Source organism: Terrapene carolina, unplaced genomic scaffold (assembly GCF_002925995.2).
Source record: "Terrapene carolina triunguis isolate 2854851 unplaced genomic scaffold, T_m_triunguis-2.0 Scaffold95, whole genome shotgun sequence".
Taxonomy (NCBI): domain Eukaryota; kingdom Metazoa; phylum Chordata; order Testudines; family Emydidae; genus Terrapene; species Terrapene triunguis.
The window spans coordinates 2506395-2574235 of record NW_020664446.1 but is presented as its reverse complement, the minus strand read 5'-3'; the positions used below and the strand labels follow the sequence as shown (position 1 = coordinate 2574235).

At 55.5% G+C, this 67841-nt stretch overlaps 3 protein-coding genes across 4 annotated transcripts in view; 1 reads left to right on the top strand and 2 right to left on the bottom strand.

The window, feature by feature from the left end:
- Positions 1 to 9575: 9575 nt before the first annotated feature.
- Positions 9576 to 24294, bottom strand: POLL (DNA polymerase lambda). The gene is made up of 9 exons (XM_024202978.3): positions 24247 to 24294; positions 21340 to 21508; positions 20741 to 21035; positions 19896 to 20079; positions 17188 to 17511; positions 16325 to 16498; positions 15065 to 15193; positions 11800 to 12025; positions 9576 to 11282 (listed from the first exon to the last, which is right to left on the bottom strand). Exons 2-9 carry the CDS (start codon positions 21452 to 21454, stop codon positions 10918 to 10920), a joined length of 1812 nt encoding a protein of 603 aa, XP_024058746.1. The 5' UTR covers positions 21455 to 21508; positions 24247 to 24294; the 3' UTR covers positions 9576 to 10917.
- Positions 24295 to 24350: 56 nt separating this feature from the next.
- DPCD (deleted in primary ciliary dyskinesia homolog (mouse)) lies at positions 24351 to 34967 on the top strand. The gene is made up of 6 exons (XM_024219571.2): positions 24351 to 24423; positions 24728 to 24808; positions 25504 to 25628; positions 26469 to 26602; positions 33476 to 33578; positions 34814 to 34967. Exons 1-6 carry the CDS (start codon positions 24360 to 24362, stop codon positions 34916 to 34918), a joined length of 612 nt encoding a protein of 203 aa, XP_024075339.1. The 5' UTR covers positions 24351 to 24359; the 3' UTR covers positions 34919 to 34967.
- A 3807-nt stretch (positions 34968 to 38774) lies between these two features.
- Positions 38775 to 67841, bottom strand: part of FBXW4 (F-box and WD repeat domain containing 4) — an 89954-nt gene continuing 60887 nt past the window's right edge. For both annotated transcript variants that reach the window (XM_026651103.1, XM_026651104.1), the window contains 4 exons: positions 59804 to 59869; positions 40065 to 40205; positions 39739 to 39880; positions 38775 to 39118 (listed from right to left, as the gene is read on the bottom strand). In XM_026651103.1, coding sequence (XP_026506888.1) covers positions 39002 to 39118; positions 39739 to 39880; positions 40065 to 40205; positions 59804 to 59869 — 466 coding nt within the window. In that variant the 3' untranslated portion in view covers positions 38775 to 39001. The remainder of the gene's footprint in view (positions 39119 to 39738; positions 39881 to 40064; positions 40206 to 59803; positions 59870 to 67841) is intronic.

The window sequence follows — 67841 nt, the reverse complement described above, 5'->3', positions numbered from 1 at the left end:
ACCTCGAGAGGTCATCGAGTCCAGTCCCCTGCCCTCATGGCAGGACCAAATACTGTCTAGACCATCCCTGATAGACATTTATCTAACCTACTCTTAACTATCTCCAGAGATGGAGATTCCACAACCTCCCTAGGCAATTTATTCCAGTGTTTAACCACCCTGACAGTTAGGAACTTTTTCCTAATGTCCAACCTAAACCTCCCTTGCTGCAGTTTAAGCCCATTGCTTCTTGTTCTATCCTTAGAGGCTAAGGTGAACAAGTTTTCTCCCCCCTCCTTATGACATTTAGCCACATTCGAATGCGTATCCCCAGCTCGCCCTGCACCGGGGATCTGACCTCTCCGTTACTTACTTCCCACTCCCCCAGTGGGTGTGTCACCTGCAAACGTTACCAGGGAGGATTTTCAGTTTCCTTCCAGGTCACTGATCAGAATGGTAAGTGGTGTAGGCCCAAGAACCAACCCTGGCGAGATTCCTCCAGAAACCCCCCCGCTCCATGACAATTCCCCAGTTACATTTTGAGACCCATCAGCCAGTTTTTAATCCATGTCCCGTGGCCGTGTTAGTTTGATATCGTGCTAGTTTTTTAGGCAAAATATCATGTGGTACCAAGTCAAGCGCCTGACATGGCCTTTGGGGGTGAAAGGAAACACAAGGGTCTACAAGCCGGCTGGGAACCACCAGGGAGGGCCTTGCGTCAAGCCGCCTAGCGGTACGTGAACCTCACGGAGAAATCAGGCTTCAGGGCATAAACCTGCAGGGTCAGGAAGGAATTTTGACAGCAGCTGTACAATTAACCAGGTGCATTATGGGGATTTGGCCTGACTGTAGGTCATAGGTGTGATACTGGCAGACCAGGCACCAGCTCGCCTGGGCACTGGCAAATACACAGCCGGAGTCCGGCTCACCTGCTAACACAGGTATTCGATTGATCAGCAGCCGTGTTGTGTCTCTGACTGCGAATCGCCGTACAGGAGAGGGGCATTAACCCGAGCGAAGAGCTGCGGAGAGCGCAGGAGCTCCGGGGCTGGAGAGTGTCTCGGAGGCTGGGTTACCGCCCTGCCTGTCCACACCCAGAGTACTAGGTGCAAACGCTGGCTATAGTCACAAGGGGGAACGAAGCGGGTAAGAACGTAGGAGCTGCCAGGCTGGGTCAGACCAAGGGTCCGTCTAGCCCAGTGTCCTGTCCTCAGCATCCTGCCAGCGGCCAGCGCCAGCTGCTCCAGAGGGAACGAAGAGAACAGGGCAGGTATGGAGTGGAGGGAGCTGGCTCGCCGCTGTTTGGGTTCAACAGGGAAACCAGCAGGAGGCTTGGCGTGAGCAGCAGGCTGCATTTAAAAAAGTGCGGGACTAAGTGGCCGGGGGCTGTGGGTTGGGATGGGGGCACCGGTGGGGAGGGGGAGGCTGTGGGTCAGGATCAAAGATCGCAGAGCTGGGGCAGGGGAGGAGGGGAGGGGAGTATAGGGCTGGGAAAGCCGTGGGGTGGGGTGGGGGTCAAACCAATGAGCTCATTGGATCAAGGAGTGTCCTTCCCTAGATGTGTACCACACCTGGCACATTTGGGGCACTCCTGTAATCCTGGGATTCTCCACCTTTTCCATACCAGGACCTCCCCCATCTAGCCACGACCCCCACGCCCCATAGCAGAGAACCCCTGCTTGGGGTCACAGCTACTGGCAGGCTCAGGGACGCAGGGCAGCAGCCGGCCGTGGGCACACGGGAGAGGGGTTAAGCCCGAGCCAGGTTCCTCGCCCGCTCAGCTCCCTCCCGGGCACCCGCCGGGCGAGCTGTTGGCACTCACCATGGGCAGGATGGCCAGCCCCAGCGCCGCATGCTCCTCCACTCGTCCCAAGACCAGGCCTGAATCCAGGAGCGAGAAGCAGCCGCCCTCGGCATCCAGGAACGTCCGTCTCAGCTCCTCCAGGAGGGACAGGCCGCACGCCTTGGTGAGCCTCCCGTAGGCGTCCTCCACGGACGTCTTAGTGGGAGCGCTGGCACCCGCAGGCCCCAGGTCCCCGATTTGCTGGGCCTGGCTGGCCGGATCCTGGGAGACGGGCTGGCTGCTTTCACGGCCCAGGCCGGCTGAGCCAACAGAGCTCCCGGACCCCGGCCGCTTCCCCAGCTCAGTGCCCCGGGGCCGTCTCGTAACTGCCTCCTCCTCTGTCCCGCCAGGACCTTCCGGCGGCAGCTCCTCTCCCCGTGGGTCTGCCGAGGGGGGCTCTGGCTCAGGGGGGGCACACGGGGCCAGCCCACTCCCCACTGGATGGGGGATGTCCCGTGCCCCTCCCCGGCCGATCACTGGCTCCCTCGCACCCTCGCTCAGCGCGATGCTGCCGTCCCGCCGCGGCTTGGCTGCCGTTTCCGATGCCAAGGGGTCACGCCCACGGCCTGCGCCCTCAGCCCGGCGTGCGCTCGCCCTGCCCGCCGAGAGGCTGAGAGCTGCGCTGGGAGGGACGCCCGCACAGCCCTGCTCTTCCCGGACCCCATGGCGACTCTGTGGTGGAGACACATCCCGTCCCGGCTGCACGGGGCAGAGCCGCGCCTCAGCCCAGGGGGAGCAGCCTTCTCGGATGGGGGGCTTCTCCAAGGCCGAGGGGGGAGCCGTCCCATCCTCCAGCCCTGGCTTGGTCTCTGGGGGCTCCCAGAGCTCTAGATCCAGGCCTTTGAGGCCCCCGCACCTCCCTGGCTCTCCCCAAGGCCCGCTGCTCAGCCTGGCCGTCCCAGTGGGCAGCTCGCTGGGCTGCAGCGTGAGGCGGGGGTCTCGGTGCGGGGGCGCAGAGTTGGTCCCGAAGCTGAACGGCAGTGTGGACTGGCCAAAGCCCTTCCCCGGGCAGGACCCTGGGGGCAGCTTGGGGTAGGGGGCGTTCCAGAGCCGGCAGCCGGCGCCAGGCTGGGGTCCCGTCTGCAGCTTAGCGAGGCTGCAGCAGCGGCAGCCGGTGGGAGAGGGGGGCCCCTCGTAGCCCGGCACGGGCAGCGCCCCCGTCTCGCTGACGGCCGTCTTGATGGCGTGCTGATGGCTCCGCGTCCCCCCTGAAGGCAGCAGCGCGGCGGTGAGGTCGATGTCGGTCTCCGTGGTGATGGGGGACCCGGTGCGCTGCATGGTGACCCCACACAGATGGTGGTTCCCCGGCAGGAACAGCCCTGGGAGGAGACATAAGGGACAGGGGTGACAGGCGCAGGCCTCGGGGCTAGCTAGGTGCTTGGCGTGCGGGTGCAGCCCGCTCCCCGGCTCGGGTGCAGCCCCAGGGCCCGTCACTGACCCGTCCCCAGCCTGGGGCCGAGGAGAGACGAGGGGAAGCTCAGGGTCTGTTCCCACCCCGGGCAGGTCCCCAGCCCTCCTGGGGATGCGGTGCATTCTCACTGCTCCCTGGGTGCCCCCCACCTACCCCGGCCAGCCCTGCAGCGACCCCTCTAGGGCGAGGGGGGTTTGGTCCCCCAGTCCCTTTCAGTCCTCGGCCCCCTCTTGGGGTCGCCAGCAAGGGGCCTGGCTAGTGCCCAGCGTGGGGGCTGTTTGTACGTGGACACCCACTCCCCGGGAACCGGGCGGAGCGCGACCCGCTTGGCGCAGGTCACCACTGGCGGTCCCCACATCCGGCCACCTGCTGCTCCCTCCCGGCTGCCCTGGCGGCCGGAGGGCGCTGATCTGCGGGGAGCAGGCGGGCGATCAGGCCCCAAGGACGGGCTGCAAATGAGGGAATTCCACAAGCCTTGTCCACACACGGACTCGGCAGAGCGGCCACAAGAGGGTGCCATTCTCACACCGATGCTCACGGGCCGGGGGAATCAACGGGACAGAACCGTAGCCACGGCTGGGAGCCCGAGGGGCCAGGCAGGGCCTGGGGACCCCCCGCTGCCTGCCTCAGCCCCGTCTTAATGCTTTGAGAGCAAGAACGGGTGAGCTGCTGCGCCGCAGGGCCCCGCTGCCACCCCGGCTGCGAGCTTCCTCCCCGCAGTGCCCTGCCAGTAGCAGGGTCAGTCCCCTTCCAGGGGCTGAGTCTCCGTTACCTGTGACCCGTCCCCGTCCCCACCCCTCCATCGCTCGCTCTGTTCTCAGAGTTTTCCCCACTCAGGAACTTACTGGATTCTCCCCGACCTCACTGGCGCCGAGGATCCGCCCCACGAGGACACCCGCTCACTCGCTCACGGCCTTGGCACCGATCCGGGGGTCAGCTGCAGAGAAAGGGGACTGTCAGTGGGGGAGACGGCTCCTGAGGGGCGGGGGCACTGCAGCCTGTGCCCTCCCTCAGCTCTGGGCCTGGCATGAGCAAGGCCTCAATCCTGCCCATCAGAGCAGGGCCCAAGCCAGATCCAGCCACCCGCTGCGAGCTCCCTGGCAGCAGTGCCCCGCCAATGCCCCAGCACTCCCCAGCTCAGGCCCCTTTTCCGGGAGGCCTAGGTGGGGCCCTAGCTAAGGCTCATCTGGTTCCAGCCTGATGGGAAGTGCCCGAGAATCCCCCCCGATCCCCCCCCACACACACACACACGGGGCCTTATCCTCACACCCAAGTGTTCAGGGAAGCACCCGAATCTGAGCCACATGCCCCAGACTGCCTGCACCAGAGCCTCGCTGCCCCTTCCCCTGCACGGTTACCCAGGATCACTCTCAGTCCCTGAAAACCCCATCAGTGCCAATGTGCCCACCCCAGTACCCCAGGCTGTTGAGCAGAGCCCCATGGGGACAAAACGCCGATCCCCTCCTGCACAGGCCCTGACCCCAAAGAGAATCCCCATCCGCTGTTGGCAGTACAGGGCCAATGACATACAGCTCCGCAGCTCCAGCTCCATCCAGCAGAGGGCGGCGGTGGCACAGCACCCTGGGTGGCTTATTGCCACATTCTCCCCCTACCTAGGGACAGCACTTTGCTGTTTTCCATCCCAAGCGCACAGCCCCAGATCCAACCCCCCTACCCCACTCCCCACCCCCAAACGCTGGTGCCGGAGTCTGCCGCACAGATCCAAGGGCCTTCTCTGCCGCATCACCGCCCAGCTGGCTTTGGCCAAGGGCCTGCACGAAACCCCCACGCAGCAAGGCCCCTTTACCTCGCCCCGAGATCCTCCGGCCTACGTGCCGTAGCCCAGGCCCGAGCGCACCGACTGCGGCACCCACCCAGCTTCCTTCCTCTCGACCCTGCCGGGGAAAAGCAACAGCGAGACCGAGAGGGGAGGATGTGCCGCTGCCAGACCCTAGACAAGCAGCCCTGGCCGGACGCCGCCCCACGGAGCCTGGCCCGCAGCGGCCCGTCCAGCCCCCGACAAACTCCGGGCTGGGGAAGCCGCCCGTCCCAGGGGATCTAAGCAGCTGTGGGACATCAGTGCCAACCAAGTCCAGCCAAAGCAAGCCCCAGTCGGATGGAAAGCGAAAGCAGCTCCCGCCCGTGCGCATGTGCAGCCAAGTCTGGAGGCTGGGTTTTGCCAGCTGCCCTGGCTGCGTGCCCAGAACTGGCCCACGGCTTGTTAAGGTCCCCGGGCGGCTGCCTGGACAGCGTTAGGTGGACAGGGTCGGTTTGCCGATCGCTCCCTCGGTAGCGGGATGGGGGTCCTCATGGGTTAGTGTCCCCCTGGGACCAGTCACCGGACCGGGGCTGGGTCCAGAACACCCCGAAGCGCAGGGTCATTGTCTGGGGGCGGCCAGGAAAGGGGGATGGAGACCCCGCGACCGCTGCGCAGCAACGACACAGATGACCTTTGAGCTCAGTGTCTGCGGCAGCAGCCCAGACAGGAAGGTGATGGGCCCTTTAGCAACGCCTAGACAGACGCCACAGCAGGGTAGGGGGCCCAGGCCTGTTTCTGCCCAGACCGTCCCCGTGGCCCGGCGGGGGCCCAGAAAGGCCACGGGCATCGCCTCTCTAGCAGGTTGGCATCTTCTCCCAGAGGGGCCCGGCCCAGAACGGGAACTCAGTCCACGTTGCCTGGCTCTTCGGGTCCCAGGGGGTGGACGGGCTGAAATCCCGCTCCCTGCACCTGCCCAGCCGCCCGGGGGGTGAAGCGGGGAGCCGACAGGGAGCGAGGGGTGAGATTGGCCCAGGGAGGGATGAGCTCATGCGTGAGGTTGCAGCAAACTCGGAACAGGGCCCAGCGCCAGCATCGAATGGAGTGGCGAGAAGCGCTGGGCACATAGCGCCGGCTGTCCTCGTGCTCCGTGTCCGGAGTCACCCCAACGCCTGGGGGAACCGGGAGGACCTGCCGGGCCAGCGCCCCTCACCCGATCACAGCCCCAGGCAGATGGCCGGGCTCGGCAGCTTGGATCAGATCCTGCCGCTCGGGGAGAAAGGAGCGGAACGAAGACGGACAAAGCTTCTGCAGTCGCTACGCTGGGCGTTCGGCCCCCTCGAGCTAGCCCCAGGGGCTCCCGCCTTCCCGGGAAATGTTCAGCGGAGACAAGACTGAACCGGGGCGGGGGGAACGGCAGGGAGGTTTGCAAAGCCAAAGGAGGGGCAGCTTGGCTCAGCCCTCCCGGCCTGGGGGACCCTGCCACCGAGGGCTCCCTCCTTGGCAGCAGAACCGCCCTGAACGAGGGCCCCGGAGCCAGTCAGCTCCGGGCCCCAGCCACGCCCTCCCTGGGCGCCGGGAGCCGGGGGGCTCAGATCCGCCCACCCAAAGGTCTGGCAGGTCCCTGCGCTGGGCCAGGGGGCCCTGGGCCTCCCCCACCAGCAATGGGAAGAGGGCGCAGCCGCACAGCTTACCCACTCCCAGCCAGCCATCGCAGCCCTGGCTTCCTGCTCCCACCCCCGGGGCCGCTCACAAACACCAGCCGAGCTGGAGCTGACGAGCCAGCCTGCGCTCGGCCTACACGTCGCAACTCGCAGCCTGGCGGAGAGCCGAGCAGCCCCACGCAGGGAAGGGAAGGGCTAACGGGTGAGCGCAGGCACCGCGGGGGCTTCTGGCTCCGTCCCAGACCCACTTCAGCTCCTGGAGGGGAGTCGTGGGAGAGGCTGGGCCTTCCGGATGGGTGTGAATTAACACCCAGGAGCGTCAAGAACTGATGGGGCAGCTCTGCCGGTGCCCCTCACTCCTGACCCGCAGCCCACTGCCGGCCCAGTCCTGGGCCCCCCTCCCAGCTCTGCCGGTGCCCCTCAATCCCAACCCGCAGCCCACTGCCGGCCCAGTCCTGGGCCCGCCTCCCAGCTCTGCCGGTCCCCCTCAATCCCAACCCGCAGCCCTTGCTAGTCCAGCCCAGGGCACCCTTCCCTGGGCCGATGCCAGGTCTGAGCAGCAGATAAATGCGCCCATTTCCCAGGTCCCCATCCACCCCCCAATTACAGACGGGGGGGGGCTCCACAGCTAACACCTGGAGCTCTGGGGGGGTTCGGCGGCTACGTCCACACAAGGAGCTGGTTCCCAGCGTACCGTACTGAGCTCTGCGGGTACCAAGGGCAGCGTAGCCGGGGTAGCAGCGGCGGAGGCTCGGCTGAGCCGTGGGCATGTCCCTTGACACGGTTCGGCCGGGCTGCCACGGCCACACTACTCTTCACCCAGGCCCGGTCCGTGAGCGGGGAGCACATCCCTCACTCGCAGATGTAACCTGACGCTGACCGTTCCGGGGGGGGGACAACGCCCCTGGACCCCTCCAGGGGATGCAGCCCAACACACCAGCCAGCCCTGCACTCGCGGGCCGAGGCGTCGCTGGAGAGCGTGCGTGAGGCCTGCCGGGAGCTGGCTGGGACCCGGGGGACGCACTCTGCGCTTTGGCGAGGAATCTGCCCTTGTCGCCCGCTCTCAGCCCCCATCACTAGGGTCCTGTAGGCAGCAGACAGCCGCAGCCCTGCCCCAAAGAACTGCCAGGCTAACACAGGGCGAGGGACCTGGCTCCCAAGCCACAGACTGGAGGGATGGGACCCACACCTCCTTCCCTCTGCCGGGCTGGGGCCGTCCAGGGCCGGGTAAGTATCCGCTCAGCAGGGCCACACTGAGCCAGACGAGCACAGAATAAAGCCGGCTGTGTCCCCCACACCGCACTCCCCAGCGATGGCTGTCACCGCGGGCTATCTGCCCCAGGAGAAGGGGCTGGCCGGGCCACGCACTCACCCCTGCAGATCGGGCCCATCTTTGGTCAGGCTGAACTGCCCGTTGACCCCCTCGCCTTGCCCTCCTTGTGGGTCTGCCCCGGGGGTGCCCTTGCACAGACAAAAGCTTGCTTGCTTTCCGTGCCAGTTACTGTCTAAGCTGGGGGTGGGGGCGCTGGCAGGCCGGGGAGGGGCAGGCCAATGCACAGATGACATTACGACTTCGGCAACGACGTGCGACCCCGCGGTGCGAATTTTCTCACGGGCTGGATGTGCAGGGCCTGGCCGCCCCTCCCCGGGACAGAATCCATGACAAAAGGGGCTGGGCTGCGGGGGGCAGGAGCCTCGGCGCTCCTTCTGGGGGCTGGGAGAAGTGGCCCCCATCAAGCTCTGGCTGCTGTAAGAGCAGCAGCATCACCCCGGCTCCGTCACACACCTGGGCTTCTCGGCCTTTTGTCAGCCGCTCGTAAAAGCCCTTGTAACTCCGAGCCTGGGCTCTTTGATGAGCCGCAGGCTCTGGTTGGCGCCTGGGTGTGAATCGTGGCTCTGACCCCCGCTGCAGAGGGACTGACAAAGGGAGAGAATGGGGGGGGGGTCCCCAGCCCCATCTCACATTCCCAGCCAGCGAATACCTCACGGGCGCAAAAACCAGGGCAGGTGCAGAGTGGGATCTTACCCCGCCCCCACTGCCCATGGGTCTCCCCGGTGCTGCGGAGGGGCATTCTCGCAGTGAGCAGCGCGGTCAGGCAGAGCCTGGCCCAGTCAGGAGGTGCCGTTAGAGACGGGACAGAGAGGGCATTGCCCAGGGCCTTGTCCCGGCTAATTTCATGCCCCCCAAGGGCCGGGTCTCCACGGCCCAACAGGTCTCTCTGGGGCGGGGAAGCTGATTGTGCTGGTTAGCCTGTTTCTCCTTCATTTTCCCACCCCCCGGCTACACCCCTGGAGCCCCTCAACGGTCCTCACCATCCTTGCGCCTTTGAAACACACGGATGCTCTTCTGTCCTCTGCCATCGCTCGGCCAAGCCAGACTCACTCAGGGGTTCCACCCGTCCTCGCAGGCCCCCCGTTCTCACTGCCGTTCTCAGCTCCGGCCACTGCAGGACGGAGGGGCCTGGCCCGGAGAGAGTCAGGGCAGTTGTGATGCCCCCGTCTGCTCCGCGCCACACCTCTGCTCAGCCCGCCCCAAACCACAGCCACAGGGCACCAGTTAACCAGGACACAAGGACTCACTCTGCCCTGGCCAGGGGAAGGCGCTGGTGACCCGCTGGGGCAGGTTGGAATCAGTGACCTACAAGTGACAGGGCGCTGACCCCAGTCCCCTTGCCTCACGCCCCTACAGCGGCAAGCGGGGCCCGAGCCCCCTGGTCTGGGACAGGCTGAGGCAGGTGCTGACGAAGCAGAAGCAGACGAGAGCCGAGGCTCTGGGTTCTGTACTGGAAAGGGCTCCAGACAGCAGCCCGAGAAAGCACAGGTGGCCGACACCAGCCGAGGGTGCTGAGCTGTTCCCGGGATGAGGGCGGGATAAGAACCTGGACCGACCAGACCAGAATGAACTTACAGACACCAGCAAAGGAGGAGAGCGGGTGGATTTTATTGTACTTCCCTTCCAGGAACCCAATTTCCCAGGGTCGTGGCAGATTCTCCCCCGCGAAGTTTTTAAATCAAGCCGGGCTGTGTTCTCCAAAGCTCTGAGCTCGGGATATCTGGGGGCAGGTTTCTGGCTGGCCACGCAGGAGGTCAGACTAGATGATCACAGTGGTTCCTTCTGGCCTTGCAATCGATGACAGCAGCATTCCTCTTGCTACCCCATTCTGGCACCGCTCAGCCTCCACCAGCCCACTGCGGGAGGGAGCAGACCCCCGGCTGACGGGTAGGAGACAGCAGCTGGACCAAAGAGCCCAGCGGGAAGCTAGGTGTGAATGTCCGGGTTAGTGCCCCGGCGCCTGCAAAGCAGCATTGTTGCTCAGTGGCTTTCCCGTCCACGCCGACTCTCCGGGCGCTGCTGGAGAGAAATCAGCGTGTGGTTCACAAACCAGCATCCGCCTACATCATCAGAGCGAGGCACTGGAGAAAACGAGTGAGAGAGGAGAGAGCAGCCATACGGGAGGAAGGCACGGCATGCCCACGCTGTGAGGTCTGGTGAGCTCGCTGGTAGTTACCCCGAGGGGACCGCAGAACTGAATTCACCTGACAGCTGGGAACACTCCTGCCCCCCCAGCAGCGTTACCTGTATGGCGTCAGACCGGCGTGCATGCCGCGAGCACCACAAAATAGCAGCTCCTGGGGATGCACGGGGATGGAGAGCGGGTTTGTGCGGCTCTGATGCGGAGCTACGTCTGCCGATGTGTAACTATTGCGCTCCTGGGATCAGAGGTGCCATCACACGCACCCCCACCCCCAGGGATCCCAGCAGCAGGGCCGGCTCCAGCTTTTTTGCCACCCCAAGCGGCGAAGAGAAAAGAAAAAAAAGCCAGGACCGGCGGTATTTCGCAGGTGCTGTACAGCGCTGCTTCATTCGTCGTCGGCAATTCGGCGGCTGGTCCTTCCCTCCGAGAGGGACTGAGGGACCCGCCGCCGAAGACCCGGACGTGCCGCCCAAGCACCAGCTTGCTGCGTTGGTGCCTGGAGCCGGCCCTGCCCACTGAACTACATTCCGGAGCTGGTGATACCCCAACTCCCAGGCCTGGCTGGACAGTCACAAAGTGCCACTAGCAGCAACAGCAGCCACTGTCCATCGGGGCCAGCTCAGAGCGAGCCCGGATGATACGAGATGAAGGAGTGCCCCCCTTCAGTGTCTGACAGGGAAACCCCCTATCCCACCAGGGCACTGGTGCCTGCAGGACTCATCAGGCAGCTGGCAGCTCCCCCCAGGACACCCTGGAGGGCAGGAAGGAGAGGGTTGGGCCCAGCCCCATCACCAGTCCCGCTCGGTGGGCTCCCGGTAGGGCAGCCCCAGCAGCACGAAGACGTCCCTCTCAGTGGGGGTGGGCAGGACGAGGCCGGGCCCCACCTTGCGGCCGCCGGGGGCGCGCACCACGGCAGTGTGGAGTGCGTGCTCTGACAGGCTCATGCCCTTGGTCTTGGCCAGCGCTCGCATGGAGCGGTTGAAGTGGGCCGAGCCGGTGAAGTACAGGAGGGCGCAGGCGAACTCGCTGTGGGGCACCACGATGATGTCGAGGCGCCGGTGGCGCCGGCCCGGCCCTGGCAGCCGGCACACGCCCAGGTACTTCTTCTGGGTGCCGCTGTCTTCTTGGCTCACCAGGTCGTCGGTGAGGAAACCTGCCAGAGGAGCAGCGTGAGAGGAGGGGTCGGGCTGTGACCCCACCCTCTTCCCTGGCTCCTGCGGAAGCATCCCATAATCCACTGCACGGGTCCCTGGGCACCTCCTAAAGGGGGCTCCTGGGCACTGGCTCTGGGTGCAACGGGAGCACTCGCCAAGCCGCACCCACTGCGCCGGCAGCACCAACGCTTGGCCGCCTTCGAACGAGGGTCCTGTTGGGAGCCGCCCCCGCCGCAGCACCGAGCCAGCCAGCTTCCCGAGCTCTGTCCCAGGCCCCCCGAGTGAGAATGCCCCCGGGACCAGCTGGGGTCCATCGAGCCCAGCATCCTGGCTCAGACAGGGGCCAGGACCAGATGCTGCCGAGGAAGACCCCTGCGGCAGGTACTATGGGGCACCCACCCACAGGGAAAGTCCTCCTGACCCCCAAGACAACAGACCATCCTGGATTCAGCCCTTTAGTGTCTGATCCACAGGCAGGGCAAGGGCCACGCGCCGGCCGCTCGCACTGACACAAACCCCTTCGCCTCCCATCGCGGAACGTGCCAGCCAGCCGCCCGGCTGCAAGCCACGTACCGCTCCGCCGCAGGCTGTCAAGCAGCTTGCCGAAGACGCCGCGGTGAGACTGCCCGTCAGGGTGGGTAACCAGGACGTCCACATCGCCGCAGGTGGCCTTCCCCCGTCGGTACGAGCCGCACGCCATGCACACCAGCCCAGGGTTCAGGGACCGGGCTGCTTCTCGCACCTTGGGGAAGAGTCGGGATCAGGAACCAGAGACCAGCACTCGCCTCCTAATGCCCTGGCCCAGTCTCCACGGTGCCCCCACACAAACAGCACCACCTGCTGGCCAAAGCCCGGTGCTTGTAAAAGGCACCAGCACCTTCCGCTCAGCACCGCTCTGCCTACGCAATGCAGCACAGACACTCAACTCTTCAGAGGCCGCCTGCCTCCACACCGGGCCATTTAGGGAACGTCTGCGCAGCAGCTGGGAGCTGCCGTGTAGATGGACCCGAAAACGGCCGAGCAACCCTGGCCTGCAGTCACGGGGCGGCCTTGGCGAGTCTGAGTTTGTGCTGCCAACCCCTTTGAGGGGGACTGGGCTGGATCGGAGTTCATGGGGGATCTCAGCAGCAGAACGCATGGAGAGTGGGGGAAGTAAAGGCAGGGTACAAGTGATGGGGAGCCCAGAAGCCTACAGATAATTGGCGGAGTGGCAGCAGGCTTTCAGCTCTGCTTCCACCCGTTTCCCCGTGGCTGGCTGGCTCTGCTGCTGCAGGTCTGCGCTGAACCAAAGCTCTGGAGAGCAACTAAGGACCGAGCAGGCAGAGTTCAGCAGCAACTCACAGGTGGGCCGGCCGGAGAAGCAGCCCCAGCCCCTGGCTAAGTGATAAACAACCAGGAAAGAGACACGGCCCAGAAATAGCCCAAAGGCCGGAATGCCCAGCGGAGCTTCTCACCAAACTGCTGCACTGTGGGTGTAGATTTAACGCACCTCCCTCCCCAGGCCTGCTAGCCAAGTGCACAGCCTGGCCCCTACCTAGCAGGGCTCCAGGAGAGTGGGTCTCTGGCTTGGCAAAAACGGGCAGTCTAATGATATTAGACACGTTTGCCATTAAAGTGCCATGTATCTACAGCCACGCACGGGTAGCTAGGGGGCCTCCCATCCCAAGGGATACAAATCAATCTCATAGAACTGGAAGGGACCCCCAAAGGGTCATTGAGTCCAGCCCCCTGCCTTCACTAACAGGACCAAGTACTGATTTTTGCCCCAGATCCCTAGGTGGCCCCCTCAAGGATTGAACTCACAACCCTGGGTTTAGCAAGCCAATGCTCAAACCACTGAGCTATCCCTCCCCAAGAGCCTTACAAACCACAGAAGTTGGGATTGCTTTGCCTGTGTGCTGAAATGCAGCCACCTCTGGGGTGGAACCCGGCAGCTATTCTGCATGGGCAATGCGAGCCAGCCAGTTCTGATGGCTTCATTCCCGAAATGCTGGAGCGGTGCGAAGGGCTATTCCGCTGCCAATCACACTGACAGCCACAAATCATTCCAACACCAGCTCTTCCCCCTGCCCCGGCTCAGACAAGCCCAGCCTGTCCAGGACACAATGGCGGGGGCAGGGAAAGCAGGCTGGGGCTCGAAGGGGGGTGTCAATCTCAACTGTCCCGAGTCAGTCTCCAGGATCATCCTTCATTAGGGAGAGAGAAACCCATTAACCTTTGCCCCAGAGGTGCTCTGAGAAGCCAGGCAGCTTTTCTCATGCAGATCGACCCCTCCCCTGCTCCCTTTCTTGCCTCAAATGAAGATTTCTAGACAACTACAAGCCCGGCTGGAGTCTGAAAGCGCCTCAGATCTTGGTGTGAGAGGCAGCACGGACGGTGGCTAATCCCGTCATTCTCCTGTCTGTCTCCTGGGGCCCAGATCCCAGGTGGGGGGGGAGACGCGTAATCCCCTCAAACCAACAACAGCCCCACCCCTCCTCCCTAAGGGCCAACGCTACACCCTAGCGGGCTTGGGAACGAGGCGGCTGGCTCCTGAAATAACTCTAATCCCGCAGTGGGGATGGCAGCGCCGGCGGGGGCGTATTCTTCGCGGCCAGGCCCCGTGGCCGAGTGACAGCGTTGCACTGGCCGCTGCTTCCATGGTGATCACAGAGCAGGAGGGAGCAATGACAGAGCGAGCCCTCCCCCAGCTCTCTGCTAGCGCGGGGGCAGATTGGGAATTCAGGGCACCCCGGGCTGAGCCAGCGTCCAGGGCGAGGTAAGGCCTTGATGCAGAGGAACGTTCTGGGGGGTGCGGGAGGGGCAGATACAGCCCGTTTCCCTCATATGGGGATTTTTCATCCAACGATGCTGACCCCGGCCTGATGACCAGCAATGGCTGCCCCCCATGAGGCACTCCCAGAATCCTTTGCAGAAGAAGTGCCAAGGAGGGGGCACAATGGTTTGCGTGGCTCAGGAGGACCTGGGTGACGGCAGCTGGTTCCGTGGGAGATCAGCGACAGAGAACAGGCGCTGGAGGGTAACATGCAAACTGCCCCCTTCGTAAGTTACAGGAGGGATTAGTGCCAGGGACAGACCTGTATACACACACCCAGCCCTGCTCTGTTGGTAAAGAGCCACTCCACTAGCTCTCATCCTTCCTGCCATCCTGGATTGCCAGCGCCAGGGATTTCAACCACAGAGATCCCTTTGAATCACAAACCCAGCACCCATAGCCCAGGGCTGCTGCAGTCTAAACCGCCATGGCAGGGAACGTTCCCAGCTCCCATTGCTCCAGGGCGCAGATTGTCAGGGAGGAAAACCAGACTCCAGCTGGCCTGGCAGTTGTTGGACTGTGCTCAGCACCGCTGCAAATCGAAAAACTTGGGGCATGACACTGAACTGGTGTGTGTGTGTGGCGGGGGGGGGGGGGGGAAGGGGGGGCAGGCACTTTGAGATCCTCAGATGGAAGTCCCTGGCAAAACACTCAGTTAACAACTCGGCCCTTGGCAGCTCCTCCGAGCAGGGCAGGGCATCTGCTGCAGGAAATGTCCTACGGCCTTGCTGGACACAGGAAATGAACTTCTCGAAGACTCAAAATGAGTCTGGGTCCCTTTTTTGTTTGTCTTTTTATTTTCATTGCTGCCCCTGCACTTTCACCCGGCTTGGGACCCAGAGTCCCAGCTCTGCTTGGGGACAGGCTGGGAACCTCCAGAGAGAGCCCAGCTCTGCAGGCCCAAGAGCGTGGGAACCTTTGGGTGTCAGCCCCCTGCCTGTGATTCCCTGGGGCTGGGCTACTTACAGTCTGTTCTATTTCGGCAGCCTCCTCTCGCGGCATTCGCTCCAGGAAGTCTTCGTAGTGCTTCAACCCTACGGCCTGCTGGCGGGTCAGACGAGCCTGGGTGCGGATATCGTCCAGGGTCCGGAAGCCCTGCCCCAGAGCACATGGAGACATTCAAACAGGGGGATCACTGCAGGGATTTTGGGGATTGGTCCTGCTTTGAGCAGGGGGTTGGACTAGATGACCTCCTGAGGTCCCTTCCAACCCTGATATTCTATGATTCTATGACTTCGCTCCTCCAATGCCCCCACCACGGGTCTAGGGGGTGTCACGGCTCAGGTGACCAAAGCCGCTGGGCCCAGACCTTACCCAGGGAAGCGACCCTACTTGTACGGCTCCCCCTGCCCATGGGGACTCCAGTGCCCACAGGACCGTTAGGCATGCAGTTTGGACGTCACGACGACGAACGCTGCCTCACCACACATCAGCACAGCGTCGCCGCAGGCCAGCCTGTGATGTGGGTGCGAGTCTAGCACCCAGATCAAGCCTGTTCGATTCCAACATGAAACACCCCAGGCAGCCTCTCGCAGGCCTAGCCTAGGTTCTAGACCCCCCCCGCCGACAAAACATTCACAGGGCAGCCAAGCCACAGAACTGACGGCTCCCCACAGCTGTCCCATAAAACCTTATCGCTCCCACCCTTCCCCACACACCGACTTTGGTACATGCCCTAAAGTCCAACAAATACGGGCTCTGGCAAACCAGACTGGAGTGGTGAATTCCAAGGCCACAAGCCCTTCCCAGAGAACATCCTGCCATCAGCCCCGGCTCCTGCTTGGGCACCTCCTGTGATCTCAGCTGTGGCAGTACAGCCTAGGGAGAGGGGTCTCACACACACGCAGCCCTTGAGGGTCAAACCCAACACCTTCAACCCACCGGAAACACCCAGGCAGCCAGTGCAGTTCACAGAGCCTGAAGTCACGTGCTCACAGCCAGAGACACTGCTTAGCACACAGGCTGCTGCATTTTGCACCCAGTGCCGCTTGCACAGGATTTAAGAAGCAGCCGTGTGCTTAGGGCGTTACGAGGGGCTGAGCTTGGGGTGACAGAGCAAAGAGGGGAATGCTCTGCTTGCAAAGAGACCGTTCTGAGCAGCCATGCTGAAACGCTGCCGGTGAGCACAGTGGGCAGAGGAATAGCAGGAGGGAGCCCGCTATGGCCCGACTTGGCTCACGGTGTCTGAGAGCACACACACTCCATCGGATAGGAGGAGACAATGACCTGTTGGTACCACATCTGGGCTTTCTTGACTCCGGCTCCCCAGATGTTGGAGAAGACCTCCAGCACTGCCACGCTCTCGCTGATGTGGTCCAGCTTACGCAGGTGGCCGCTCTCCAAGATCTCCAGGATCTTCTCCGCCATCCACTTCCCGATCCCAGGAATCTGACAGACTTCCTAAAGGCAAACACAAAGGAGCAGCCGGCTAACGGGCAAGCTACTGAGCTGCCCCAGGGCTCAGAGACGGGAAAGCCCAGGGGGCTGGTTCACACCTCTGAGCCAGGTTAGCACTCAAGCAGTGGATGACAGCACCGGAACAGCAGGGCATGGGCTCTGCACAGGGTACCTCTCGGCCAGTTTACGGCAGGCTGACACGTCGTGGGACACAGTGTAACCGTATAACATTGATCGGACACATCGGCAGCCGCGAATGTAGCAAGTGCGTCAGCACCTCAGACATGCATCCAGCTCTGCCACTGGCCAGTAGCTGAGGCTTCAGCAGAAGGAGAAAGGCCCCTCCCTGCGCTGCTGCTAACTGAACGAGGCAGTAATGCGGGAAGGAAATTACTCCAAAGCTGGGCCCGCCAGCCTGCAGAAGCTCAAGGCTCCATTCCTCTTGCTATCTTCTTACTCCCGCTTGAAGACTTGAAAATACCACTCATGCTCAATGAATCATATTCAGGCTGACTGAACTGGTCATGTCCACAGCCTCCCATGGCAGGGGCCAACTCCGGGGAACTGCACGTCTGGAGAGAGGACCAGGCAGCCTTGTGATTAAGGCCCAGTTCTGAGAGTTAGGACTGGTCCCTATTCCCACCTCTCCTGCCGATTTCACCCTGCTCACAGGATAGTGGGTTTCTAGTTACCTGGTAAGAGGTGACTGGTTTGTGGTAGCTCTTGAGTGCATTGATGGCTTTGGAGTAGCCCAGAGCCCTCCACTTGTCCCCCTGGACGGTGTAGGCTTTTCCCAGCACTTCCAGCTTCTCTGTGATGTGCCGGTTGTGATTCTCTTTCTTGCTGTCAGAGGACTGAGCACAAACCCACTTGCCAGCAGCAGGGGGCACTGTGGTAGAGCTGCCACTGGACGGCCCCGAAGAGGTGTCAGGGCAACGTCCTGAAATTAGTGCTTCCAGGTCTCCCTGGGTGACGCTGGTCTCTTCCCCTTCGCTTCCTTCATCATCAGAGACCCTCTTCAGGGAGAGACAGAAAAGCAGCAATGAAATAATGCCTGTGCCTCTCAAACACTTCCTTGGCACTGGCCCCAGCATTCCCTGGGGCAGGAAGTCACCACAGCACTAGGGGAGGCGGGTAATCTCCAGTGTGTGCTGAAGTGCTGTTACAGTAGTGGGAAGTGGCTGTGTTCTCTAATGATCCATGGCTGTGTATACACCAATCCCACCCCCAATCACACCTAGTTCACACCTAAGGCACAGGGGAAAGAGGCAGCTGCATATCAGGGGAGTGATCTGGGCTTTTGAGGTGACTAGGATGCAAGGGGTTCCACAGATGTGAGATACTAGTGTAACCAGCAGCAATGGAATGGCTTTTATGCTCTACAGGCTGCAGCCACTAGAGGGTGACATTGTCACCTAATCGGAGCTGACACTCCAGTCAGTGGAGGGCAGTGGTAGTGCACAGATGCACATGGTGGATATTCATGCAAAAACCGGTGTTACTGAAGTGTTACGGTTGAGCAGTTAAAAAGTCGGGCAATGTAAAAGTTAGCGTTCAGAAATCATCCACCAGCTGCGTTGCACTTCCTGGCTATTTCATGCCATGCAGCGTGGTAGAGTTGACACTGTTGGAACATTAAGTGACAGAAAAGCCAGGGAGTGGGAAAACGTAAACTGTGCAACCCTATTATTTCACTAACACCGATTTTTGCATTTTATTTCCTAGAAAAAAAAATGAATGAAGCCTGGAGCTCAGAGTCGGCAACAAGGCTTGTAAGCTCTTTAAAGCAACCTGTGCAAACTTAACTAGCCACACCTGAATGCACAGCACACATCCCCTCAAGTGCACACTTGTAGCCTTAGTCAGTCTGTGATTTTCAAATGCTCATCATTGTGTTAAATCAAAAACATTTTTTCCAAACCTAGAAAAGAGCCTATGGGTAAATGAGGCTATTTCCAGGCTAAGATTCCAACCTCACCCTTTCCTGCTATACTTGTGTCTTAAAAGAATGGTTGGAACTTTCTTTAAAGTGTTTTTTCCCCCTCACCTAATCCTAAAGATGACTCAAGAAATGTTGCTCAAATGCTTAAAAAGACTGCTCTCCTCCACAGACCAGGCCTGGAAAATTTAATCACAGAAGGTAACTTTATGAAAAAGTTACAAGTCTGCAACCAAATCTCAACCACAGCAGATGCTGCCAAGCGACCACTATAATAAAACTCCTCACAAAGCAGGAGGCCTGCAATGGAATCCCTACGTCTATTACAATTGTCCCTAATAGTGGGGTTCGTTAATAGTGATGATTACGACGTTAGCAAGTGATGCAAATATCAGCAAAGAGAGGGGAATGCTAGGAAGGGGCCTGGAGAGATTGGAAACGTGGGCACAGGAGATCGTGCCTGTAATATACCAGCTAATATATCTAGGGGACAAGGAGGGAGAAACCTTAACAAAGAGGGAACCAGTGGACAGCAAGTTAGGTCCTGGCTGGTGTTCTGTGCCAGCGCACGGCCATGGCAACTGGGGGCAGAGACACCACACCACAGAGCAGAGGAGCAGCTCACTCTCTAGGTGGCCCTGGGACGTTCCTGGCTGGAGAGCATCTTACCAAAAAGAAGTCAACAAACGGGAGCGAACTCAGAAAAGGGGGAAAAGATAACACAAGGTCTGGAGAGGCTGCCTCTGCGAGGTATTGTCCGACCCCATTACTGTAGTACCTGACACCTCGCAATCTTTAACGGATTTATCCTCAACACTCCATGAGGGCAGGGCTGTTATCCCTACTGTGGGGAACTGAGGCCGAGAGGCTAAATGACTTGCCCCAGGTCACACAGGAAGTCTCTGGCAGAGCACAGACCTGAACCACGTCTCAAGTCCCAGGCTAGCGCTCTAACCACTGGATCATCCTTCCTTGCGCTGAGACGGACTCACAGGGAAGGAGTCTAACAACCTGATGTGTATATTCCGAGTGCAAGCGATTGGGTGCTGGGAAACAATATGATCTCTTGTAGCTGTATGGGTGTCAGAAGGGGTAACCCCATGGCGTGGGGAACTGGTTGGGGTGAAGTATCAGAGAAAGCTTCCTAGTAGGGAGGTGTCTTAGGCTGGTGAAGTCTCCCCAAGGATGCAGGGGAAACACTGGAGTTTTCCGGCTTAGCTTGGCCAAAGCCCTGGGACTTGCTCGGCTGGGAATGGTCCTGCAGGACAGACACCTAGAAGGTGTTTTCCCCCCTCGAACATCCAGGAGAGGCAGAGAGAAGCAATAACAACGCCCACATCGCTGAAAACCCCAAACACTGTCGCCGCCTTTTGGCTGGGGTAGAAACTGACACTTGTTAGCCTTGCTCGGCTAGCACGAGCCAACAGAGCAACCACGCAGCGTGTTTGGGATGACACTGACCTGGGTTTGAAGGCTTTGCTCCTCCACATGTTGCTGTACTGAGGTGGCTGGGCCCAGAGGCAACATGGCTGCTGTCTGTGCTTCAGCCTTCAGCTCCAGTGCGTCCTTTCCTGGCTGGGGTTGGACAGTCTCACTGCTCAGGAGCTGCTGTTCCCCCTTCGGCAGATCCCCCTCCTCCAGGTACCTGCCAGGGGCCAACATGGAGCTGAGCAGATTCACACGCAAGGAACACAAAGACTTCTCAGCCCAAACCCAGGCTGGGAAATCCTCTCTCTGGTTTGGGGATGGGGCAAAGAGCTAGTGTTCGCTTTGCTCAGCCACGCTATAGATTCATTGCTCTGGCTATGCCTGGCTCCCTCACACCTCACTGACTGCCACGTCTACCCCTTGCTAGTCCAGCCCTGGGCTCCTCCTACACAGCTCTGCGGATACGCCTCAGGCCTGACCTGCAGCCCCCCACTAGTCCATTCCCGGTCCGTTCCTGGGCTTAATTGCCAACCTGCTCTCTGCTTTCCATCTGCAATACGCAGGAAATGGTATTTAATTGTTAATCGTTGTATTAGAAACATGCCCTTGTTATCGCTAATGAATCGGGAATGTGTCCAGCAGTTAGAGCAGGTGACTGAGAACCAGGATTCTTGGGTTCTATTCCCAGCTGTGCTATGGACTCACTGGGTCACCTTGGCACTCTGTGCCTCAGTTTCCCCATCTGTGACATGAGAATGATATTGACCCCACCAGCAAGGGGGTTACGAGGCATCATGGATGAAAGGTCTCTGGGTGAAAGGTCAAGATCTCAGCCCAGTTCGGGCAGGGACAGAGCTGCTGCCGGGGGGGCTGAATACCTGTCTGGGATGAAGATGCTGTACCCAGTGGTATCTAGCAGCTTCTGCTCTCTAATGCACAAGCTCAGCCAGGCTGCCTTCACCAGCTGGATCCCGGGGGGAAGCCTGGCCAGTCTGAGGAGGCGAAAGGCCCGGTCGCAGTCCATGTCTTCTGCCACTATGACGTGCGTCACCTCCGAGGAGAACTGGCTGCAGACGCGGCCCCCCTTCTGGACAATCTGCGTGTGAAAGATCTCTGCCCGGGCCCGCCCGATGCCCGCTGGCAGCACGTAGGCTGTGACCGGCTTCAGCCATTCTACAAAGAGGAGGCACAAGGGAGAGACATGGGAACAGCTTCCCAAACGGAACAGGTTACATACCTTGCATGGCCTTACTGGGACTGTCAGCAGTGTCTGGCCCCAGGACGACAGAGACCATGGGGGGCCCTGGCTTGACACACAGAGTTGCCTAGCCACAGCCCCCTCCCTATCCCCCGGACATCAGGGTTGCTTGGCACCAAATGATCTGATAGTACTTCAGGAAAGATCTCACCCTACATCTGCAGTTAATAAACAGGGACATGAGTCTGACAGATTGTGTGGAGTGGGTGTGGGTAGTACCTTCAATGCTCCCAGTTTCCTCCTCTTTCAGGACCTTTGGAGGGACCTTCCTCTCTGAGTCATCCCTCATCTTCTTCCTCTTTGGAAAGGCTTTGACAATTCCCCTGGGCTCCATGGATTATCATTACAGGGTGTCCCCTCCCTGGGCAGGCAGTTAACGTTCCACTCACTGAATACCAAAGATAAAGACAAGAATTGTTTAGAATGCCACCATGTGGGCAAACATGTGTTTCCCTGAGTTCTCAGAAACAGCTGAACCGTTTTTACCGAAACTTTCCAAAAATACTCAGCCTGAGGCAGACACCCGTAAAGGAAAATTTCAGCTACAGTTTGGCAAAGTTATAAGCAACTGAAAAGAGGTTCTTCTAATGGAACATGTCAGATAACTAACTGTAGGTATCGCTACCAGCTCCGCATATAGTAATCACCTTGTAGCCACTTCCCAGCTTAGACAGAGGAACAGATTCCTCCAGCACTGAAATGCAGCCACCTCTGGGGTGGGATGTGGTGGCTGTTTAACACTCAGACACCATCACTACCTAGGACAGCAAAAGGAGGAGAACCTGGTCTCCAGCTTCAGCTGCAAGTGAAAATTAGCGAGGTATAAAGTAACTAACTGAATTCATATTTGGTCACACCACCAGAGTTAACACCCCAAAAATAACATTGGATCTTGCCTCAGGGCAGGGGCTGGACTACATGGCCTTTCCAGGTCCCTTCCAGCCCTACATTTCTACGCGACTGTGATCTTTAATGACCATCCATGAGTGATCAGGGCCTTCGTTTTCATCCCATCCAAAAGCCAGAACCCTCCGGCATCACAGTCCACTAGCACTATGCTGGAGCTTTGATTCTCTATGGACTCTGAGAGGGTCCAATTCCTGCAGCATCTGGGTTTTGCTTAGAGATCACTCATCCAAGTACTGAGGCAGCCCAACCCTGCGTGGCTTGCAAGATATAATAAACCCACAGCCAGTTTGGTTCTAACAGGAACACAAGCTAAGTGTCCATACAAGGCCAACACAACCCTGCATTTGGTTTTCAACACTAGAGGGGAAGTTTTAACTTAAGAAAGAAAAAGAACCTGTACATTTTAAAAATTCTAATTCATGAAAACATTTCTGTTCCTATGAAGTTTTGTCAGACGCTTCCTTTAAAAAATGGCATTCTGGGGGCTGAAGTAAAATCCTCTTGAACTCTTCAGAGATTTCCACCACGTTGCAAACAGACCCGACACTCCGGAGATCATTACGGGCCAAGAATACTAGAAGTGGGGTTGCCGCACTGATCCCAGATTGGACCGCACCACATCCCAGCCAGGCAATTCAGGGTGAAGAGCAAGGTGCTGTGAGGGGCGGGGGGGGGGGAACCAGAGCTCACTGCAGGCATTTCAAAAGCAACCAGCAGCGTGGATAAAAATCAATGATTTAAAAAAAAAATCTGATTTTTTAATAAAATGCTTTTTGAGGGAAAAACCTATCTAAAGATAGTTTGAATTAAGATACATTATAGCTCAAAGATATCTCATCATGTAATAGGGATTATTAAGTCTAATTCTATAGTGTGAGACAATATATTCATGTAATGTTTAAGAAAAGTTTTGTAAATGAGTTCCAATAGTTCATGGATTAGGGACCCAATCTTATGGGGTTCCAGGGGCTTCTGTATAGATTATTTAGGTTAATCTTTCTATCTACCCAATGGGACTCAGTGCTCAGTTTAGGAGATACCATCAGAGATACTTAGTTTCGCAGTTCTCAAACTGTGGATTTGTGTCTCCAGAGGTAACATGCTTGTTAACAGCAAAAATGTTTAAAAAAAAATAAATAATGTATAGAGGTGAGAAATAACAGACCTCAACCCTATTGTCCCTCTGCAAATTTGTGTACACAGTGTCAATCCCTTATCTCTCTCTAAAAGTGCAAAGTTTCAAAAAGTTCAATGAATAGAAAGAAGATTGTTGGGGGCGGAATAGATCTGGACAAGGAGAAGTCTGGAGATAAATGTGAGAAGCAAGGGACATATGCTTGTTTTGTTACAATATTGGATGTTTGCTGTTGAAGAAAAAAATCCAGAATACTTAACGTTTTAGTTAAATAAAACAATTTAAATGTCTGTCTGGTGATGTTCTCCTCCTAATACAGCATGGCAAGAAAATCCTCCAAATATTAATGATTAACCTGTTGAATTGGAGATAGTTCACCTCCCAATGCCTTCATAAATATCTGCTTCAGTTACCTTTGGTAAATGAAATAACCAAACAATCATTCAGTTTCTGATATAGTTGCAAAACTAATCTGAAAAGTTTTCAAAATAAATCACTGTTTAAAAATGTATAGCGTGTACCTTCTAGAAATGAAACCTACATCTATCTCTGAGTTGTGAAGAATATGTATTAAGGTTATAACAACCAACAAGAATGCACTTTTATGTAGAAAATCATGATTAAATCAAGTCTTCCTGACTAGTGATTTAAATCAAATCCACCCGGGCAACCAGTGATTTGGATGCCTCTATCTCCGGGTACCAACCCTGAGACCCGCGCTCAGCACTTACTGTGGACCAGACCCCTTCAGGGGATCTCACATCAGGGATGGGGGAAGGGAGAAAGGACCCCTGGTACCCCACACTGGGGGGAGGGACCCCAGCTTGAGGGGGGAGGAGAGAAGGGGCCCCCATACCCCACATTGGGGGGAGAGAAGGGGCCCCAGCTCCCCAGCCATGGGGGAGGGGAGAAGGGCCCCCCGTACCCCACACTGGGGGGGAGGGGGAAGAAGAGGGCCCAGCCATGGGGGAGGGGCCCCGTACCCCACACTGGGGGGAGGGGGAAGAAGAGGGCCCAGCCATGGGGGAGGCGGGACTCGGGGACCCCTCAGCGAAGGAACCAGCCCCTCCCCCGCCACTTACTACTCGGGCGGGCCCGGCGGAGCAGCCTGGGGAGGGGGCGGGGCCTCGCGCGCCCAGCGCTTCCGGGTCCGGCGGAAGCGAGCCGGTTGCCATGGGGACGCGGCCTAGCCGCCATGGCGGGGCCGAGCTGGCTGGAGCGGCTGCGCAGGGCCCGCAAGAGCGCGCTGCTGCAAGACGGTAGCGGGGGGCTCGGGCCGGGCGGGACCTGGAGCCACGGACACGCGGGGCGGCGGCGGGCAGGGCCCAGCCCCTCCCTGCACGCGGGGGCGCTGGGCTCAGGGCGGGGCCAGGCACATGGGGGGGGAGGGAGGGGCGGGAAATGATGAGGGAAGGTCTGGGGCCAGGGAAAGTGAGGGGGGAGGGGCTGGGGCCAGGGGAGGTGAGGGGGGAGGGGCTGGGGGTGGGGGGGGGGGGGCGGGGGCCAGGGGAAGTGAGGGGCTGGGCCCCGGTTCTGGCCTCACCTTGCCCCTGTTGTGTGTAGGGAAGAGGAAGGTCCATTACCTGTTTGAGGATGGGCTGGAGATGGCTGAGGAGTACGACCTGAAGACCAGCCAGCTGCTGGGTAAGTGAGAGGTTCCCTGGGCTGGCCCCGGAGTTGCCCTTAGTAACGACTCCCCCCCGGCCTGGCGCTGTAGGAATATGTCGCCAGACGGGCGGTTGGCCAGGACGCAGCCTTCCCCCCGGCAGGCTGCAGAGTCAGTTCTGCCAGTAGCTACCCGCCTGCAACGCCCAGTGACTTCAGCAGGGCCAGCCTGGCTGCCAATGAGCGCGGAAGTGGGCGCAGGTGGCTCTGAGCTCCGTGCCACCATGGGGAACATCTCCCCCAAACGGCAGCACTGCTGCCATAAGGAATTCAGCATGGCAGAATGGCATTGCCATTTGCATTGGCCAAGGGTGCAGGGCAGAAACACGGACCCTGGTGAAAAGTGCCCCAAGGGCTTCAGTTGCCTCAGGTGGTCAAGCTTTTGGTTTTGTCTCCCTCCCTCTGCAGCGAAGGTAGAGTATTGATTCAGTACCATCTCAGAAAGAAGAGCTCCTGTGGCTGAGTCGCTGACACCACTTGCTGAGTTCAGCTGCACAGGAAGCAGCAGGCAGTGATCTGCCCTTTGGGGGAAAGGGCTGTGGTGGTCATGGGAATGAGACCCCATCAAACCCCTAGTCTGACGCAGCCAAGGCTCTGCCTGAGGTGTTTGCTGGGATTTTTCCACCAAAGAGCAGCTTAAAGAAAAGGGGTGACCTTTCTTCTTTCCTCCCCAGCTAGAAAGTGGCGAGAGAAGACTGCTCTGGGGAGCTCCGGCAAGTGGCAGGTTGAGGTGGGAGAGCCGACCATACACACTGCGGGAGCGCTGGAATCCGAGCTCATAAAGGAAAGCAGCTCCAATGTACGTAAGGTGGTCCTGCTCACAGCAGTAACTAGACCTACAGCCTCACAAGCTGCAACCACTGAGTGGCTGGGAGGCTGAGGTTATGGCTTATCTCCTTGGACTTGCCGCCAAGGTAGAACACTAAACTCTAGGGACACCCCTCAGCTGTGTTAGGACTCAGGTCTTCGGCATCCAGAAAGTGGGGGACTGGGGAGAAAAGAGAAGGCCTTGCTGTCTCCAAGGGACTTGTAGGTTTCCTAAGTGGAGGAATCTCCTTTATTGCCCTGCTGGCTGCCTCAGTTGTCTGTCCTCCATGAAGCAGCTTGAAAGGGCACCTGGAAATTCCAGTGAGTGTAAAGCACTGAGAGGGTGACCGCTCCAGTGCCTGCTATTTATATGTCCCACATGCAGTGCTTTATGCTGGTTGGTCAATCCTCCCGGGAGGGGGTTGGTGGGAGTCAGTCTTTGTCTCCATTCTACAGCTGAGGAAATCGAGGCCCTCAGACATGCCCAGGGCAGCACAAGTTAGTGGCAAAGCCAGAACTAGACTTCAGCAGTTGTGGATTTGTAGCCCCTGAGGAAAGGCAGTGGGCAGTTCCTGGAGAGCCTGAGGCCAGATTTTCTTGTACCAATGGCAGCGTAAGTCTCCCTGGCCCATCTACGCAGTGGGAGAGTGATTGAGAGGAAACCTATCCTCACGATAGGTGCAGGTGCTGCCATGGGAACAGGGAGAGAGAGTGACTCGTCCCAGGCTCCATATTGCCTGTCTGACACTCCTGGCCCCAGTCAGTAACCTTAGCATGTAACCTCGGGAGCCCACCCCAGCTCTTCCATCGGCCATGTCTGTGTTTGCTTTAGCCCATCTTCATGAGGAGAGACACTCAGAGCAGTTTCCAGTGGCGGATCCGGAACCTGCCCTACCCCAAAGAGGTCTACAGCGTCTCCGTGGAGAAGGAGCAGCGCTGTTGTGTTGTCCGTACCAGCAACAAGAAGTCAGTAAGCACAGCACTGCCTTCACCGAACCCTCCTTGCTGGTTTTGATTGGGGCGGGATAGAGCTCGAGGGGGAATAGGTGATCAGACCGGGGAGATGTTCTCTCCAGCCTCTGGGGGAGAGTTGGGTGGCCTGAGCAATTTCTTGGGTGATTTATACACATGGCTTTGCAGACCCCTCATCCCCACCACTAGTCAACTCTTGGGCTCCCCAAACAGTTCTGCTGCACCTCAGTCCTGTTCTGCAGCACCCTCTGGTATTCAGGCCTGCAGCCCCTGCCATACCCTAGGCAGTGGTTCCTCCTTTCCTCTTCCCTAGACTGGGGCCCCCCATTAATGCACCTCAGATATAACCTAGTCAGATAGTTCACTGCTATCTGTTCTGAGGCCAGGCTGCATGGGGAGGAGGGGGCATTATACCTTTGAAAGTGTAATGCCTCATGTGCCCCAATATGGTGGAGCAAACTGCAGAGTGTGTCTGTAATGGATGGAGTCAGTCCTCCCACAGCACAGCTCTCCCTGCCCTTCGTGTGGGAAGGCCCTCTGGGGGCACTGCAAGGATCACTGACCAATCCCACTGCCTCATACTGACTGTGAGCGCTGCCCAAGGAAGGGCTTCCTCTACCCCCTCCGTCCTCTAACAAACCCTCTGGTGACCATGCGATAGAACTAGAGCTGGGGAAGAGCCAGGACCCCTCCCAGCCAGCTCCCTGCTGCTTGCAATTCTCCTCAGTTCAGTAGCCTCTTCAGCAGTCAGTAACCTGGGGCTTGCTCCCTCTCCTAGATCACCGATGTAAAATAGGCCCTACCCTGATCTGGGGGGTACCCTCCTGGATACATCCCCGTAACTTGACATTGAGACGCTAATCAAATTCATCAAGTCAGGGTACCTGAAGCCACAGAAAGAGACTGTACTCAAGGACCATTGTAACTACCCAGATTGGGGGTGGGGATGTAGCCAGCTGCAGAAAGGTGCCTCAGTTACCCCAAAACAAGTCAACTTTCTGATCTAGAAGTAGAGAATGCAACCAATGGCGAAGCCAGCCCGGATCTGCCATGGGTAGGGAGGAGCTGTCAGAATAAAAGGAAGCTTAGGTCTGTCCACACAGCAGTGGGGAGTGAGCCCCCAGCCCGGGTAGATAGACTCACACGACCTTGGCTTGAGCTTGCACACTGACACCTGCAGGGTGGATGCTGCAGCTGGGGCTCTCAAGCCCACCCGAGCCCCTGGCTCTGAGCAGGGGTGACTAGCCCAGGTATCCCCTGGAGCCACAGCGTTCACACTGCTGTTTCTAGTCTCCTCCATGTAGACATACCCCTTGAGACTGCGGCAGCCCGTGGCTTGTTAAATAGAATTCCCTGCTGTATAATGACATGGTGCTTTGTGCACCGAATGAGACTGGCTCTGCCCCAAAGCGTTTACAGTCCGGGTTCAGACACGGGCCTGCAGTCATGGGGACAGAGGAGAGTTCAGACAAGGGAAGGAGGGATGTGAATGAAAATTCCCTTTCCTTCCATGTGCGAAAGGGCCTACTTGCAACTTGGGGACATTCCAGGGGTTGCTTAGCAGGAGCTGGAGGCAGCTGCCTTGTTCTGCTCTCCTCCATCTTCGAACAGTGTCGCTGGAGCCAGAAATGAGGTTACTGGGGAGAACCCCACTCTGGGATTGCCCTGCTTAGCACCCAAGCCCTCCAGTCCAGCTCCTCGTAACGGGCTGTAGGTGGCGCTGTTGCCAAATAACTGTTCCTGTAACATCTAACAAGGCCTGCACCAAAGCAAAGGGAACAAGTGGCAGCCGTAACCCTCCTCTGCCAAGTTCCCCCGCAGTCACAGAGAGGGGGGTACGGGGGGCTGCACTAGGAACAGGACATGGCCACCCCTCAGCATTTAATAACCACAAGGTCAGAAGGATGGGGGTAGAGGTGCCTGTGCTCCCAAGGAAGTGCTGAACATTTGGGGTTCTCAGCCTGGGGAGGTGCAGGCTGAATCCACACAACTGGGACTCGAGGGGGAAGAGTGGCCAGTTACTCAGACAGAACCACGTCCCAGGGCTCAACATCACGCAGCTCAGGTTTGTTCCACCTGCTCGGAGCGGGGTTCAGGCGGCTGCCTCCCACACCCTCAATGTGTTTGCTTGTAGAGGGGTTTCTATGTAGAGGAGGCACCCTTCCTTTTGCCTCTGGAGAGCTGTTTGAGTGACAAGAATGGCAACGTTTCGGCTGCAGGCCAACCTGTGATGGTGCATAGAGTTTTGCACATGCGTGTACATTTGCCATTTTCACCTTGAAGCTCGTTCAGCAGCTGGAAGGTGGGGAGGGGGCAAGCAGACAGGGACATTCACAAATGCTCGGGAGTCAGTGGTTGTGCACAGGAGTACTGAAGTGACTGGCCATTTCATTAAGCTGGAGGGAAGGATACTCACTGAATGGGCAGCGTTAGATGACTGCTGCTAGCACCTAGAAGCATTTTTATCAGAACCTCTCCCATCAGTCACTTAACTAGTAGCCTTGGAGCTGAAATCGGCCGTGTCCGACGACTTCTTATTTAGGGTTTGAGCCGGCTCCCCTTCAAAGCAATGGGTGTTCTTCCCTTCACTGGCAGCGTGCTCGGCGCTGTACAATAGAACACCAGAGTTACGAACTGACCAGTCAACCACACAGCTCATCTGGAACTGGCTCAGGCAGCAGCAGAGACAAAAAAAAATAAAATAAAATAAAGGCAAATACAGTGCAGTACTGTGTTAAACATAAAATACTAAAAAAAATAAAGGGAAAGCAGAATTTTTTTCCTGCTTTGTAAAGTTTCAAAGCTGTATTAAGTCAATGGTCAGTTGTAAGCTTGTGAAAGAACCACCATAACTTTTTGTTCAGAGTTACGAACGTTTCAGAGTTATGAACAACCTCCATTCCCAAGGTGTTCGTAACTCTGAGGTCCAATGGACAATCTCAGGGCCTGACTTTGCAAGAGGCTGAACGCTTTTAGTACTCACTGTTTTCAATGGCACTCGGAGGTCCTCTGTCAGGATCACAAGCCTGTGGAGGACAATGTACTAGCAAAGATCATGTGCTATGCTCCAGGCAGCACATGTTCTGAAAAGGCCACTTCTCCTCCCACAGCAGTGAGAGTCAGAAGAGACTCTATTCAAGCCAGTATGGTTACACAGCTGTAAAGCTAGTGAGAAATCAGAATCACACCCCAAGCCCATACAGATCAAAGTACATCCATGGGGCAGGGCCTGGACTGTTTGTGTTTAGTGTGCGGGTTATTGTGGCAGCGCGTTAAGGAGGGAGCTGAAAGTTGTTAGCCTGCAGATGGAACTTCAGGTCACTCAGAAAGGGCTTACGTTTAAAACTGCCCTGTTACTTCAATGACAAGTACCTTGGCCATGTCTGAGGAACCTTGCTATGGAAATAAAGTTATAAGGATCTGAAAATTGCTCTCCTGAAAGGACCGTCAACTCCACTGGCCACGCTGCAGCTGTGAGCACAAGCCAACCTGAGTGGGATTAGCCAGGAGCTTGACAGCTGTCCGTTTTGTGCTCTGGTTTTTAAATTAGTTTTCATTTGTTTCCTGCTGACTACGGCAAGCTTGTGTGGGGAGGAGCGAGGAGAAGTAGTTCTGGAAGTAGCAGCAGCTGAAGCAAGTTATGGAGCAGGCCAACGTCCCTTGTGGACAATTCGGATAGATCACTTGGTCCTAGGCCCCTGTTGCCCGATTCTATCCACCATAGCCAGTGGGAGCTCCATCACTGACTTCATTGAGAAGGATCACACCCCCTACAGCTGACAGGTGCGTTGGGCCCAATGCCTTAGATAGCTGAATTCTTCTGGATCCAGACCCTACTTGACTAGTAATAAGCAGACACTGGTAAAGGAAATGAATCCACAGGTGGTTAATGCACCATCACAGGAGAGAAATTAACCATCCCAGAGTTCCCGCAGCACTTCGCATTTCAGTTAACTCGTTACCCAGGGGAACACAGCAGTTCAAGGGGGAGAGGTTCTGGTTGGAAAGCAGTCGCAACTGAATGTCTGGACTCTGGCTCTACGTCCTCAGTTACTACATTGCAGTCAAGGGTTTCGTAAATAGAATTCTCTCTCCAAGTAAACCCATTTCAGACAAGACGAGCAATGAATTCACTTAAGCAACACATAACCTCTGCCAGCATCTAGTCAAGGAGCGGCCCAAGAGTGCAGTTCCGACCTCTGCCACAAGGGGAGAGCCAAGGGCAGAGAATGCCCGTGGCCCGAGCAGGGCTAACAAGTCCATTTGCTGGCCTCTGAGCAAGAGCCACGCACCCAAGGCAAGGGGTGCTGGTAGCTTCCGCCCAGTCGCTCCCATTCCCTCTGGCCACGGGGAAGGCTGCTCAAGTGGGATTTGTCTAAAACCTCTTGCTGTAAAATAAATCCATTAAAGTAAATTCTGCAAACAAAACCACAAAGCCGCCTCCTCCCCGCCCGCCGAACCTGATTCAATTCTTGAAGCCAGAGGTAGCGGTAATGTTACAAGGAGGAGGGGGATGGCCAGGCAGATCTGGTTTCCTTTGATCTTGTCACAGATTTGAGTTTGAGGCCAGTCAAAGCCATTCTTCTCCCCTGCGCCTCAGTCCTGGGGCAGCAGAAGGCTGGTGTTTCCATTGATGGCTCCCGAGCCCTTTCAAACAGTGGGTTTTTCTGTGTACTGCGGTTTTTGTCTAAGCGGCAACACTTCCTTACCATGTCTTTGTGTTCATCTAATCTCTGCTGTTTAACCTTTGACACTTCCATTATTATCCATGTCTGCCACCTTTCCCAAATACCGACAGCAGCGACAACACAGAATGGTTTGAGCCCTGCGGTAACAAACCGCTTGCATTCCTCCTGAGCGGGAGAGCCATTTGCCCTTTGTATCTGTTTTCACCAGGACTTGGAAAATAAACTAGCTGCACTCGGGGCAGAGGTAGAGAGACGCTGGGCTTCATGCAAAGCCAGCTTAATGGAGGTGAATCGCTCATGCTCTGACAGTAGGAAATAAACCCTTTTCCGGTCAGTTCGGGGCACCTTGGGGCCAGAAACGTGTCAGTTTCACAGGCCAATGGGGCTGCAGGCCTTGATGGAGGATGAAAGCCTGAAACCTCAACAAGGGCTGGAGGGTGTCAGCCCCCAGAGGGAGAGGATGGCTCAGCGTCAGCCAGCAAGCCACAAGGGGCGGGGGCTTGTGGTTAAAGCCCCAGCAGCGGGAGCCAGCAGAGTGGAGTTCCCGGCCATACTGGGCCAGACCAAAGATCTGCCTAGCCCAGTATCCTGTCTTCCCACAGTGGCCAATGCCAGGTGCCCCAGAGGGAATGAACAGAGCAGGCGACCATTGGGTGATCCATTCCATCGCCCATGGGGCTCTCTGTGCCTTACCTCAAGCAGGAAAATGAGGCTACAAGGGCTTATTAGTGTGTTAATGGGCCACGTGCACCTACCTCCTTCCCTCCCTGGATAAGTCTCTGCTCCTGCACGCAGCATAAAGCTCCCCAGACTACTCTGGGAAGCTGTTCTTGGTTCTGGCTGCCCAGCCGAGAGTGGGGCAACAGAGCCGGCTGCTGCCCCTTTCTCCACATCCCACGCTAGCCCAGACGCCCTCAGCTGGAATGCAGGGTAGCAGCAATGGCGGGGTGAGGTGGGACTACACGGAGAGGTGTCAAGAAGCAGGCTGCCGACAGTCCCTTTTTGTAGGGGGCCAGCGTGATCCCCCCGGAATCCTGTGTCCCAAGAGCGGCGCCACGTCACCAGAGAGCTTGACAAAGTCAGGGCAGTTCCGAGAAGAACAATAGAAATGATTGAATCAGGCTGTCCAGTCCCCCAAACAACTGAACGTTTATGGCTCCCGGAAGAGACGGCCAAGCAGTGGAGATGCTGCTACAACTATTTCAAGAAGAGAGGAAGGATTTCGGAGAACTAGGCGGGATGGGATCGGGTGAATAAAGGGGCGAGTTTGAGGTTCCGTAGCAAGGAGACCCGGCTGAGCCAGCAGAGCTGACCCTTGAATAGTTCCCCAGGGGATGAGAGCTCCAGCCGTGGGGACATTTAAAGCCAGATGTGACCAAATACTTGACTGTGTTGGAAGGCACAAGCCTGCACTGAGCCCCAGGTGATGGGCTAGCTGGGACCCAAGGAGCTTTTCATTTGGATTTCTATGGCTCTGATTACAGGTCCTGGGCCTGGAGAGAGCAGCAGAGGCACGTACCAGCTAGTAATGCTGCACTTGAGGAACAACAGGTGCCTCTTCCCTTGGGAGCTCCGCTGTCCCCTCTGCGCCGAGCAGACCTCGGAGGAAGCGCGAGGCTGTCCTACGTGCACCTTGCCAGGCCGGCAGCACTCCATCTCAGAGCCCTTGTGCTAAGACAGTGGGAAGGCCAACGCCCTGCCCACGCCGGCCCCTCGTTCTCAGTCTGCTCGGAAGCTTGGGCCAGATTTGGAGAAGCCAGTTTCTGAGACACGCTTGGCTCAAAGGATGCAGCCATGGCAGCAGCTCGCCTCTCGCTACGAAACCATGGACTTGCAAAAGCAGCTAGAGCGAGTTTGGCCTGGGCCCCGCCTGACGGCAGGGCTGCCTTTTCAAGCGCGGCCGCTCCTTTCGCATCCCTCCATTACCGGGTTCCCCACAGCAGACACCTGGGGTCGGATTTGCAGAAGTGTGGAGCACCTGCAGCGGGGGCTGGGGCGCTCAGCTCCTCACCACAAATCGGTGGCCACTTGGGAAAGCTTTGGCCCGAGGGAGGTGCAGGCAGGGCTCTGGCTGAGGGGGGCGGGAGCAGACTGGCCCGCCGAAGGGCGGCGTTAGCCTAGCGGAGTCACCTCGCTGGTGTGCAGGACAGAATTTCAGTCTCTCTCTTCTCTTGGGCAGGTATTACAAGAAGTTCCCCATTCCTGACATGGACAGATTCCAGCTTCCCCTGGACGCGGCTGCCCTGAGCTTCACTTATGCCAATGCCACCCTCATCATCACGGTGAGATTCCAGCCCGTGCGGGAGCTGTCCAGCCTCCGTTTCACAGCTAGGGTGTGGGAGGCCGAGAGAGGAGATTTGCCCGAGGTCCCAGAGGGGATCCAGTGCCAGAGCTGACCTGCCTGATGGGTACTCGTACAGTATCTTTGAGAGCCAGTGGATGTGCTGACAGGCTGCCCATTGCCAGGCAGCCCTTGGGCGCAGGGATGTGCTCTCTGCCTAGAGCAGCTCAGTCTGAATAGCGCAAGGTGTTACAGAAGGGCCTTCTCCAGTGCTGCCCCCGAGGCCTGGAACACGCCCCTTCCTGGGGCAGCAAACTCGCCCCCTCTCCTTGGTCAGACCCCCCACCCCCTTTTCCTGGGGGGCCCTTCAGTGTTACTCCCAGGAGACTCTTAGGATGAGTCTCACACACAGGGTCACCCAGTGCTTTGGGCAGGGGAGGATGTGCCAGCTCTGCCGTGAGACACAGCTGTGGGCTCAAGGTACTCGCCAGCTGGGGGGGAGGGAGCGGCTGCCTGCAGCCAGCGGAGGCAAAACGGTCACCTCAGAGCTGCAGCTCCTTGTCTGTCCCACACTGAAAAAGCCAGCTCCCAGCAAAGGCTGCTGGGAAAGGATCCTGGTCAAGGCAGCGTTCAGGACCCTCTGCTGCTCCAGAAGAACTAGGCCAGCCGGACCATCCTGTAGCTCTGGTCTGACCCGCCTGCCGCAGACTAGGGCATTTCCCCGCTGATCCCTGTATCCAGCTCCTTAGGCTGGACGTGACGAGGGAGCTCCCAGGGAGATGCTGGTCGTGGGCTGGAGTCTCCAGCTCCCTGCCCTCCACCACCAACACACAATCTATTACACGCCTCGGTCAAGAATTCAGCATGCACTGAAACTTCCCAGGGCTCTCCTGCTCCGCTGCTCATTGCGTTGCTCAAGGAGGTTCCTTCCACATGGCCCGGGCGGTACCCACTTGGGGGAGAAGGGGGAGCTGCAGGGCTCTCGAGGTCAACCTGACACCTTCTGCCTGTACTCTAAAACCCATCCCAAATCGTGGCCAATGGTCCCTAGCCTGGGTGCTGCCCCCTTGCCCCAGCGGGCACCAGTCAGATACAGGCAGGCGGCAAAGGAGGCACATTTCACGCTGTTTTCTGCCTGGATCCATGCTGCCAGGCAGGGAAGCTGCTAATGAAGATGCTGGCCATGCAGTGCTGGTCGGAATGGGAGCCCTGAGCGGCCGTGTCTCTTCCCTGCAGTACCGGAAGCCCCAGGAGATCCTGGCTGCGGAAGAAGAGCTGCAGAAGGAGCTGAAGAAGATCAAGGCCGCTAACGACGGGGACGGGGAGTGCAAGACCCAGTAGGCAATGGCTGTGGGGGGGGGGGGGTTTGAGGTTCTCCTGGCAGAACTGCACACTATTTATTTGGCTTTTTTCTAGTAAAATGATTTCCACAGGGAGGTTGCTTGGTTTGCGAGAATCGGCCACACCGCACTCAGGTCTGGGGACACAAACCTCAGGGCTGCTTCCTCTCCCCGCTCCCTCTCGGACGACTAGCACTGAGCTACGCAGTCCCTCCGGCAGCGTGGGAGGCCAGAGAGTGAGGGAAATAATGCTGCAAACAGCTTTCTCCTCCCCCGGGAGCAGAAGCTCCGAGCTCCCCCTGAACGCTGCGGAGCTATTTGGAGATGGCTCCCAGCCGCGCTGACCCAGAGCAGGCGGGGGGTTGGGTGTGTGCCAGGAAGAGCAGGCTTTGCAGGGGCTCCCCTGCCTGGTTGTGTCAGAGGAGCTACCGTCATTCCGGGGAATCTTTGGCTGTCTCCCCGTTGCCCTGGCTGTGAGGGGCTGGTGTCCGCTCCCTCAAGCTGTGCACTTCGGAAGATGATCTTGGGCCTTAATCACCTTTGCAAACAGTACCAGGAACCGCCTAGCAAGTCCCTCAGAACACAGAGCAATGCAGCCAGGGAGCAGCATGTGGGTTAAGCAGGGCAGGCCAGGACGTGGAGTATGGGGCATTGCAGGGAGAAGTGACTGTAGTTATTCAAGGTGCAATTTGGCCGGCACAGTGGGGCCAATAAACCTGCTCTTTCCCATAGCACCAGGGGCCCATAAGTGCTCACAGGCAGTTTCCCGACTCCTCTGAAGTCACGCAGGGACCCTGGGGAAGAGCGCCACCTACAGCTCTGCTCACTTCTTCTCACACCTCACCTCATCCCTGATGCCCTCCAGATGACAGCAGGCTCACCACGGCCACCCCTCCAGTTCCTTCCTCCAGCCAGGTCAGCCCTGCACCGCTCAGGGGAGATCTAGGTTTACTTGGTCCTACATCAGAACAGGGGGCTGGAGCTGATGACCTCTTGAGGTCCCTTCCAGCCCGACATTTCTGAGTCTATGAAAACAACCTCCCTCTCCCCCAAGTCCCAGGGCCCACCCCTGCAAAGTCCAGCCCTGCGAGACCTACACCTGCCAACTCCTCAATACAGCACTTTGCCCACTCCCATATTACTGGCAGACCCTTCCCCCCTTAACGGTACCACTCTCTGGTTCCCCCAGCAGGGCATGGCTGATCGTTGCCTCTTCAGTTATAAGCTACACAGAGCAGGGACGGCCTTATTCGTTATAACCTCTCCTGCCTGGGTTTCCTTGGCCATGTCCCCATCCGGACACGGACTACGCCCCTGGCTGTTAGCCCATGGGAACTGACAAACACAGCTTGAGGTCAGTTGAGCTTCCTAGGTACAATGTCGACGTTCAAAAGTCACCTACGGTCGCCCAGAGCAGCAGTGCTAGCCGTGACAAGTCTGCACCTGTATGTCCCCTGGGGCAGGAGGGGGGCCCACTTTGCAAAGCACTTTGTGGATGGGCAGCTGTGGTTACAGCCCTACAACTGCAGCTGGCTAGTGGCACAGGGCAGTTTGAGTTCTTTGCCCTGGCACACAGCCATGATGCAGGAAAATCCCGTGTCGCTAGGCTGACAAGGCAGCAGGGGATGTGCACTCAAGGGCAGGCAACACAGATTCTAAGACAATGAAAAATGGGCAGTGATGGTGCAGAGAAGAACCACCACCTCCTTGCGGGCACCCGATTGTTACCATTCCACCATGTTGAAATGTGACCCTGTATTCCTACTCAGCTTGGCTGGTTTCTGATCCAGGACAGAACTTTACCCCTCACCCCCTGGCTACTTACGGTTTCCTTAAAAGCCTCTCACAAGGGACTTGGGCAAGGCTTTTTGAAAGGCCAAATGAATTAGATCCCCCAGTTCTTTCTCCACTATTTCATTAAATTCTAACCGATTAGAGATGCTACTTTGTCCCAATCATGGTGACACAGAAGTTGTATACTTCTGTTACTCCCAGTTTGCCGAAGTAAGGCTCCCCAGTTTAATTCACAGTAGCACCCTCTGGGCCGTTATGAAAAGAAAAACTCCATTGAGTAGCCTCCAACCTTTGGGTCCAGGAGCTGTTTTTTAATGAGATTTCCTAAGTGTTAGCAGCTCAGCCACTTTACCCTGAAGTGCCTTTAGACCCGGGGGCTCCATCCCATCCGGTCCTAGGTTGATAGAATTGGTTTGAGTAGGTCCCTCGTTCGCAGAGACCACCTCACCGTCTGACAGAGCCTCATCTTTACGCTCGGAAAAAAGAGTAGGTCGCCCCCCAGAGGATGTTGCGAGGTGAGTAAGGAAAAGAACGGTCAGTTATTGCTGTTATGATTGGTGCCTCATTGGCCTGGAACCAAGGCCAGCCTGCATGGTGGGAAATGCAAGAAGGGTTGTCTCATTTCAGCTCGCTCACTGGAGCCCTCGCCACCTGGGAGCCAATCACCAAAGCTTACCCAGGGAATTTGTTACATCTAACAAAGAAATGAGGAAAACCAGCAGCCGCAGGGGAGGAGTTTTACGCACCTACAGTATCACAAACCAGTGAGCCCACGAGAAGTGCCTCGCAGAGGAGCTTGGCTCGGCTGATCACAGCACGAAGCTTAGCAGGCTTCTCCTCCTTCACGTCATGGATACCCCAAAAGTACAGACCAGTGTAGCCTGAATGCAGAGGTGCAGCTCACAGAGACAGGTCCCAGCATGCAGTGCTCCAGCTACTTAAAGACAGAGCAATGCATGCTGGGACCTGTAGTCTTTGTAAGATGCAGCGGTAGTCCCAGTTAGGGCATCTGCGATCTGCTCCATCTGATGCCACTTAGGCTGCCCAGGAGGCCCGACCTTTGGAGAAATGGGATTTGCTGCTGTAGTACCCGCAAGGCCAGGGAGGCTGAACAGCTTCAAGGCAAGGCAGGTAACAGGGTAACTCTCCTGTACCCCATCCAGCTCCAGGCAGGGACCTGCTTTGAAGGTGAATGGCAAAGAGGTCCCAGCCTGGCAGGTTCTGCACGCCCTGTGCAAGAGAGCAGAGCTGGCCATTTCAATGGCATTGCTTGCCCCACTCCGGGGTGCAGGATCGGGCCGATTGATGTAGAGGTTAGGGGCAGATTACGAGCTTGACAAAACATCCAACATCGTCTCCCCGTGAGGGCCCAAGGGCAGGATTCCGTGAGCCCCTTTCCTGCCCTGCAATCAGCGGGTTCGTGGCAGAGGAGGAGGCTGTGGGTTCCAGACCTGCAGCCCGCTGTACATTTGCCATCTACACACAAGAAGTGAAACTCAGACAGGTGTCCAGGCTGCAGACACTTGGGCCGTTTTGCATGTGAGCCTCTCGCGGTGCACGGCTCAGGCAGCTGCATTGGGAACATCGGCCCCCAGTGTTTGTTACCAATTCGGGAGCCTTACGCAGGTTCACAGAATTGAGTCTCTTCCATTTCCCTTTGACATTTTATTTAGCAAATTGAGACTGCCCCAACCCAACCGACCACGTCCTCCAGTCCCCGATAGCCGGCCGGCAGAGCCGAGCTTTGGTAGGATTCAGCCAGAGCCTGCCGAGGTTTCAGCTCCCGGATCCATTCCCGTTCGCTGTTTAGGAGGCCGTAACAAAAAGCAGTCAGGACAGCCGGGGCAGGTGCAAAGATGGCTGCGCCTGGCTGTTCGGGGCTCTGCCCCTGCCTCCCAAGTGAAATGCACTGCGCACACAGTCCTAGACTGGCTCTGCACTGCTCAATGCCCGGGAGCAGCGCTGCCCAGGTGACGGGAACGTCGGCGCGGCTCTCCCAGCTGACCCGCTACCGTCACACACACAAAAGCAAACCAACCTGAACTGTACAAAATAAAAAGGAGTAAAGGACAATTTGCCTTTATTTAAACTAAAAGGCAGGTGAGTCGGAGACAATCTGGCTCTTCCAGCGCTCAAGGGAGATGCTTTCTGGCCGCTAAGGAATTCCTTGAGAAGTCTCCATGGCCGTTTGCCTCTCTCCCGCCCTGCAATCCCTGAGCGGAGCATCAGACCTGCCAACCTGGGAGCGGCTAGAGGCAGCTGTGGTGCGGGAAGGACCTTGGCCCGGGCATCAGGGGGCAGTGAAGTCAAGGGCGTGCAGGGCAGACGCCAGGGCAGCATAAAGGTGGGTGGTGCTGAAGCGGAGGCAGTACACGGGGCTGCTGGTGGGGGAGGACAGCGAGAAGCTCTGCAAAGAACGAGACAAGAATCACTTCTCCGACCAGCAACCGGAGCAGCCTCTTCCGAGTCAGGTACCTGAGTCACGGGCTGCCATCGTGGCTAGCAAAGGGAATTGGCACGATGGAGACAGGACTCTGCAGAGGGGAGTGTTCCCATGGGGGGTCCCGCTCAGAGAAACTCAAATTTAGGGCTATCAAACTGACACCTCTCAGCAGCCCCGACATCCTCTGCTGGGAGAGGAGGCAGAGCCGAGCCATGGCAGCACAGGCTTTCCGCCTGTGCCCCTCCGCCTTGTTCTGCAGACACTAGGGTGAAAGGGGGCCTGGTCTCTGGGGCCAACTGGGGGGGCAGTTTCTGCAATTTGGGGAACTGCACTGAGAACCACAGCTCATCGCACGCAGGCAGTGCACGGCCATCGGATGGGAACGACTTCCAGTCCCCACCCACCTGTGGCTTCCGGGGGGGAAGACACCGAGTCCAACCTCCGTACTCTGGGCTGTCCGGTCATCGCGCTGCTCTCGAGGCAGACAAAAGCCAGCAGCCTGGCCCTGCGCAGGCAGAGTTAGATACCGAACGGGCACAGAAGGGAGGCTCCTGGGCCCAATGTCACCTTCCATCACGCCTCACCTGCAAACACCTGCTCTGCCGTTTGTCCCAGAGCCGCACCACGCCGTAATATGCGGAGCCGCTTGCAATCATGTGATTCCCATCACTCCTCACGCAGTACAGGGCACTGTCGTGGGGCTCCTCCCACTCCATGACACACTTCCTGTGGGTGGGAAAGAAAAGCCGAGGTAGCTGCCTGGCAGCAGGAAACCGGGCTGAGCGCTGGCTCCTCAGCCTCTGCCAGGGGAAGTCAGGGGAACCCGGACTGGGGCTGGATTCCAATTCCCTCGGGGGATTTGTCCCAGTGGGATGCACAGCCCGGCTGTCCAACCACAGGGCGCGTTTACCTCGTGCTCACGCGCAGGTCCCAGGACCGGATGTAGGTATCGTAGCCGCAGGACAGGAGGGTGAACGGCGTTTCGTAGACGATGTCCAGGACTCCGGCTCCTCGGTGGAAATCGGTCCCTAAGCAGGTCGCCAGCTGCCCACTGGAAAGAGAACCAGGAGGGGGACTGCTCACTGCACGGCACCAGGACTCTGCGTGGTATAACGCGGCCTTCGGGCGCCTCTCCCCAGTGCACAGCTGCTACTGCCATGGGACTAGCAAGAGCCCCTGACGTCCCAGGGGCTCCAGGTCTCCTGAACTCAATGCCGGTAACACGATGCCAGGCCCCTCTGTGGAGGGAGAGTGGCACGGGCTCCGCCCTGCCTTCCCTGGAGCTAGTCACCCTCACCCTCCTCAGCACTGGCGGGGCAGAGGGGAGATGGGACCCAGCAGGGCTGTCCCAGCGCCAAGGTCTAGCTTTTAACAGCGTGCACAAGTCCTCAAAGCCCCTGCATCGCCTCCCCAGACACCAGCCAGGAGGGGAGCCACTGGGGGCTACATTGGGGGCTGAGGTGTCTCCATTGGTCCCTGGCGGAGAAGACTCAGGCCTTGCAGAGGGGGACTGTGCAGCCTGGCTCCCAGCCAGGCCAGATCGGTCCCTACAGCAGGGCTAGGAACGGGGCCGGTTTAGTTCCAACCCCCTCTGCTGGGAAACTTGCTCTGCCTTGGGCACTCAGCCTCAGGAAGCTGTTCCTAGGACACTGACCCGCATTGTCTGTCTTCCTTCCATCCTGCCAGCCCTAGCACCCCCCTGGCCAGGCGTGATCCTCACACTTCCCCCCCAGCCCCCGCCTCACGCAGCACTTGGACAAGCCCCCAGATCGTCCTTGTTGCTCTTCTCTGCACTCCCTCCACGCTCTCTGAATCCGCCTTGCGCCCCGCGCTCAGCACTGGGGGTCACCCCAGATCCATCCAGCGGGCAACAGCCACACCACACCCCTCTGCAACCCAAAACTGCACCGGCCCGACTGTACTGCTGGATTGGAGCAAAACAGGAACCCCACGATGCCTTTCCCACCCTCAAATCCAGCTGGCTTGTGCTCTCTCTCGGACACTGACCCCCGATCCATACTGGCTCTGCACAGCCACCGAGAGCGGCTGTGAACAGGGAGCCTTCCCAGGGCTGCTGAGTACGGTGGCTTGGGAATCCCTTTCCTAAGGGCAGCCACCACCTGCGGCTCCTGGCACATCCCAGACGAGAGCTAGCTCCTCTCAAGCTCGACCCTCCAGCCTTCCTCCGCCGCCCCGCAGGCCAAAGACACCAGCCAACCGCAGCTTCTCGGCCGCGCTGGGGAGACCCTGACCAGCTGCTCGGAGGGGCCAAACCCTCCTTTTCTTCTTTCTAGTGTCCTAATCCAAACTGGACACAATGAACCTTAGAGCACCTGCTTTTGAAAGCCCGCCGCACGGCCACCGTCTGAACCAGCCTCTTGGTTCCCAGGACAATGGAGGGCTCTTGAAAGCTGAGAGAATGGGCCCGCCGGTGGGGTCACCGGCAGCCCCCCCAGTTATTTTGTTACTTTCTGCTCCTTGATCCAGTGTCACACAGTTCTGAGGCATCCTAGCCAAATGCCTTAATTCCGTCTGTAATCTGGGCTAAAGCCTGGTTGGGGGATAAAGACCACACAAAAGGAGAAATAGAGTCCCGGGAGATGTTAAAACAAGCAAACACCTTTGTGTCCCGGGAGAGAACTAGCTGCTAAAGCAGATTAGCGGCTGGAGCAGTGGTGTCCCCCAGATCAGAAGGCAAGCCCTGCCCCGATCTTTGCAGCCAGCACGCTTCTATGATCACAGCGCTGGCTGCATGCTGGGGCCGGCCTGTTTCCCCCAGTCGCTCCCCAAAGAGCAGATTATGGAGAATAACCATTTCTTTGTGGCTGCGTAATTCCCTCCGTGACCGTGACTGTGGGCAACTACACCGGCCCTTGATGCCAGGCCCCTAGCAACCATTTAAAGAGGCCAGCCAGCCCTAGTGATGGCCCCCCCATGCAAACCTCTCGGACAAGCTTTAACATCAAGTGCATGAATTAATCCCCCCGACATGAATCCAGGGGTGCTGGGTTATTGGACTTTGTGTTTCTCCGGGCGAGGGATCTGGGGAATCCAGCCTTCAGTCCTCACAGCCTCTCGCAATAAATTAACCCTTTCCAAGAGGGGTTTCTATCTGCCCCTCGGCAGCCCTGCACCTGTGGGCAGGTCGGGAGGTTGAAGTGTTTGCAGACTCCGGGCGGGGGAGACGCAGGGGCTGTGCTCTGGCCTGGCTGTGTGGCTCCGACACCACAGAGCTTTGGCCTTCTGCTCCCTTCCCAAGGGCAGCAGCGTCTGGATCCACCTCCCGGCCGCAGCGCTGGCCCCCACACGATCCCAGAGCGCTGTGCGTTAGCTCAACGGGCACAGGACAGAGAGGGAGGCTGTGTGGCCTTTCCTTAAGGCACTCGGGGGAGATCTGGGCTCCAATCCTGGCTTTGCCACAGACTCCTGAAAGGCCTTGGACAAATTATGTAATCTGTGCCTTGGTTTTCCCATCTGTAAAATGGGGGTGATACTTCCCTGCCTCCCAAGCGTGTCTGCGAAGCACCTGGCAGGTGCTCAGACACTGCGGTGCAGGGGCCGCAGAGAGGAAAGAGACGGAGATCCCTTTCCTGCCTGTCCCGGGAGCACCTTGGGGCCAGCTATTTCCGGAAGCAGTGACCCCAGCTCAGAGAGGGCGGGGCTGAGGGAGGTTAGAGGAAAGACGCAATCCTGGGCCTGCGATGTGGGCGTATCTGCTCCTATTAGCTCCAGCCCAGCCACTCCCGACAGCTCCCGAGGAGAGGCTCTGCCCTGAGATCGCAGGCCTTCCCTGCTTCCAAACAGTCCTCCTCCTCGGCACACAAGGGAGGTGTCCAAGGCCACCCAGCAAGAGCCCCATCTCCGAGTACCATGCCTTGTCCACTAGACCTCGCAGCCCCCATGGACCCGGAGAACCGGCAGGAACACATCTCCCCTGTGCAATATACCGAGGGGAGGGAGGGAAGGAAGTCAACATTTCAGAGCTTCCCCAGAGTCTGGAACGGGAAGCCAAGAGGTTCTGATTAGCTCAGAACTTGCCAGCCTGTCCCTACACCGTCTAGGCCCCTTTCGAGTCACAGACCCCGTTCGGTCTGCTGGCCAAGGCTAGCTTTTCATCCCCTCGGCCCGGCTGAGAGGACACAGCCGAGCCAAACGTGCAGCGACCTCGTCTGCACTGCGCATCTTCAACCACGCAGCCAGCCCCGGCCTGCAGCGAGCGTCCCTGGGACGCGGCAGGCCTGGCAGAGCCCAGCCGAGCAGAGGCTGTGGTTGATTTGATGGATAAAGACAGCATCTCTAGTGCTGATGCTTGGCCCTGATATTACACTTCACACCTTCAGCAGGGCAGCAATTAACTTAGTTACTGAGGGAGAAAAGGACTGAGCACTACGTGTCACCCTTTGATGGGTCCCTGGGGTATTTTGGGATCGCAGCCCATGGGCTGGCTCCTGTAGGGTAGAGCTCTGCTCTGTTCTGTCCCGCTCCTGGTGCTTGGTGTGTTACTAAGGAGACCTGGCCGGTGGCACCGTCCACATGCTGCTCTCTCCCTCCCAGGCGAATGAATGCTCTGGCAGGTGCAAGAGGGTTGGGACGAAGGCGAGCAGCCTGGCCCCGCTCTGGAGGAGCCGGAAGGAAGGTCGGGAGAAGCCAGAGCTGGAGCTGGCGCCTGGCTGGGGAGGGCACCGGTTTGCAATGCAGGGGGGTGATCTCCTCGCACATACACGCTAGGGGGCAGATGGAGACATCGATCCCAAAGCCAGAAGGCAGCCTTGCATCTTCCTGTCTGACCTGCACAGCCCAGGGAGGGGGGTGGGCATTTCCTGGGATGGAGGAGCCAACGAGGCAGCGGAGTCCCTGCCCCAGAGCGTTTACAGCCGCAGGAAGCCCGAATAAGCAGCCGCGAGTGCCCCTTGGTGCCAGCCCTCGGGAGCCCACAGCCATGCCACCCTGGCAGGTGGGAACCCGCGCAGCTCTGAGCAGTGGTGGTGTGCAGTGAGGGAGGGCCATCCTCGGCCTACTCCTGCCACAGGCTCTTCAGCACCTGCTGCTCTGGGGCTGTCTGTCGTGCCTGGCAGCCTGCCCCTCCGTCAGCACCTCGCTTCTCCGCCAGCCCGGGTCGGGGAGGGGAAGGGGGGGAAGGTGTTGGCAGACGGAGCCCACTCAGGCTTCTCCGCTCAGACTTGAACCTGAGCCCTCCCCACTCCGAGGTGCGAAGGCGACTATCACTTGAGGTCTCAGCGACACCTCCGGGGACAGGCGGGGAGCCCCGCGCTCCTGGGCGGTGAGGAAGCAGGCAGCCGGCTGGGAAAAGGGGAGCACACAGACGGCTCGTCGGGGCTGCTATCTCTGGGCAGCAGCCCCGATCCCTGGGGCTCTAAGCACCCCCAGCTGGCTCTTGGACTGCTCAGCATGGTTGCTTGCGTGTCCACTGTCCCACAACCAGCTGTTGGGGAGACCTTCCCCCCCCGCCATCCCCCCCGGACAGACTGACCCTGCACAAACAGGAAGGGACAATTGCAAGCTGTGTCTGTGCTGGACCAAGGAGAGTGCGCACGCACGCACGCACACACACCTGGAGTGTTCCCTGCCTGCCTCCTGCTACCATATCTCAAACCACTCTCCCCACAGCACAGTCCTCTGCTCCAGGCAGAGCGTATGGGGGAGCTGGGGGGCAGCACCCACCAATGCCACCCCCGAAGGCCAATCCCTGGAACCCTTTCAGGACGGGGAGCGTTTTATCTGACCGTCACATCTCAGGGACGGGATCCGCCCGTCTCTCCTCTGCCCCCAGCTGACCCTCTAGGTCCCCTTCCTCCATCCAGTCCTTTACTGGCGCTCACCAGACTGGGGGGCCCTGGCGAAGCCTAGGCCCCCCACTTCCGCCTCAGCATGCTGAGTGCTGAGCATAACCCCGCCGTCTGGCTCTGAGGAGGCTGGATCTGGGGGGGAGGGGGAATCAATGTTCTGATCAGCCTCGCTGCTCAGTACGCTCCCCCCGAGCTGCCATCCCCAGAGCAACGCTTGGAGACGTTCACCCCCGTCAGCATCTTTCCCACACCGCGCGCCCCCCGATCCGATCGCTCCTCGGCCCTCACAGCTCCCTTGTCCACGCGACAAATGGTCGTTTGCGGACGGGCTTGTGCAAAGCGGGGCCCTGGTGCCTCTGCTAGCACTCAGCCCACTTTCGAGTCATTCCCCCGGCCCGGCCTGCACACATTTGTTATTGTACAGCCGCATTCATTAGGTGAACATCTGTTGCCGCCGTGCTCCCCGGCCCGCGCATGTTTGGGGCCGCTTGTTTGCTTTTTATTTCCCCCGCTGTTTGTTGTTTTCCCCCCGCTAATGAGCCTTTAATGTGCGGGCGGCCGGGCGTGCTCTCAGGGGCACTGGTCTGGGCTCCTCTGTATAGGTTTCATTTATGTTTGTTTGTTTGTTAAAAATAGGAGATGAAAGGCTGGGGGGGGGGGAAGGAGCCAATGGAGCTGCACTGATAGGAGAAGCAGCCAGCAGACCGGGAGGGGGCCGGAGACCCACTCCACTTGGGATTTACTCCGGGGGGAAGGTCACCAGCCAGTCTGTTGCACCGCCAGGGACAGACCCCGGACCCGACTCGAGGTCCTGCTGCTTCCACTAGCCAACGCTCGCTCCTTCGGGTGCGTATTGGGAGCCCACTGGCCATCACAAGAACATGGTCCCTGCAGCCATGTCACTGCACAAGCTGGGCCTCAGCTCCTGGTGCTGGGGAACTGCGTCCCGCCCCCAGTGAACCCCGGCCTGGTCTAGCCAGACTGCTCCGTCGGGCAAAGGGATCAGCGAGTGGCCTTCCTCTCCCTGGCCCCCAGCCCCGAGTCAGCCCTTAGCTCGGGGCACTGGGCTGAAGTGGTGATGCCACTGTCATCCCGAGCCTTGCTCTAACCCTCAACTCCCGGGCATTAGAGACCAGCCAGGCTGCTCGCCTGCTTTTGGACAGTCTCTGTAGCAGCTTCGCGAGGGAAGGCTGCCTCCGAGGTGGGTATTTCTACATCGCCCCATCACTGCAGTACCCAAAAGCAGAGCTAGGAAGTTCCCCTTTCTCTTCCTTCCCCGCCCGGTGGGAAATCCCTCCGTTAATTACAGCTTTGGGGGGCAGGTGGGAAAGGAATGCAAGTGTGTAGAAGTCACTAAGAACGTCCGGACTGGTTCAGACCAATGGTCCGTCTAGCCCAGGATCCTGTCGCCGACAGCTGTCAGTTCCAGGTGTTTCACAGTGAATGAACAGAACAGGCGATTATCGAGTGACCCATCCCGTCGCCCATTCCCAGCTTCCAGCAGTTGGAGGTTTAGGGACACCCAGCACATGACCATCTTGGCTAAGAGCCATTGATGGACCTGTCCTCCAGCAACTGATCTAATTCTTTTTTGAACCCAGTTATACGTTTGTCCTTCACAACATCCCCTGGCAAGGAGTTCCACAGGTTGACTTTGCGTTGTGTGAAGAAATACTTCTTTACGTTAGTTTTAAACCTGCTGCCTATTAATTTCATTGGGTGACCCCTGGTCCGTGTGTTGAGGAAACGCAAAGTCACAGCGATGAGTTTTGAGGTGTTTAGTTCTGCAGGTTAATGAGCAAGAGGTCCAGGGCCCATGTGCCCAGGAAGGAGGAATCGACAATATAGTTTCCTGCATTCTAAGAAGTGCGATTTAAATTCAGAAACCAAACTTCCCTATCCAGAACTGGCACCTAGCCCGTTCATGCACTAGTAAATGTACCAGTTCCATGGTGCACCAGATCTCAAAGGAAACAGTTCTCTCCCTGAAGCCAGGCTACAGCAAAGCCTGTACCTAATCCAGTGTAACATTTCACCCGCCCTGTTCAGCAGAGTGAAGATGTTTCAGGAAGCGCTTGGCCTGGGGCAATTCAGTAAGACAGACAAGGCCTCTGCGGATGAGAGCACGCACGAATGCACACCTGATTGTGCTGTGCAAATGCGAGAAAGGAAAGGTAATGCGGACTCTGAGCCCAGCCTACAAAATCACAAGCCTCTCATTCATCTAGCAGACGTGCCCGTCTCCTGGCCTGATTCAAGTTGTAAAAGGTTAAAATGCCCCCTAATTTGTAATCCCCCTGCTTTGGCTCTTGCACAAACTGCTCCTGCTTTCTCCCAGGGCTGCTCCACACTGGCAGTTTACATCGGCACAGCTACCACACCCGAGAGAGATGGCTATGCCGACCTAACCCCTGATGGAGACAGCGATAGGTCAACCCAGTGCCTGTGGGAGAGCTGGATTACCGACAGTGACGGGAGAACCCCTCCCATCGCTTTGGGGAATGGCTACACTGAAGGGGCTCGGTGACTTTCACAAGCCAGTCTCCTCTTCCCTTACACTCAATCAGGGAGCAGAAACCATACCCGTTGGCCAAGGTGGCTGATCACGCAGCAATAGAAATGAATAGCAGCAAGTTCATATGGTGGCCACGGTTTGCCAACAGCTCATCTGCCGACATGTTTGAGCAGCAGGAACAAATTCAAGAAAATCAAACGCAGTTAATGAAAAATTCACAAACAAGACGCATGTGCCACATTCATCAGATAAACAGATTGCTGCAACCGTTCGACCAGTCTACCAGAGCCATTCTGCAATACACCTGCTCTGTAAATCTTGCGGACAAACTGTACTACAGAGAGTTAGTTCAATTAAAAGAAAAAAACTAAAAAAACTAAATGAAAGAGAAAGTTAAGGTTGTGAAGCCAAGCACTCAAAAGTGAGGAAATGGCAGAGTTAAAGCTGCCCGTGGTGCCTTAACTCTGCCCCCTTGTGCATGTGCAGTACGATACAGTCAGTAATTACATCACCACCCACTGTTTCCCTTTACAGGGCTCTTGCTTTGTTCAGGGCACTGGATGGGCATTGCTCAGCGAACGAGGCCACAGCCAGTGTGATGTTCAGGGAGTGATCTCATCCTGCACATCACCCAAACCCAGCACTACACAAGGACCCTTTTCCTTTTGTTATAGGCCACCGTAGCATCTGAGCACATCCCAGACAATAAGGCAACACTCCTGGGAGGTCAGGAAGCCCTGTCCTTATTGTGTAGGTGGAGAACTGAGGCAGACGCACACTATGTGACTTAAGGGCCAACAGGCAGCCTAGAGCAGAGACAGGACCTGAACCCATCTCTCCTAGGTCCCAGGCCATCCCTTCCTGTGCACCCGTCTCATTCACTACACAACTGCCGCAGTTTATCTAGCTTGCAGCTCTCTATAGTGCCCATCACTGTACTTTCTAAAGGACAGATTTTCAAAGGTATTCAGAGCCGAAAGATGCAGGTAAAGACTTGTGAACAATCCCCATACGCACCTATTTGCATCTTTGGGCCCTGAACACCTTTACAAATCTGGCCCAAGTGCTTAAGAAGGAAGGGATGCTGTGAACCTCAGCTCAGTTCACTACACCACCCTGCAGAACGGTCTCCCAAGGGAAGTGCTGGAAACCCTAGCACTGGGGCAATTTAAAGTCTTTGGCCTGGACAAGATACTTTCAGGAACAACCCTGAGCTGGCCCTAGGGGAAATGGACTAGGTGAGGTCCAATCATCTCACTCTTTTCCTGGGTTAGTGGATGCTGTCGCATAAGAATATTCTGACTCCTCTGCTCCTGGAATGGGTCTTTGAGACATCTAATGGGAACACGGCGCTAGTGCTTTGGGGCTTGGGGAATGCATCTAAGAATTATTAAGTCCAGACAGGACCAACAGCCACAGGCATTTTGTTCAGACATTGAAGTTAGAAAACCCTTGATGCATTTCCATTAGTTTAGAATCCTTTGGACAAACAAACGTTTTTATGACGTTATTTTTAAAATATTCCAGTGGGATTTTGTTTGGTTTTGAACTCTTCCCTTGTGTTGGAACACTGAACACAACAGCATTCCTAGGTCATAAGAACCAGCAACTGAAAGTGGCCAGGTGAGTTTCCCCCTCCCAGTTGGGTGAAATACAGAAAAGCAAACAGGAGCAAGGACAAAAAGTAAGTTAGAGAATTGAAAATGGAAGATTGGACATATCTAAGGATACAATCCAGCCTTGTTCAAATCAAGGGGAATTAGATTGGGCCCAAAGGCAGAGTTAATCCATCATGAAGCGAAAGCTTCCTTCGCTCTTCCAAGGAGCGATAATTATTTTCGGTAACTGTAATGTTGGGATTTTCAGAAGATCTTCTAACCCACTATAGCTGAAAACAAGCAAACACCTACCTCTCTGCACTCTGTTCAGCTGCTTTAGGTCTTTGCCAGGTGTTTCTTTGGGACAAATTTAGCCCAGCTCTTGGTCTTAATGCTACAAGCAATATTCCACTCACTGGTTCCAATTTTTAGATTAGTTTGATTCGTCGGCATCTACAGCCCCCGTATGTTCACTTTCTACAAATATTCAGCATACCAAATTTGTTGGTAGGCGTATTCAGGGAAACAGTTAATTGTATGCAAAACAGAGAGTGTGTCCCAAAACCAAATATTTGAATGTATAGAACAAATATTCACTCTGGAAATCAGATTCTATGAATTATGCTCATCCACCAACCAAGGATGAAAAGTGATTCCATGTAACCTGTGTCCAATCAACTAACCAAGGCAGCTGGAATGTGGATTTCAAATAGCAAAACACTTGCAACCAACCAATTGTGAATGATCTACAGAATAAACAAATTATTTCAGTGCAAGTGATCTGGATGTTTGAACACATCAATTCAAGAAAGTCATAAGCCTGCCCTCCAGTAACGGCCAACAGGGGAAGGAAGCAAAATTCACCTAATAAAATTACGCACAATGTAGCGTTTGCCCAATTCTAGTTAGCACACTTGGAGAGAGCACCAAAACTGCCAAGTGACCTGCAGAGGAGCGCAATAGGGGCTGCAGACAACTAGGGGAAATACAAGCTGAATCAATGCCAAGGAGAGGCAAGGCCTAGCCATACAATGAAGGGATATACACCAAGGAGCCACACCCATCCTGCACCCAGATTATTTTCACTGCATCTTTGCAGCGTTATCCCAATGTTACTTTTTCATGGACCCAAGGCCTGTAGGCCCAGCAGGGAATCGCACAGGATTAGGAGTCTATGGAAGCGTCTCAATCTTAAATGGGCCACAGTAAGGAGAAGTGTTCCAAGGTGTGGAGACTAACAAAGGGAAGGAACACACTGAGTTTGCAGAGACTGTTTTGATCCCCACGGTGCCCTGTTAGCAAAGTTCCCAGAGCCAGCTGGAGGGAGGCAAGCTTTTGGATACAGGGGGCAGTAGGGGGGCGGTGACACCAGAGGTGGAGGGGATGGGGAAAGAGTTTTGCCCTCTTTTCTTCTGCTTTCTCTGAATTGGCCCACACACACTTTAAATGGTCCAATAAAAAGATACAATTTCTTTACCTTGCCTGCTCTGGGACCCTGTGAGTTTTTGTTGTCCGGGTTCCCGTAAGGTTAAGTTCAGAGGATAAACTGACACGCTGGGCTATGGGAAAAAGCCAGTTTCTTCAAATAAAGCCACGACGGTGCAAAAGGGACCCCGCTGGGGCTTTTATTTGGGAAAACAAACAGAAGTGGCACCAAGCCCTTCTGCTTTACGGACCAATTTAACTATAAAACCAATGTTCTCCCTCTCGGGGGTGAGGAGGGGAGAGAGACGGGGACATGACAATAGGCTGAAACCTTGGGGGGAAAAGGACAAAAAAAGCTGTCTGTCCCCTTGTCTTTCTTGTCCCTGGCTCCTTTTCTTAGCACACGTGTGTTCTTGTAAAAACGATTAGATTGCAATTTGTATAACACGGTGACCCCCAAATTCAGACATTTAACCCCTTTTCTCTGCAAAGAATGTCAAGAATGTCTCTCGGTCTTTCTTTCCAACGGGAGGAGTGGGGGGGAATTCTCTCAAACTGTGATTTCTGGGCAAAGAGAAAAAAAAAGCCAGGGGAGGAAAAGAGAGAGGGAATTCTCAGAGCCTCTTGCACCACTTGTGTGGGAATAAGCAACTGTATGGCTCCTTTCTGGGCAGAGCTCTGGAGGTCTTCTTTAGTGGGCAGACAAAAAAAATGGAGAATCCCAATCAAAACAAAGCCAGCTGTTTAAATGAGCGAGTGCTAACCAGCGGCAGAGGGGTTCCTCATTCACTCGTTTCCATTCTTCTCCCCGGCTTCTGTTGATTCTCTCTCAACCCAGGGAAAAATAAAGATTGCTCGGACTCCTGGGGATGAAACTGATCAATGCACTAGGCACTTTCACCCCCCCACACACACTTTTTGCTTGTTTCAGGTGTTGTCAAGTTGTCATAAATACGTCTGAGTGGGAGTGAAAGGGACGGTTTGTGCTCTAGGACACACACAAATCCAAGGGCAGAAGTTGGCCCCATGTTTGTTTGGAATAAGAAGTGCCTGAAGCTGCAGTGAGAACCTCGGACTAAAAAACTTTAAATTGTGCTAGTGGGGAAGATGCATGGAGAGCCACAGGTCAACACTGGTAAGGGAGGAGCCTACAAAACTGCAGCCAGGGCCCAGAGAGGTGATGTTAAAATCACCATCAACAGAGAACAAAAGAGCCCAGAACTGGTTTTGGAGATTTTATGTAGACCCCAGGAAAACATATCACATGTTCAGACAAGACTCAGACCTTTGGATACAGCTAACGGAGAGATCGCATGATGGGCTGCACAAGAAGCTGCCGTCCAAAGACATGGGATCTGATAGCTGGCCCATCAAACCCAGCATCCTGCCTCTGACAATGACCAATGCCTGGCTTCCTCAGAGGAAGGCAAGAAAAACTCAGGTAATGCCTTTGGGTTACCTGGGGAACTGGAGGGGTTCCTTCCTTCCTGAAATTCCTTCCTGATCTCTCAGGCAATCAGTTTGTGCCTGAAGGCAGAAGATCCATCTTCATTCCTAAAAGTATCCGTCTATTTTTCTTTTAACTAGAACTAAAACCTGGATCCGATCTCTCCATTCAGCTGCATAATGCGTCCTTTTTATTAGGACTATTTGTATTGCAGTAACGCTGGAAGGTCCGAACCAGACGAGGGCCCTGCCACACTGAGCATTGTACAAAGCACCCAGACAGAGGCCCTGCCTCCGAGGGCTTACAGTCTGAACAGACAAGACACAGGGAAGGGAAGGGAACAGAGGTGACATGACCTACACAAGGTCACAGAGCAGGTCTGGGGGTCAGCTGGGAGAGGAACCCCCACTCCACTAGACCATATTACCTCTCACCCCACTACCCCCTTTCATTTAGAGTTCTGGGGACAATACGGGACTTCAGTTCCCCAAATAATCCAAAGGACACACAACGCGGCATTAGAATCTGGGACTTTATCGAAGTAAGCAGCTATATGGAAAAACAAACTCGCTCCACGCCAGCATGGCATAAGCCCAGGCAATAACTAATCAGCAAAACCAAGGTACTGTAGGAGGTTGGGTGAATTCTGGGTCTACAGCCATATCTCAGTCCCTGTCTCCGGAGCCCTAAAAGGTGGCCTCCATGCCAGATATTTACCATCATACAATATCATTCCCGCCTCTTGGCAACCTCTATACATTTTTGACTATCAAGAGGAAGCCGACTTAAGTGGCTTACTCTGGTGGGAGTTTCTACCAGCGACCTCTCTCCCCATTTGGGATGTACTACATCAAAATTACTTAACTGGTTTGCTTCCCTTCCTCCTCCCCCCCCCCATCCTAAAATCCTGGAGGATCCCCTAGGGTTTGTTTAAACTCTCCAAGCTGTAAGGTTTCACTTTCTGCAGGACTTTGGTGGAATTTAACAGAAGACACAGATCTAAAATTTCCATGGTGTACCAAAACCTATCCCTCGACAAAACTCTCTCTATGAAGGGTTAGAAATACAGCTTATAACTCGGATCTGATCCTGCAAACCCTTATTCTCCCGAGTACCCCTACACACCCAGCTGGTCCCAGTGAATTAGTGGGGCTACGCAGAGTACAGTCTTGCAGGATTGGGCACGAGGCTTAGAAAGACTGGATTTAAAATTGGGAACCATCAGTAATGGTCAATTTCTCTCACTCTTCCTAAAATAACGAAAGCGTCCGTCCTCAATCCGAATATCCAGAAAGGTGAAGTCACAAACGTAAAGACGCACCAGCCCTGCTGACAGCTGCCCTGGTGGCTTTGGTCTTTATGTTAAAAGCTACAAATGTAGACAGGATTAATATGGTTTGAGACAGAAGAGACCTGTTAGTGCATCCACTCCACTCCCCTGCAAGAGCTGAGGGGGACCCGGCTCACGTTACCCGAACAGATACTAAAGTGGATCAGTCACCGTGCCAAGCAGCAGCAAATTCAGCAAGCTGCGGGTGCAGCGCCTTCGGGTGGCATGTCCTGCGTGGCCGCTCCTGCTTTGTTTTCACAGCACTGCGGCCTGATCCCGGACACACCCAGAGGTGTATTACTGCCGCTGCCTGACCTGCAGGAACCTTCCCCCGCCCTCTCGGCACCGTGCCCGGTGCACACACCTGGAACTCCCCTCTCGCCTATTCCCAGCAGCTTTTGTGAAGCCCCGCACCTTTCACCTGGCTTTGTGCCGGTGCTGGCTTCCCGCTGACATCAAAGGGGGCCTGCCTGGAACACCTGAAGAGGAGGCAGGAGGACGGAGTCAAGAAATGCAGCTCTGCGTCCTTCCCCTCGGTGCGCCCTCTCCCTCGCTCTTTTTCATCCCTTTGAAAAGGTGGCAGAGATAAATGGAGAACAAAAAAGCTGCAGCCTTCGTCCACGCCACCCCTACCACTTAAGGGGGAAGGGACCTTTCCGAAAAAACCCCCACATGTGCTCATACACAATGGCTCAAAAGGCCGGGCAGCACCAGCCCACTTTGTACTGCTAACAAGGGAAACCTAATTACAGGAAGAGGGCGAAGAGGGACAGATAAAAGGGATACAAAATTTCAACATCTGTTGCCATAAAGGGATAAGAAGTGGGGAAACGCAAAGTGTCAGTTTGGTGTCAGAGACGGCGTAAAGCCGATTTCAAAGGGCTCGGGGGACGGAGGGACCCAAAAGAGAAATTAGAGGGTTCTTTAAAAGAGAAAAGAAAAGAAAACAAGCTGCCACAAACGCTTTCAAAGGAAAGAGTTGGGATATGAAAAGGAAGAGAGAAGCAGGGGCTGTTTAACCTCAGCACAGTTAACATGCCTTCTCCTGCGTCTCAGGGCCCATGCGCCTCTGGCGGAGTAGCACGCTGCAGGTTTACAAACGGACAGCGTGGTGCTTTGCATATTCCAAGTGTTCGGGACACAGGGACAGCCATACTGGATCAGAACAATGGTCCCTCCGGAACCAGCTGCTCCCCAGGCCGGTGCAGAGAACCCCAGAATGGACAGACCTGGGATAACCTGCCCCAGGGGTTAGCTGATGGCTATGCCTGGAGGCAGGCAGGGTTTCTGTTCTAAAAAACGGCAGAACAGATCATGCCTCACAATCCCAGAGGGAGTAGGTGTAATTGGGCCAGTCATGACCCGGGGGCTCCTTACTTCCTGAGCAGTGATACTGAACTCAATGCGGTTCCAGACAGACAAGCAGTCCCCGGCCACATCCCAAGGAGTTCAGAATCTACACCAAGTGCGCTGGGAGACGCCGAGGAAGGTTCCATCCCACACCACCTTGCCCTTCAAATGGGCTGGGGGACAGTATTTTTACTGAGCCCTGTTAGCGCCTGTCGAAAAAACAAGTTTTCGGGAAGGGTTTAACACGAAGCGGGCATGGGCAGCTGGCATGCTGGGATAGAGAGGGAGCGCCAGGCGCATGGCACAACATGGAAACAGGCGAGAAGGGTCAGACCCCATAATGGGCAGAGAAAGGTAAAGTGCCTTGCCAAAGGGAAGTCCGAGGGAATCAGCGGGACAGCGGGGGTTAGAAGTCAGGACGACCTGGATGCCAGCCCTAGCCCGCCTCCCGAGGCAGAACTTCAGAATTACCCATGCTAAGGATGGGAAGGCCTGGAGCATGTAGTCCCGGTGGAGGCAGGCGTGTTCCCTACCGCAGATTCTTTGCCCTCACTTTTGGCCACACCACAAGATGCACCGTAACAGCATTTCTCGTATGGACGGCGCTGTAGCATCCCCTGCGTGCTCAGACCTGGCAGAGTGGAGCGACCCGCCAGGATTTCCATCCAAGAACGTCACGGGGTAATTCCGATCGCCCCCCATCTGTGAAGGTGAGCTTGCAGGGCACTCAGAGCCTCCCAAACACCTTTGGGACCCAAGTGGCAATAGTGTCAAGCTGAAGCAACGGGGCGACTTCCAGTCACTACAGCACAAGGCGTTAAGATGCCACAATATGTCCCGGAGGACAGAGTCTAAGGGATCGCCTCAAAATACTCGTTCGGGAACAACAGGTCTTATTCACAGCAGGCGAGAGGACCAGCTGTGTGCCTGCAGCTGGAATGTCAGCCAGCAGTCAATGACTGGGCATTACAGGGTCATTCCACTGCCTTCGACTCTGTTTTGCAAATTGCCTGTGGTGCTCTGGTCCGATGCCATCAGCTGAACATGTTCAGAACTAAAGATGGTTAGTGGGGAAGGAGGGGCCTCTCCTCCCCCAACAAGTATCTTCACCCCAAACTCCAGCCAACCCTGTGCCAGGTTCAGAAGGAGTTTCCAGGTGAAGACATTGTCCTCGTCCCCATCCCTCAGTGCGACACAACAGGACGCTCCAGAGAACAGAAAAGGGCCTAACATCTTCATGCCAAGGACAGCAGCTACAAGTATCAGCCAAGGATTTATCCAGTCTGGAACCAAGAAGATCAGGATTCTCCGGTTATTTAGCTTTAAATCTTTTGTAGCAAGTTCCAACTCTCAGCTGTGGAGAATTCAAGAGACCACCCACCCCAAGGGAACAGGAATTCTCAGGAGACCACCACAGCTTAGTGTCGGGTGTTGGACAGCAGGAGCACTGACATGACAACTGGGGGCTGATCCATGCTCCGAGTTCCTGGGGGTTTCACTGTGAGCGGTAGAGGCAGATGAAGACCTGCTCTCAGATACACACATGCAGCTCCCACCAACCTGTCAGGAGCAGCAGCATGGCCGTCCCAGGTCAGAGAACAGCCCGGGGCGCTCGCAGAGAGGCGGTCAGTGATGACGGTCTTCCCACCCCGCCTGACTGATGGTAGCAGAAACACTCTGCACGGGTGCTGCCTTTCAACCCTCACCGATAGCGCTGAGCGAAGGCCATGCCAGCTCGAGATCCAGGGACTGGTCTCTGGCGTCCTGAGCCAGTCAGAGCTGGCAGTGCTGCGGAGACCGTGGGCACAGACCCTGTAGGAGCAGCCCATAGTGCTTTCCCATGGACACTGCTGCTGGCCAGCATAGGAGCGACACCAACGGGCTCGGAAAAGGTGTCCCAAGCAGTGGCCCTTGGCTGGGGAGAGGGACATTATATGGAGAGGTTGAGAACTGCTGGGATTGAGGTCTTCCATCCCGTCCCGCCCCGCCGCCCACGTTGCTGCTTTGCTTTCCACCCGAGCCACACATTTCACCAGCAGCCCCTTGCTCTTCCACTAAAGTGAGCTCTCCATCCAGAAGTGCATCCTCACAGGACCCCGGGCCACCATGGGGATCTCCCGCAGCTCTGCAGACAGGGCCCACGGTTGCACTCCAGCTGGGACAGGTGAAGAGGGAAGAATCGGCCCGATGAGCGAGGCCCACTGGCTTGGCTGTCCCAGCTTTTTGATCTGCCTGTCAATCAGGCTTTGGCCTTATTGAAAGATCAAACTCCTTCATGCCTGTTTGTTACCTTAATCCTATTTTCTGCACAGCTTTATTATCTGTTCGGGCTTCTCTGGGACAGGCTGTTGGATTGACTAGACCCTTAACCCTGGAGCCTGTCCCTTCGCTCCTGGCAGATGCTTCCATCCGAGAGGAGCCAGGAAAAGTTCAAGAGCACCAGAGGCCCCAGCACCAGCCAGGGTCTCGGAGCCTGTCTATGCACCTTCGGTATCGCAAAGGGCCCCCATCACCTCAACATCTAAGCACCAGTCTGGAGCCGACCAGCTCACCACCCAGTTCACCAAAGAGCATGTGCCAGGGTTAATTCTGGACAGCATCAATTATGACAGGACCTTTGTTTTTCTTTAAAGATATAATAAAACTGAAAACTTAAATCATCAACTACAACTATAGAATAGCAGTGTATACAGCCAGCTGTGACAGACAGCGCCTGTAAATAAAAGGGCAGAACTGCTTCTCTCTCGGCCCTCAAACCTAACCCCTGAGCTCTGCCAGTGCACCTCAGTCCTGACACACACCCCACCCATTCCTCCAGCCCCTCAATCCTAATCCACAGCCCCCCTGACATTTCAGTCCTGGACTACTGTCCCCACCCCCAGCACCCCTCAATCCTGATGTGCAAGGCCTCCCTCCCTGCTATTCCAGGCCTAAGCGGAGCACACCCATCACGTACGGCTGGGCTGTGCTATTGTGACCTTGTCCTCAGTACACCGAGACGCCCAGGCTGTCAACCTCACACTTCCCTTCAGCGGAGTTCAGTTGCAGGACTGGGACCCAGCCTGTGCGGAGTCCTAAGGCCAGTGCTTTCCCAGACTGCATTACACCCCAGCAGCCTCCATGCAGGGACCCAGGCCATTAGCCTCTGCCACGTATTAAGACTGAAGGAAAAGACACATTTAGGTGATCACATGAAATTACCAAGTCACTATTCAACCCTTCACCACGGTGAACTACAAGCAGAAACTGCTAAACAGAACTAGACCTCCAGATTTCCCTGTGCTCAGCCCCTGGCATCTCAACAGCAGAGAAATGTTGGCAAATTGGAAGGAATTCAGATAAATGTAACTAAAATAACTCAACTGCTTGAAAGGGCGATGTAGCTGGAGAGAGACAGTAGAGAACACGTATCTTGACCAAAAGAGGAGGGGTGATGTGAGATGTACAAGTACTTTCAAGAGACAGTATAGACATCACTGAGGAGGAACTAGTTTCTGTGGCACAAGCTGGTACAACAAGGACTGCGGGGATGAAACTGAGCAAAGGAAGATGTCTGCTGGATATCAAGGAACAGTTCCCACCAGCGGGGAGACAATCTCCCAGAGGAAAGGGGAGATGCCCCATTTCTTGGGGGTGTTTACATGGGACTAGGCAAAGTGCTGGAGAACAGGCAGCAGGGAACTCTGAGCATGGCAGGGGTGCTGCTGGCCATAGTGACCATTTCCATCTCTGTCAACTATGGGCTATTCCAAATGTGGGAATCGAAAAACTGGATCAGACCCCAGGTCCGCCCAGGCCGGTATCCTGTCTCTGACAGTGGCCACCACCAGATGTTCCTGGGGAAGGTGCAAGAAACCCACCGTAGCAGATGTGGAATAATCTGCCCCCAAGTCTCATCCTCCTCTCTAACAGTTAGAGATTGACTTAAGCCCTTAAAATAGGCTTTAATACTCCTTCCTAAATGTGTTATAATTAATTATAACTGGATAGTCTTGATATTCATATGAATGTCCAATCCTTTCTTGAATCTTGTTACATTCTTGGCCTCAATTATTTCCTGTAGCAATGAGTTCCACAGGCTAATTGCATGCCTACAAAGTGTTTCCTTTTATGGGTTTTGAATTTCCCACCTTTTAATTTCACTGAATATCCCCTCTTGTTCTTGAACGGGCTAAATAAACTACGTGAACTGGTTCTCCTTTATCTGCTCAAGAAAAAAATTGCAGCCAGTCTGTTCTTTGTACTAAAGCAGGACAGGATAGGCAATCCCTTCCACTGGCATGTTGGAGCACATACGTGCTGAATCCCTGGCACTGGGGAAGAAGGGGACTTCCAGGGCCAAAGAAGTTGCATATTAACACCTGAACTCAAGTACAGTAAAAGAGTTTCACACCATCTCTGCTGAACTGTGTTCTGTGGAACAAAATCTGAGGGTATTTCTTACTCTCTGTACAATAGCCATGTCTTTCTCTTTATCTTCAGAAGCTGGAAGACTATACAGGAGTTGTATGAGAGCAAGGGGCTTCTGAAATGTTCAATTCACTAAACACACTGCCCTCTAGGATATGGCTAAGGAAAAGGTTATTGGACGTGATTAAGTAGGCATAAGGTTTGAAGCTCACAGGCTCACAGGGGACAAAGGTGGAAGAAGCCCTTTTAGATCACCCAACCCATCTTTGCTGATACAGAATTATCCACAATTACCGGTTTTCTAGTGCTTTGTCCAGTCATTTTAAGAGTCCCACGTCGCAGTTCCCGACTGAGATCTCAGGGTGTGAAATACTTTCCATGGGGAAGTTTTTTAGATGTCCATCTTAAGTTTGTGTCATTCCCCAACTCCCTGTCTCTGACATCAATCCCCTCCCTCACCCCAATTATTACCACACTCCCCATCTTGGCCTCTTCTCTGCACGCTCCCTCTTGGCTCGGGGTCCTTCTTTCAAGCTGAGTTGCCTCATGTCTACCCTGAAACTCTCACCCTCACCCCTTATTCTGAGGAACTGAAAGTCACTTTTCTTGAGATCTCACCTCTACACCTTCCTTTGCCCCATGGCTGACAAATGACTAAGCTGGCAAACTGCAGATGACAGTCAGGTTACAGGCAGCCTCAGCTGTGCATTTCTTCCCCCCCGCCCCCCAAATGAAACATGCACAGTAAGGTCTGGCCGCATGCTTACCTCTCTAAGTCCCAGATTCTCAGAGGAGACGTGTGTCCACAGCAAGCTGTCCCAGTCACGAAGGAACTGTCAAAAAACAAAACAGCATCAGCCATCTCCCCTTGGAGCGTGAAGAAGAGCTGTGCTATGTGGAAAACATTTCTAATTCAGGGCAAAGAACAGCAGAGACACCAAGAATGTTGTTATTCTGTTTGTATTACCACAGTGCCTAGGAGCGCCAGCCGTGTGCTAGGTGCAGGTACAAACACAGGAGCTCGCAATCTAAGCGTAAGACAAGAGAGAACAGATGGACACAGAGAGTCCGACAGGGGAATACAAGGAACCAATGAGCAAACATTGGTCAGCGTGACAGGCAGTGGTCTCAGCACACCAGCAGCCTAACCACTGTCATGTTTTTTAGAAACATCGTGGCCAAGGAGGGTTGGGAGGAAGGATCTGAAGGAGGCGAATGGCTGGTGCTGAGGATGTCTACCCCGGATCCCCACGAGTTGGCCAAGCCACACAACACTGCGGAGGAACCCAGGACTGGAACAGCAGAGAATGCTGCAGGTCAGGACTTAGGAACGTTGGCAGAGCTGCGTGGGGACCCCGGACTGGAAGCGCTGTAGCGCTGTAAGTTATAACATACGTGGGAAAGTACCTCCTCAACAATGACACTAGCACAATACTCCACATAACTGTGTATAAACCCTGCATAAATCCCACTGGTCATGCATGGAATCAGCCAGCAAAAAATGTGCAGCACTTTCACAGCAGCGACAGGCCAGACGCCTGTTAGAAACACCCACCACTATAACGGATTGGGCTCTCTTGCCATATAACTTGGCTTCATTTCCACATTCCTACAAGGTCAGTTCAGAAATCCCATGTGATGAATACAGACCCGCTGATGGACGTCTGGGCTCCAGAAGTCACTCTACAAGCCCTGGTCTTGAACCAATTCGATAAGGCAGGACCCAACCCCAGACCTCGAATGGCAGAAATCCAGTCATGTGTGGCAATTCTCCACATTGCTCATTTTGTGTCAGCCTCCATCCCGAACCAGAAAATCATCAACTTACGACAAGTTTTGCTACAAGTTATCTTTCAGACGGTCTCATTTATTACAAACTACCAAGAAAATACCCCCAAAATCAGTGATGGGCATAGCTCAAATGCAGGAAATGGAGTCACAGCTTTAAATCCAGACTGGTATCGAGCTGAGCTGTAATGTACTCTGGAGTGGCACAGGATGCTTGGCAGCTGAAAGGACAAACCGGAATAAGGACCCAGGTGTCTGTGAACAGCCAAGCTGTTAAAATAGCCAGAATAATTTTTTAAGAAATCCCTTGGATTTATCACAGTTTCCACCTGGGGGAGGGTCTCGGACTGCTTTAATGAACAAATTAATTCATCTTCAGCCTTCTGTGAGGTAGGCAAGCATTATTATCCCCATGTTAGAGAAAGGGAAACAGAGGCACCAAGTAAGTCTGGGGTAGAACTGGATGGGAACCCAGGATTCTCTGTCTTTTCGCTCTCTGTTTCAGCTGAAAGATCAGCCCTCCCCTGACCATAAACTCTAGCACCCACCAAATATATTACTGGGAAGGGGTGGGGACCTGGCACCACCCACACTCGAGCAGTTACAGGAGGTGGGGGAAATTCTCCTTAAAGTAACTGATGGTGGCCACCATGTCTCTTTAATGTAGAAAAATCAGCGCAGCATTTGTTTTTCAGACATGACCCAACATCACATGCTCTTGGACCGATACGCTGAAGACCCAGGTTCTCTGCCCCATGCCAACCCTCACCACCAGCTCCTTACAGCATAGCCAGGAGGGGTGTTCGAATGGAAATGCTGACAGGCTGTTAAATACAGAACGGCACAAAACAGAGTCACTTCCACAACTCTGCAATTGACCGCCAATTTCGTAGGCAGCATTTTGGTCAACGAAGCCCAGAACTACAAAGCTAGGTGTTGGGTTTTGTCTCTTTTTTCCCCCTTTAACGTAATCCATTAATAACTAGTAAAGCCAATTACTGTGGTTAGAAACATAATAGCAGCTCGGGAACCAGTCAAGCGGGCAATTGGGTTCTTAAGATTTTTTCCTTTTAAAAAAAACCCCCCACAAGAGAAGCCCCTTGCTTTGCAGACACAGAAGGTATGCAACAAGCCCCTTTGACCGCGGCCACAGGTCTAAATTAACATGGAGGTAAATCAATAGGAAGGGAGAGGTGGGAGGAACCGCAAGCTCTAATCCCTGCCATTCTGACCGCCAACCAGCCTGTGGTAGGGATTAGGGTCCTCTTCTCCTTACTCCCAGTCGTCCCAACTCTCTAAAGCATCATCTAAAGAGAGCTACACACTGCTGCTCCCCTGCCCGAAACCTGCAGCTTTCCCACTCCCCTGGGCCGTTCCACTCTAGTGCTCTCATACTGGATTGCAGCCGGAGGCTCCCCTACTCTTGCAGGGGCTTCCAATGTTCAGAGACTTCAATACCCGCCAGCCTAGAAGAACACAACCCAGATTAACAACCGTTGCAGAAAAGTCTCAACTGCAAAGAGCAGCGGGATGAGATTTCCCCCATGGGAGACACTGTGGTTGGGGCACTTTCATTGCAGAGATTAAAGAGAAGGATCGATATGGTGTCAATGGGACCAGTGGAGGAAGCAGACCCTTTTAATGACTGCTAGAGGCCAAAGAGTGGATGGAGCTCATGCAGCTCTTCGGTGATGTAGGGCAAACCACTGCCCTTGCCCCGCTGAACCTGGTCTATAGATAGAGGCCTTCAGGCTTGTTAGTCCGGCTCCCTTCACCAAAACTAACTGCGCTCCAGGTGAAATGGCAACACTGCAGCCAATGAAAGTCAATGTTGATAAATACAAAGCAATGGATATTGGGAGGAAAAGTTTAAGCTACTCAGATATCTTACAGGGTTCTAAATTAACTATGAGCTCAGGAAAGGAACCTGAGGGTCACTGAAGAGAGATGAGAATGACCATCTCTCACCAACAATGATGAGAATGGCTGGAAAAAGTCTCCTCTGAAGAGAGTGAAAAGATGGGGATTGTTACCTTTAGAGAGGAGACAGTAAGAGGAGACGTGATAGTCTCTCTAGAAATGCAGTGTCTAGAGAAGATACATGGGGAACTTGGGTTCTCCCTGTCACACAACACAAGAACAAGGCCAAGGGGGCATTCAATGAAATTAAACAGAGGGGAAATTCTAAACTGATCAAAGGAAATATCTTTTTCTACACAACAAGTAATTAGACTGTGGCATTCACTGCCCCTGGGAGCTGTTGAGGACAAAAACTGAACAAGATTCAGTACGGATTGGACATTTATGTGAATAATCAAGAATATCCAGCGTTGTTATATTTATAAGAATTTTGCAAGGGAGATAAATCCTTCATGTTTCAGGGCTTAAGCCCATCTCTACCTACAGAGAAGAGGTGAGACTTAACATGGGGACGGATTACCCCACATCAGCTGATGCAGGGGGCTTAGATCTTCTCCTGGAGCACCAGTTCTGGCCCCTATTGAAGGCGGGACACTGGACTAGATGAACCTGGGATCTGATCCAGTCTGACAATTCCTACGGTCTACTTTAACACAAACCCAGCCATTCAGATGGGCTTTCTAACAGAGATGGTGCCTCTCAGGATGTCCCTCCTTCACGGGACAGTGGAAGCGCCAGTGGGGAAGACTCTTCAGTCCCATCCGAAGTGCTCCCTCCAGAAGTGCGAGATGAGTGATGCTGTCAGGCACTCGTGTTCATGTTGTGACCACCTGGGTGGGCCCACGGGCCAGCAGTGACTACATGCCCATTTCTGCACGGGAGGGTTGGGGACTTCACTTGGCATTTGTTCCCATTATTTCACAGGCTTCACACCCTACCTGCTTTCCAATGTTAGCGCTAAAGCAAGGAGCTTCTTTAGCCTTTTGAAGATTTTTATACTTAACACACAACACTTTGGATGGGAAGAAAATTCAGGTCCCCCCAAAAGCCCAGTCCATCTCCAGCTACAAACTGTACTTACCACAGAGCTGGCATTTCATGGGAGATCACCCCCTCGAGTATTCTGATGCTACCTCTGGAGGAGATACAAAACATCTCACTGATTTGCGGTCATTAAAGATACAATGGCATTTTGGGCAATAGTTGGGAGTATCCTGGCTAAATTCCAGCTGCGGCGATTCCATTTTACCTCTTTAAATTCGCCCTGCAGTTTCAACTAACCACAGTATCTCTTTTACTTCCTCTCCGAACCTGCTATGGAGCGGTGCTGTGAGCTGTTAAAATGACTGGCTAGCGGTGGCTACATTTCAGAGGTAGATTCCAGCATAGACACAGTTTGCAAAGCTCTTGGGATCAGTCGTGGCTACAAAGGCGGAAGACCCCTTTGCTGATCCATACCTTCCGCCCTGGCAAACTAAATGCTTGCAGGATCAACTCCAGTTGAGCTGGACACGCAGGCTATGCGAAGACTTCAACAGCCCAAGGTGAAAACCCCCTTTTTAGCATCCAACCCTGACACCATATCAATCCTTCTTTTCTAACACTCCATCGTGTCCCAGGCTTATGCCCTTCCCCTGTACTGTAAACAGATTGCTTCCCCAGCCCCATTCTGCTCTTGAGGTATCTGGATTCCAGAATCCAGCTGACACGTGCAAGCTCCTTTTCTTTCCGTCTCCCCCTCCCTCTGGAATTGGACGTCGTTGTTCCATTTTGGAGATGATTGTATACGGAGAACCATCGAACCGGGAAACAAAGGAGTTATTACTCCCCAGAGCCCGGCAGCTGGGAATGGGGAGGACGAGGCAGGGAGCTGTAGGCAGAGACCGGGGGCGGGGATGGGACAAACGAAAGGGGAATAAGAGGCGTATGGGGAAGAAGAGAGTCCAGAGAGAAGAGCAGAGAACGCGGGAGAGGCTCTTGGTGCTACAATGCTAACCGCACAGGTCTGTGGGTTGTGTAGCCTTTGGTTCAGCACTGACACGCTTTGGGAAGGGAGGCCACCAGAGCTGTCAAATCCTTCACCAACGTGCCCATCAATTGTATTCAGCTCTGCCCGACCCGCACTGGCATTTTAATTACTGTTGGGTAAACTAATTTGTACAAATGAAGGCAACTCTGCCTAATAGAATATGCAAGCTCTCTGACCTCTGACAGGCAATGACACAAGATACAAAGGAGGCAGAGGAAGGCTTTTTATCGGAGCCTTATTACTCTCTATTACTCCAATTAGTCAAGCTCCAGTGCTCCTAATTGGGGGAAAAAATTGCAATTAAATCAATTTTTGATGGGCTGAAAGTGGGTTACCGAACCGCCCTGCCTGTGAAACACTGATATTATAGCAGCAAAGGTCAAAGTCTTTGTCGGCACCTGTGGGGCCCCCGCCTTCCCACCCCCTTCCCCCAAACCACTCGACGCTCCCCCCTACACGCAGCCTGCTAAGCCTTAGCGAATCATTAGAACATGTCACGTCTGATCGCTGCTGCTGCCACTAGCCGACTAACCTAATCAGTTGACATCATTATGGAAGGTAACTCCTAAAGCATGAATATAGTGCTAAGGTCACACAAACTCGGTGCAGCCCCTGCTGAAAAGCTGGGGGGGGGGAAGAGAAGGAGAGGGGTTGGGAGAAGCAGCTGCAACAGTAACATTGTAAAAGATGGGAGGGGAGGAAAGAAGAGGGGGGAAAAATCTGCGTAGGAGATTCCAGCACTTGGAGCATGAGGCTTTTCCAACAGGACGGACACACACAAAAGGGAGAGATGCAGAACGGCTCGGGAGAGAGGAGGCTGCTTTCTCTTGATGTCACCCACCGACACAGCAGCCTTTAATTTTATTGATTAACTCTGGCTTTCCCGCTCCACGTGGAAGGGCGTGCAGCCGTAGTCCAACTATGTCAGAGGGACACCGTGACTATGTCAGAGGGACACCGTGGCGGGCTCTCTCAATTTCTCACACAACAGTCAGCGTTGGACTGGCTGTAGGCAGCAGCACCCATTTAGAAATCTACTGCTGAATTCAATCAGCACATTTGCATTGCAAACTGGACTGTTATTAAAAGGTCATCCCCATGCGCCGTGCACCACTGGTGTGTTACTGTAGGGTGGGTCACGAATGCTAAGTTGAAAGTGCTACGTGCTAAGCACTCGTGCGTTCTCGATGCAGATCTCGTTGCACCTTAGCACTCGTGATCCACCCTACAATAACACTGGTGCATCACGTGTGCTTTGACAGGGCTGATTTTGAAGGCAGGGTTCTGTACACTAGTGTGATGTGGTAGGACTACTCAGGAGAGCTGGGCTGCACATGGTGCATTACTGTAGAGTTGCTGGTCGCCTGACACCAATTTATTTAAGCTGCAGTGATATATAGGAGGTCAGACTACATGATCTGGTGGTCCCTTCTTGTCTTAAACACTATGACTCAGTGGCTCTTGCAGAACACCGCTTCCCATCTCCTCCACGGTTTAGGGCACACTTTGCATAATCAAGCACATGCTCTAGTCCCTCCAGTGGCTCCCAGTCCCCTTCCACTGCCAGTTTAAGGCCTTGGTCTAACCTTCCAAGCCACTGCGATGAGCTGCAGCTCTTAGAACACTTGTGGTCCTCTGGGACAACGCAGATCATAAAACCCCGAATGAAGGGTGTAAGAATGGAGGACAAGCCAAGCCAAGCCAAGCATCCAGCTGTGGAGAGCTTCCAGAGGACGCTGCACAAGTCCAGAGCCCAACCACTCCAAAGCCTTCCACTTTGACAAAGCTTTTCCTCCGTGACCAGAACAACATTCACAACCGACACTCCCCAACTTCTCCAAAGACCAACCTACTCCAACCAGAGCTTTCTAAAGACGCCAGAGAGTCCTAAAAGATAGAGCAGCGGTTCTCAAACGGTGGGTCAAGACTCCATTTTGATGAGGTCACCATGGCAGAAAGTCCCAGCCCAAGCCCTGAGCCCAGCAGGGCTGAAGGTAGAGCGTCACAATTTTTTCTGGGGGGGAGGGGAGGGGGAGAGGGTCACGATTGTTTTTTTAATCCAAATGGGGTCACCAACACAAAAGGTTTGAAAAACACTGCACTAGAGGCTTTGCTATTGCCAGTGTAACCAACATAGAAGGTGCCCAAAATGACAATAGAGAATATATACTAGATACAAACTGTTCAGAGAAAAGAGACTGAAGCATGTGCTTTGGGGAGAAAAACACAGTTTGCAGGAAAATAAATTAAAACACTAAATTAAGGTCAATCCTGAGCCCTTCTGACAGCCACCAAGCCCACAAATCTCTCTCTATAGCACTGCTAACATGTCCATCACCTTACGCTCTGGGTCTCGAAGTCTACAAAGTCCCCTTAATCAGTAAGGAACTAACTGAAATATATTCAACAGAGAAATAAAGACAAAATTTAATGAAACCCTCTAGCATAGAGAATGGCCAAGTTACTAAGCCAAAGGTGATGGCACTGAGACAAGAGGGTATTTCCCTTATCATTCACTATGAAAGGAAATGGATCCTTCAGGCTCTCCTCTGGTACCTGCTCAAGTCAATGAGATTTCCCCCCCCCCCCCATTAAATACAGCAGTAGGACGGCAGGTGAACAGTCCCTGAGCTGTCCTCCTGCTTCCAACAAGATGACCTCCCGAGAAGCGTGGAAAGGTACAGCAGCAAATGAAAAGAACGGGTTAGTCCTTTGGCCTTGATTCTCCACACCCGCTGTGCTATGCTCAGACAGAGCGCGTTTCCCCTGCACAGGAGAGAGTCTCCACCAGCCGTCTCTGGCCAGGTTAAGGCCCCTTTGTGCGGCATCACTAGCCCGAGTGGTCTTAGTGGACCAGAAAATCATTAGCATTGGGAACTCTCACGAAGGACCATCAAAGGGAAGGGCAGCTGTACTGCAGTTAGTGGGCCAGTTACCCCCCATGGAAGGAAACGGAACAGAAGCCTGTTTAGGACAAGAAAAATAGGAATGAAAATGCTGGATGCGTTGACGACACATGACAGAACTGGCCAGAACTTGGAACAGGATAGCACCTGCCTGCCTGCACA

Excerpts from the sequence above, each read along its gene's own strand:
- POLL (XM_024202978.3), bottom strand. The coding sequence starts at position 21,454 with ATGGAGCCCAGGGGAATTGTCAAAGCCTTTCCAAAGAGGAAGAAGATG. Across the intron at positions 17,512-19,895 it reads AGCAAAGCCTTCAAACCCAG|AGGGTCTCTGATGATGAAGG; the intron begins GTCAGTGTCATC and ends CTCTCCCTGAAG. Across the intron at positions 11,283-11,799 it reads CCGCGATGGGAGGCGAAGGG|GTTTCCTCACCGACGACCTG; the intron begins GTTTGTGTCAGT and ends CTCCTCTGGCAG.
- DPCD (XM_024219571.2), top strand. The coding sequence starts at position 24,360 with ATGGCGGGGCCGAGCTGGCTGGAGCGGCTGCGCAGGGCCCGCAAGAGC. Across the intron at positions 25,629-26,468 it reads TAAAGGAAAGCAGCTCCAAT|CCCATCTTCATGAGGAGAGA; the intron begins GTACGTAAGGTG and ends TGTTTGCTTTAG. Across the intron at positions 26,603-33,475 it reads GTCCGTACCAGCAACAAGAA|GTATTACAAGAAGTTCCCCA; the intron begins GTCAGTAAGCAC and ends TCTCTTGGGCAG.